The sequence below is a fragment of the Populus nigra genome, chromosome 8, assembly GCF_951802175.1.
Source record: "Populus nigra chromosome 8, ddPopNigr1.1, whole genome shotgun sequence".
Lineage (NCBI taxonomy): Eukaryota > Viridiplantae > Streptophyta > Magnoliopsida > Malpighiales > Salicaceae > Populus > Populus nigra.
In genome coordinates this window covers 8,081,549-8,153,637 of record NC_084859.1, presented here as the reverse complement: position 1 = coordinate 8,153,637, position 72,089 = coordinate 8,081,549, and the positions used below count along the sequence as shown (strand labels likewise).

Sequence of the window (72,089 nt, the reverse complement as noted above, 5' to 3'; positions counted from 1 at the left end):
AGTTCTTAAGCAAGGCGTTATGATTATATGCTTCTGGATTCGATTATTCTAGCAAACATTAAATTCACTTTTACCAAAGTCCAAGCTTCTCTCTCTCTCTCTCAATTAGGTTAGCTTGCTCCAAACAAGATGTCACAATTATTAAAACAAAAAGGATTAATTAATGTATAGATATATTTTTTTTTAAAAAAAAAAGGAAATTGCTAAAACATCCTGACCTAAGGCAGGAAATCACTGGTTCCCTCGGTCTCATCATAAATGGCCCCTTGTGAATTTTTTATTTTAGAAAAAATTTAAAATATTTTTGTTTTAATATTGAAACGGTGATTTATTAAATTGATTTAGATTTTATGGTTTAATTTGTTAAATTTGTAATTTGAACCATTGATTCTATTAAGTTTCAAATACTTTAATTTTAAAAAAATATTTTTTATTTAATAATATGATAACAGAAATATAAAATATAAACAAATAATTTTCCAGTTGAAGATAAGCTAAGGACGTGGCTTGAAAAAAACTCTATGTTGAAGGCCACTATGAGGGTGCTCGACGTAATATTTTGTTTATAAACAAATTATTCACAGAAGATGTACAGTGCAATTCTAAATTAAGAATAAAATAATCAAAATGAATAATTCAATTAAATTTCATATATAGGTGTTCCAAACAGCATAATTGAATTTAATTGTGTGACTTAATATTTTATTCCAAACATATAAACGATAAGAAATTATCAATTGAATTTAATCACATGTAAAATTAAATTAAATTAATATTTTTTATTCCAAACATAAAAATTATAACAAATTATAAATTTATCAGTAAAGTTTTAGCATTATTAATATATATTAAACCATTTAAAAAACCATTATTTCATTCACATGTGTCGCATTTTATATATATTTTTAATTAACGTGGGTGTTTGGATCAACTTACGCGTACATCGACTAATTTTATAAATCCTGAAATTAACGACCATGTAAACTTCTAGTAGCCCTGAAGTTTGTTAAACTCTAATCAATGAACTTTAAGAAGTAAAGCTACAACCAAATCAATTAAAATACACCCCTCAAAGTTGTGCCGCACTATTTACTTGCTCTCCCGTCACCTGTGGATTCTCATTCTTCTTCTTTTTCAATTTTCAAAATATCCCATGTTTAATTTTTATTCGTATTTGTTTCCCTTTTCTTTTTCCATTATTAAAGAAGTAAGGATGAAAACTAGGGATGTGAAATGAGGGTGTGGGAGAAACCTTTTGCTTATCTGCAGCGTTGTGGTGCAAGTTGGTACTCGCACTGATCTGCTTGGCCATGCATGCATTTCATTACGTGACTCTTTTTCAATGGAAACAAGTTCCTTCTTATCCGTTGGCTTAATTGACCTTCCTTCATTGAACAGAATTTGAAAGCAAGTAATAAATTATGCAAGAATAAGCAGAGCATGTTTGCATGTTTCTGCTATAATTAACTAGAGAAGAAAAGATAGTGAAGGTTTTATTATATACGATGGCTCGAGGAACAATTGAAGAGAGTGTTCTTCCAGTGCTACTAAATGAGCCCCACGTCTCTGAAGTGCTGAACCAACCTCTTTGTAGACAACTGTGTGCCCAGTGTGAGAGGAATCGTAAGAGAGTAGTTTTCTTAGTTCTTCCAGTGCCTACTAAATGAGCCTCACGTACGGCTCTGCTGCGTGGGCATTGCTCTCTCAATATATTTCATATCCTTCTCTGAAAGCTAATCAGAACCATGATGAGTATCTTCAAGAGACCTCTCTTTCTTGTGTCAAAATCCACCATACTTTTGTTTCTGATTCTTGCTGCCGGTGTTACTCTTGTGATTGCAACCAAAATTCCGAGCAAGCAGCATGTATTTTTCACAAAGTAATCGTCCCGTTCAGCCATCAGGACCTAATCCTTGCAGTTTCCTGCCTGGATCGGGCCAATGCAAACCTCCCAAGTGATGCATGTTTCATGTATATTGTCCACGTACGGTACGTTTTTGAAGGAGAAGAAGGGATTTTTTTTAAAAAAACTTTTTGATAATTCTCTTCTTTCAAATCTTGCGATTTGTGGTTATATCAAATGGTTATGTTTTTACGACATTAATATTTTTCTTTATAGAGAAACTATCGAATATACAGAAAAAGATATGTTTCTTTCATAGAAATACTCTCCCTTCCTTCTTGTACCTCTTATCAATATAGACTATTTTTGATGAGTTTTGTTTTATAATTATTTCTTTCTCTTAATTTCTGACAATCTTGTAATCTCTCTGGATTTAAACTGACCATGTTTTTTCTCTTTAGTTTACACATAAATTTCAGGATATCATGTTGATGATGAAAGTGGAAATTACGAGCACATGTGGGAAATAGAGAGTACTGTGGCAAGGAGAGTTGATATAATGAATCCTTTTGTATGCAAATTAATGATCATTAATAAATATTTCTTTCCCTAATTGGTGTTGGGTTTGTTAATTTTGGATGCTAACGATGCAAATATCATATTGAGTGTTGAATTAACGAGGATGTTTATTGAAATATTGGATCCTCACATATGCTGCAGAAGGAATTTTTTATTTTTATATTAAAAATGAATGAGCAGAAAGTTTACGACCCATGTACCGTGTTGACTATTGGGGTTTGTGATAGCTCGGGAGTATATGAGATCCATGGTGATAAAAGTGCCACGTGTCCTGATTTTCATATGGGGAAAGTCCAGGTATGTCTATCTATTATTTGGGTTTAGAAATAAGAAACAAACACAGTAAAAACCTTTCGATTTGACATGATCATGGTATAGTATATGAGATTGCATTTTAATTAAAGCAAACCATTATTTGATTTTGGAAGGAAAAAAACTAAAGGCAAAACAACAGGACTGCATAATTGGTTGTCATTGATGAAGAGAAAAGGAAGAACACAACGCTACCAATTACACAAACCTCTGGCTTAATTATTCTTAAATCCATAGAGAAAACGTTTTGGAGAAGAATGTTAGAAAAATACCTTCCACCATGTCATAAGGGTGTCGAGATGTATGTATTTACATATTTTAACCAAGCATAAAAAATACTGAAGAAAAAAACATGGGGAGAGATTGGGCAGTGGCTGACTGTAGCAGCTGATGGAATCAGTATGCCACCAAGTCTAGCCATTTCAATTTTAGACCATAAAACTCTATAGAAGAAGAGAGAAACTGTTAGAAATATTTAGGATGAAATCAAAAATAGAGTTGGCTTAGAGGTGTGAAAACACAGTCTTTAAGGTATTTATTTATCTCATTTATCCCATATAGAGACAACACCTCTAAGATACACTACACCATTAAATAGTTTTACCGACGAACCAATTCTGTCGGTGACAGGAATGAAATCTGTCGGTGAAATAATTACCGACGGAACACATCCGTCGATAACTCTCATTTTCGTCGCTAAGTCTGTCGCAAATAAAAAAAACACCCACCGACAAAACACTGACGATCTTACAGACGGATACGCGCGAGCCAAAAAAAAAAGTTTCCCATGGGAACATTACCGACGGAATAAATCCGTCTGCAATTTCAATGATAATTACCGACGGCATATCCGTCGGTAATTATGGCATGGCTGGTAATTGTTTGACAACCCTATGTGAAATACCGATGGATATTATCCGTCTGTATTTAATCACCGACAGATAGATTCCGTCGGTAATTATGGCATGACTGGTAATTGTTTGGCAACTCTCTGTGAAATACCAACGGATATTATCCGTTGGTATATCCGTCGGTATGTATTTAAAATATATATAAAAAATAATTTATTAATAGTAAAAAACCTTAATAAACAAATAAAAATGGATTAAACATTAAAAATATAAAAGTAATGTTAAATAATATTCATTACAAATTTAATGTGTTTAAAAAACAAAATTAAACTAGAATAGCGGCGGAGCTGGAGGAGGAGGAGGAGGCTGGTTGTTCCCAGGATCATACAGCCAAAAAGAAGCTGCACAAGTATCGTCACCCATCTTTGATCTCATCTCCATGACTATTTGACGGAGCTCATCATAATTCGTCGAGAGTTGTTGATATTGTTGTTTCAACGCAATGAACTCCTCAGACTGGGTATTCGATACTGATAGAGAGCTTCCAACAGTTGAGACACTACAAGCCGAACACAAGTTTTCAGCTGTAGTGTTGGAGAGCCCGTAGACCCGATTTTTATCGGGTCCACCAGACGATCCCGCCTCTATCCACAAATCTGGATCGAAATCTGGACGGGTCGACGGATTGTCCCCATATCTCTCCCTCAATCGGCTATTATAGGTCTCCTGAAAATTCCTTCGGTAAAAAAATCATCAAATGCAATTCAAGATGCAATTCAAGAAAATAATAACTTACAAAATAAAATAAATGAACAAACATACCATGAAGTGCTGAGCACGGTTGTCCACGAACTGATGCACCCCCTTTTGGCGGTCTTGACTCCGCACATGAGTCTCTACAAACAGCTTCATTGGACTCAGTTCACGTCCAAGAGACGCAACCTGTAAGGAAAAAATAGGTTAAAAGTTAAATATATTATAAGGAACAAAAAATTAATTAACGATATATTTCATTAAAATTAATCTTACCATCCGCTTTGCATGTGCGCTGAATGGGACGGATCTGTCAGTGTGCGTGGTCACCGAACCATGAATTTGTTGGTTTCGATTGTTGGCACCGGACTGTGACCGTCGTGAGAACAACTCTGAGGTCACGTGCTCAATATATGTCGTCCAAATTTCTCCCGAGATGAATGGTGGTTTGAATTCCTGCCAAACCGCCACCTCATTCCATCCTTCAAGACCGTTATCCCTCGCATGTCTTTTTGATTTTTTTGGGTGTCATACCAAAAATCACGCAACCTACTTCCATAGTAACAAATTAGAATTTAAAACATAAAATTATAAAACAAAAATAAATATTATTTTTGATGTTACCTAGTTGCCGCGTGATTCTCCCATACCCTCCTTACAACATTGTTGTCCGCCCTATCCCACTCAAATTTTTTCTGTGTATATAAATAATTCATATAAAATAAAAATAGTACATGATATAAAATTATAAAAATCATTTATTAAAAATAAGCTGGAAATTAAAAATTAACACCGACCTGAAATCGTTTAAACCATGCATCGATATTAGGTTTCCACTCAGGATGTCTGGAAAACCTGGCTCTATTGAAACAATGGAATCTTCATTGACGATTTAAATGTCAATGTTATAGTCCTTGCAACCTCAATGTTTGTGAACCTGAAATTAAAAAAAAGAATTAATATTAATTAGTTGTTCATAAATTATGTTATAAGTATATATATATATATATATATATATATATATATATCAAAACTAAAACCTAAACAAACTTACATTGAGAGGTCATCCTTCCATTGTGCCTGGTACTTGCGGGTGAATTGACCCCGCTGTGAAGGCACACCGCTTCTGCGCTGTGAAACCACGCTTGAAGAGGAAGCATCACAAGTTGGCGTAGATTCCTCGTCGTGATCAACACCTAAGGATACGTCCTCCTCGCTGCTAAAAGAACTAGCTGCAACCGTCTTTTGACGACGTGCTGTAGATTTTATTCTACGCATCTACACAAATTTATAAGAATAATTACATAATTAACTTCGATTATTTAAAAAAAATCAACAGAGTCTCCCCTATACTGGGGGGGTCCCACGTTATCGACAAAATCATATTACACTTCCAATTTTATTTCACATCCCGATCCAATCATCTTGGATCTCAACCCAACTCATCATCATCAACACAACATTTTATTCAATAACATCATATAATGATATTCAAGTAAAAGAATCAATTTCAACTATGAACATTCATTGTTAAATTGGTACTTAGAGTTACAAACATTAGATTAAAGTCACACATAAATATAAAAATGTAATAACAAGCAATAACAATGACATGTAAACAATAATATCCTAAATTAAGATAAACTAATTAAATATAATTCTATATATATAAATTAACATTTTTAACATAAATTCAACAATAACAATTATAGCAATACAAACAATAATATCCTAAATTAAGATAAACTAATTAAATGAAATTCTATATATATAAATTAACATTTTTAACATAAATTCAACAATAACAATTATAGCAATACAAACAATAATATCCTAAATTAAGATAAACTAATTAAATGTAATTCTATATATATAAATTAACATTTTTAACATAAATTCAACAATAACAATTATAGCAATACAAACAATAATATCATAAAATTAATAAATAAAATTAAAAAACTAAAAAAACACTACACAAAACAACATAAACACAAAACAAACAATACACAAAACTAAAAAACATTATACCAATTCAAAATAAAATTAAAAAACTAAAAAACACTACACAAAACAACATAAACACAAAACAAACAATACAAAAAACTAAAAAATATTATACCAATTCAAAATAAATTTGGGAATAAAAAATGCTTACCTTAATAGTGTGTTGAATTTAAGATTTTATCTACAAACAATACACAAAACAAAGAACATCAAAAAAAATAAACATAATTTAAATAAAAAAAATACAAGGATAAAGAAAAAAGAATACATACCTTTTAAAACTACCACAAAAACAATAAAATTCCTTCTAAAAGCTAAATATAAACCGAGAGGAGAAGAGAGATGGAGAAGAAGAGAAACGGAAGTAGAGAAGAAAATGAACCAAGTGGGGGGATGGGGGGGTTCTATATAGCAATTTTTCCGACGGTATTACCGATGAAAATTAATTGTTGTCGGTGGCATTAAATTCCATCGGTAATACCGTCGAAAATTAATTGAAATACGCACCAAAAAAAGTTCAAAAATCCCGCCAGACTTTTCGATCCGTCGAAAACTCCGTCGGTATTTGTGCAGACGGACACGTGTCAGACATGCGTGCGTTTCGGAATGTGCGTAATTCCATCGGTGAGTCCGTCGGTATTTGACTTAGGTAACGTCGTCGGTATTTGTGCAGACAAACACGTGTCAGACATGCGTGCGCTTCGGGATGTGCATACATACATCGGTGATTCCATCGGTATTTGATGTCGGTAACGCTGTCGGTATTTGTGCAGACAGACACGTGTTAGACATACGTGTGCTTCGGATGTGCATACATCCATCAGTGATTCCATCAGTATTTGACATCGGTAACTCCGTCGGTATACCCGTCAGTGATTGTGGCACAATCCCATAATTTTTTTGCAACTCTCTGTGAAATAGCGACGGGTTATTTTCCATCGGTAAAGTTGTCGGTGATTGTGGCATAATCTCGTAAATGTTTTTCAACTCTCTATGAAATACCGACGAGTTATTGTCCGTCGGTGAAACCGTAAATTTTTCTTATTTTTTTTATGTAACCCTGTCACAAAATCTTGAATTGTAATCTTACAGCACACACAACACAATAACAAGGGCTGACCATTAAAGAAGAATAAATATTTCATGTTTCAAATTATTACATTATAAAATAAGGCTTTATAACATGTTTAGTTAGTCGGAATTTTCATCTTCGTCCTTTATTGAATTGTTATCATCAGTTTCATCGCACTCTTCAATTTCGTTATCATATTCTTCAACAACATTCTTTTTTTCACTAGTAGAGCTCAGAACAACATTAAACTCCTCTGCGTCAACATCAACAAGACAATCGTTGAAAACATAAAAATTCAAATTTTCTTCTAAGTCAATCGACAGAGCAACTCAGTATAGTTCAACCAACTCACTAGCTTGAAAGACTTCATCTATCACACTTGTGTCTTCGTTCTCATCCTGAACAACCTCGACACGACCTTTGGGTTTTGTTTTTAAAACGGATAACCAATCAACTCTTGATCGATCCTTTCTAAAGAAAAGGGTGTATGTGTAATAAAATTTTTGGCATTGCTTTGCGAAAACAAAGATATTGTTTACGTTGTGGTGTCTAGCTTTTGAGTTGATTTCAACAAGACCATAGTGAGGATCTACTCTGATTCCTCTGTTAGTAGTGTCATACCAATAGCATTTGAATAAAAACACTCTATTTTGCTCGCTATGATATTACAATTCGATGACCTCTTCCAATCTACCGTAGTAGTCAACTTCAAACTCACTAGAAGTCGATCCCTTAATACAAACACCGATGTTGTATGTCTTTCTTCCATGCCTGTATTCTTCAGTATGAAAGACATATCCATTGACAAAATACTTGTTATAGCACTTGACTTTTCTTTCAAGGCCCAGACATAGTAAAGACAGTGAAATAGCAGCACTACCTCCCATTTGATAAACCTAGCTTGTAAATTAACGCAGACTCTTAAGCCATTTGTAGACTAGTAGTTGTGCATTTTTCTCTAGCACGAAGCTTGCTCTTGGTTTTGCGACCCGTGACCCATCACAAAACAACTCTATATTTTTACGGTTACAGAACAGCGCTACATCCAATCTAGCCTTGATGTTGTCCTTTGTCTTCCCCTTCACATCCATGACGGTGTTGAAAATGTTCTTAAACACGTTCTTTTCAATGTGCATGACGTCAAGGTTATGGCGGAGAAGATTGGTTTTCCAATAAGGAAGCTCTCAAAACATACTTCGCTTCACCCAATTATGGGTCAAACCAAAACCAGGAAACTTCTGCTTACCTGATTGGAGACCAAACACAATTTCAGCGTACTCTGACACAACATCAAACAATTCTTCACCGGAAAGACGTGGGGGTGCAACATCATTTTCAACTCTGTCAATAAAGAAATCCTTTCTGTTCTTTCTGTACCTGTGGTTATGTGGCAAGAAACGACGGTGACAGTAAAAAAAAGAAGGTTTACACCCGTTTGTTAGCGTGAATGCCTTGTTGTTCTCTATACAGTATGGACATGCTAGTTTTCCATGCGTGCTCCAACCAGAAACCATTCCATAAGCTAGGAAACCATTGATAATCCACATCAAAGCCGCTCTCATAACAAAATTTTGTTTCCTCGAGATGTCATAAGTCAAAGCTCCAGAGGACCACAACTGCGTCAACTCATCAATCAACAGACGAAGACAAACATCTATATTTCGACCTAGACTGCTCGGACCTAGTATGATCATAGATAAAGACATGAACTCCGGCCTCATACACATCCCCGGTGGCAAGTTATAAACCGTCAGTATGATCGGCCAACAAGAATAAGGAGCAGCAAATCACCCGAATGGGTTGAATCCGTCTGTACACAACCCAAGACGCACATTCCTTGATTCAGCTAAAAAGTGAGGATGCATACTATTAAAGTGTTTCCAAGCTTCACCGTCAGAAGGATGAACCATCACTCCATCAACCGCATGGTGTGATTAGTGCCATGTCATGTGCTCAGCAGTCCTTGGTGACATGAATAACCTCTGCAGTCTAGGTGTGATTGGGAAGTATCTAAGTTTTTTATATGATATAAGAGTCTTCCCTCTACCAGTTCTGGGTTTGTAACGGGAATGCCTGCATGTCATGCACTCGGTCATCTCAGCATTTTCAAGGTAGTATAACATGCAAAAGTTTGGGCATATATCAATTTTATGGTATCCTAAACCGAGGGGTTTCATCATGGACTTGGCAGCATAGAAGTTCTCTTTCAGCCTGTTCCCTTCAGGTAAAATGCTTCTCGCCCATTCAATAATCTTGTCATAACCAGCCTCACTCAACCCGTGATCTGACTTGATGGTGAACACCTGTGCTACGGCTGATAATTTACTGTGGTTCGTGCAGCCATCCCATAATGATTCATCAGAATCTCTCAACAAATCAAAAAACCTTGTTGCATCTGCATTACGTTCTTCTTCTACGATTGGACATTCTCTGACATTACCTTCACTCATTCTCATTGCATCCATAACCATATTCCTGTAAGGATTACTGTTCTCATTTCCAACTTCATGCATGTTGCTAGCACTAGAAGTTGACCCAACCACCTGTTCTTCCATGCTCTCATCAGGAACAAATAGTTCTCCGTGAGCATACCAACACAGGTAATCTTCCATGAACCCTTTAGTTAGAAGATGCATCGTTACAACATCTTGATGCAGAAACTTTAAATTTTTACACTTCCTGCATGGACACCTAATACCGCCATCAGTAAAATTCCTCGAAATAGATGTTGCGAAATTAATAAAACCCTGGACACTGTTACAATAATCCATCCTCCGCAATCCTTGGGGTGAGTCCCGATACATCCATGAACGATCATCCATGATTTCTATTGAATCTCTATAAAACATAACAAAAATATTGGTTTTCCCTGACATTATCCAACAAACTAAAACAACACTTATGTTAAATATTAATTATCAATTATCAACTATCAACATTCATACATATAAATTTATACATATATAAATTTACAGAAATCACAACTTCCAAATAGAATTGATAACAATTAAACAAGACTTGTTAAACAAGCTATTAATTATTTATTTCATCACAATGACACATTTAATTCGGTGTAATTCAAACAAAATTTCAACAATTTACAAACAAATATAATTTGACAAAATCTAAAACAAACTATAACAACTACAAAATTATACATTCATACTACAAGTTTCTTTAAAAAATAATAATAAAACAAGTACAAACGTTAACAAAATACATATACTACAACAATAAAATTCACAATTAAATATTAAAACTAAAAAGGATAGATTTACTTACAAAAAAATGATAAAATCTACAAGAAACGGATATTGTGACCACTTACAAGATATAAAAAATTAACTTGAGTGCTCGTGTTGAGAATAGTTGGGAGTTGGGATGGGAGGGAGGTTGGCTGCATTTTGGGAGGGGAGAGGTGGGATGGGAAAGAAGAAGAAGGAGAAACAGAGGAAGAGAGTGTCGGCAGATGGGTGGGTATATAATGTTTTTTCCGATGGAATCACCGACGGAATGAATCCGTTAGTGATTCCATTGATGATTCTGTTGGTGACAGTGCCACGTCACTGTATGGCTATCTCAGTTTGAATCCCTCTGTAAATCCGTAGGTAAAATCGTCTGACGTCACCACGTCGTTGCATATTTCCAGACAAACTGTATACCCTGTCGGCGAAATGGTCGATATATACCGACGGAAAATATTCCGTCGGTATATACCGACCGTTTAGCCGACGGATTTAGGCCATCGGTATATACCGACAGATTTTGAGACGGAATGTTTCCGTTGGTTTTCTCCGGTTTTCTGGTAGTGATACAACTAAGCCCTCTAAACCTCTAAAAGAATGAGAAAATAAAATCAAAAAAAGAACATATGTTTTTATTGTGTTTTCTTTTCAGTGTAGTAACATGTTTTTATAGACTTGAAACATAACGATTAAACACTATGATTGTTCATTAAACAATATAATTGTTGATGAAACACTATGACTGTTTATAAAACAATATGATTGTTTATCAAATAGTATGACTATTTATGAAACAATATGACTAGTCATGAAATAATAAACAATATGACTATTAATCATGAAACGATATGACTATTCTTATTAAGTTTCAAGTTCCAAATGCTATCTTTTGATATTATAAATATCCATATAATAGCATTAGAAAGCCAAATAAGAGGGAGTGTTTCTTTCCATTGTGGGATAGACATCTTTTCTTTCTTTATTCATTTCCAAACTACACCAACAAAAATCATGGGACACGAAAAATAGATTTTCTTGCACAATTCATGATTTGCCAAAGCTTTACATCATTTCTTATCTCATAATCCAACATATTGTAGAAGTAATGATAGGTCAAAACATTTTCTTACAAAACAAAGAGAAGATTGTCACTGCTAGAAAATTGACAAATACAAATAGAAATACCGATGAATTTTTTCTATCAGTATATTGCAGTGACATTTATCAATCGAATTTTTTTATTGCAAAATCGATCAATAAATACAGACAAGAATATTCCGATGGTATATTCCGAGAGAATTATAGTGGGAAAAAAATAAAAAAAGCCAAATAGTACGATGACGTGTAAGTTTTACAAACGACGTTACCGACAAAATTATCCCAATTGTAAAATTCATCTGTGAATATCCTAACAAAAAACTTTCATCGATATATACCAATGACATTACAGAGCATTCAAGAGGGAAAATCATACGGTAACATGACATTTCTACCATTAGAGTTACCATTGGAATAATTTTGTCAGTCAATTCGTCGGTAATAATTAATTTATGACCTAGTGCTCGACTCTCCTCCCCCATTTCTACTTCTTCCTTGTCCATTTTTTTTACAACAAACAACCACCCCTCCCCCCCTCAATCTCAATACAACTCAACTTCCCATAACTTTTCCAGCCATCACAATACTCGGTTTGTCAGCATTCGTGTTCTGATTCAAATTTTATTGAGGATTCTTCATTTTAAATAAGTAGATCTACCCTCTTTTTTTTATTTGAACACAGTTTTAAAATGCTAATTTTTTTTGCATATTTTTATGGTATATGTATTCTGTTTGAGTGTTTACTTATTTTATAGTTTTTTCTCAAACAAATTTATTGAATGAATTTATGATTTGTACATGTTAGGGTTTGTTTTAGATTTTGTAAAATTATATTTGTTTGTAAATTGATAAAACTTATATCGAATTACCGACTTAGGTATTTTTTGATGAAATAAATAATAGCTTATTTAACGAGTCTGTTTTATATTTTATCAATTTTATTATCGAGTTGTAATTTTCAGTAAATATGTACAAATTTATATTTATATAGATAATTGATAATGGATTAAGAGAAGTATTAAAATAGATTGAATAAGCTTGGATTAAACCAATATTTTTGCAAATTTATTTAGTTAGCATAGTTAATTAATATATGTTGTCATCATTATTTTATATAGGTTTGATAGAAGTAATGGATGATCATTCAAGGATGTATCGAGATTTAACCCAAGGGTTACAGAGGATGGATTATTATAATGGGATACAGAGTTTTATTAATTACGCATTATCTAATTTGAGAAATATTAGTAGAGATAGTATTAGATGTTCATGCAAGAGTTGTAAAAATAAAAAAATTTCTTGATCTAGATGTGTAACAATGTATATACTACAAAAAGGGTTCATGGAGTAATAACTGTGTTGGTATGCACACGAAGAACCATATGTTCCTAACGAGACCATGGTAGAAAGGATGGTTGGGTCAACTTGTAGTGCTAGCAATGTGCATGGAGTTGTAAATGACAATAATAAGAATATGGTTATGGATGTGATGAGAATGAATCAGGGTTATGCCAGTCAATTTCCAATTATAGATGGAAAACTTAATACAAACGACCAAGTTTTTTGATCTTCTGAAAGATTCTAATGAACCATTATGAGATGGTTGCACAAATCACAGTAAATTATCAGCCGTTGCATAAATATTTACCATTAAGTCATATTATAGGTTGAGTGAGGTCGGTCATGATAGAATTGTTGAATAGGCGATAAGCATTTCATCTAAAGGAAACATACTAAAAGAAAACTTCTAAGCTGCTAAGTTCATGATGAAACCCCTTGGTCTAAGATACTAGAAAATTGACATGTGTCCAAACTTCTGCATGTTATACTTCCTTGAAAATGTAGAGTTGATCGAGTGTAGGATGTGTGGGCAATTTCGTTATAAAACCCAGAACTAGCAGAGGAAGGACTCCCGTCCAACATAAAAAAAATTAGATACTTTCCAATCACACTTAGACTATAAAGGTTATTCATTTTCTTACTTATTTCCTTTCTATTTTTAGAGATTAATTCAAAGTTCATATAAATTAACTTGTAAAAAATTGCAAACCTTGATTATTTCGGAGGGTAATTTTACTAAAAAAATTAAATCATATTAGATAGTGAAGAATTAATTAAAGTTCTCATTGGAAAAATAAAAAAATGTTGATGTAAAATAAAAATAGATTATGTACTTTTTTTAGATGAAATTAAAGTTGAATTACCAAAAGCATGTCAAAGGACACATCATAAAATCTTCTCGAGCTCAGATTTGTTTTTTAAGGCACTTTCAAAGTAAAAAAAATACCTAATTTGAACAACAACTTTCTCTTTCTACATAAGAATCCAACGAGTCCCTCTCTCTCCTCCCAACATATGAAACCATTTGACATAAAAAATTGATTGCTTTGGTGGTCAGAATCATCCTAAAAAACTTTCTCTCTCTACACAAGAATCGTACGAGTCCCTCTCCTCTCAGCAAAAAAGAACTGAAAATGAGGAAAATGAAGTTTGGTATCAAAATCAAGTTTTTGAAAAATAAAGCGACCAATTATGCAACATCTTAAAAACATAGGGGACTAAAATAAACATTTCAAATAAATTTTAAAATTACCACCTATTTTACCTGAGTTTGTCACTTCAATCCTCTTTCTTTCAATTCAACCCTTTCTCCTAAACAAAACACAATTGTATGCTAATTTGAGCTTACAAGGGCTTAATTATGCAAAGTAAAAGTTCGAGGATCAAAATGAGATTTTAAAAAAAATTATTTTTTCAATTCATGGTGATTTGTGATATGATAAACAATAATTAATGCACAATGAAAGTAAGAGCTCTTTTAATATACAATTAATCTTCTATAAAATATATAGAAATAGTTGGTACAGAAAGGGTCCTTATCATTTCTATTCTAAAAGGATAGAAAATCATTTTAAAATTGTTCTAAAGGCAAATTTATTTTTATTTTTTTGTCTTCATCTTATAACCAAATATGTTTTTGTATCTTTATATATGTCTCTTTTGTCTTAATACACTAACTAAACATAACATAAGTTATGTGTGGCTTCTTTTTTTTTTACCACAAAATAATTTAATTCATTTAATTCTATAAAAATTAAACCAAGTTCAATTTTAGAGAAATCTTGGTAACTTCATATCATTTTAGGAAAAAATCTACTTATCAAATTGTCACTTTAGAGCGTAGTTGCCAAACCTAGCCCTGGATCTAACCTAGAAAAAAGCTCAGGTTACTAGGTTGTTAGGTGAACTTGCAAGTCATCAAATCAACCCTATTTGTGTCCAAAACAATGTTGTTTAAAATTTTTAATTCATTGGTTTTGACCTTATAGGGTTTGGATCATTTTTTTACTAGATTGGGTTTGACCAAATCAACCGGGTTACGAGTCTACCATTCAGGTCACTTCAAGTTTAGCTAGGTCAATATCAAAAGTAATTCAATTTAAACCTGGATAGGATTAAGTTCAGGGTCATGAGTTTACTAGGTTAATCTACTGTGTTGGACCAGGTTTAATAATTATACTTTGAGGTGACTATGTTGCAATGCATATTATTAAAAAGAAGCTAAAAGGCATTGTGGTTTTATTGTTCACTATATTGGCTACAAATACTAATGTATTGTGAATTGTTATAATACATCCATTACATATAAGTTATTGTTCCTAAGATGAGCAAAAATACAATTTGATCCCTTAAATTGTTGATTTTTTTATACTTGGTCCTTGTAGTTTCAGATATTTATATTTTGGTCTTAAAAATTATTTTTTATTTTTTTGTCCCTCAATGTTGAGAGAGAAGAGAAAGTTATCAAAAAGGGGAAGGCTACAGTTTTTGATTGATTGTATTTCAAAGATAAAAAAAAAAACCAATCTTGGTATCGATGGGTTTATCTTAAAAATAAATATTTAATAACGTGGTTCAAATCTCTAATTATGCTAGAAAAGTAGATAATAACTTAAAAAGATTTTTTAAAAAAAAGCTCTTAGACGAATTGAATAGTGTTTTGGGATTTAAACAGAGTAATTGAAGTTACTATGATATGTCAAAATGAATTGAAAATTGAAGAAAAAATATTAATTTCCATTTATAAATTCTCCATCTAATCACTTTTTATCCCTTTAGTTTTTAGAATCTTATTTTAAGGTTTTAATTTTATTTTTATGTTTTAGCCCTTTGGTTTTGAGAAATGAGAGAGAAAATTGCTAGGAATGAGGAAGGAGAGAGAAAGTGGTCGGTTGGCCACATTCTAACAATAAAAAAAATCAATCTTGGTGTTATTGAGTTCTTCTTGATGAGAGGAGTGTTGTTGTGGTGTTTTTGAACTTCATCTCACTAAAAAAATAGATAGGGTATTAGAAAATTATTTCTTATTCGATTTCATCTTCTATTTTTTGACGAATTGAAGGGCGTCTTGAGGTTTGAAATGGGTTTATTAAGGTTCTTAGTGTAATTCTCAGGTGAAAACAAATGGTTGAAAAATGAGTTTTGAGGTCCAAAACATCAAACCCCAACTTTCCATGCACTTTCAATGACAAGAATCTATATCGGTTGACGATGCGTTGTTTACTTTGTTTTTTTTTTTTTGAAAAAACAAGTGGGCAACATGTCATCTCCCTATTAAAAAAAAAAAGGAAGGTTAAACATGGGGGCTTGGCCTTGCAAGTTTGGTTGGTTGACACAGGTCATTTGTTTTGTTATTTTTTAATTTTTTTTAATTTCATCTTTCAACATTAGATTAATTGCAAATTAAGTTTCATGGTTTGTTTTAGTTTGTTTTCTATAAAGTTACATCGGTCTCATAATTCGGGTCGCGAGTTAATGAGTTTACCTGGGTTAAATGGAGTTTTTTTTTGTCCTATTTTGAATTGAATTTATCATTCAACATTGAGTTGAATTGGAATTGAACTTCATAATATGTTTTGATTTACTTTTTATGGGGTCATCATAGTCTCATAACTTGAATCATGGATTTAACATGTTAACCTAGGTTGGTCCGGATCAATCTAATATATTATCATCTCGATATTGTTTTTAAGAAAAATGTGTATGAAATTTTTTTAAGTCAAATTATATTTTTAGTTGTCGTTCTGGTTATTTTTTGACTCGCCAAATTGATAAAAGTCATATCGAGTCAATCTTTACACAGTTTAAATTTTTTTATACTAGAAAACAAGTTAGCAATGTCAGAATATTTTTTTCATATTCAAAACTGAAATTTGATTCAACCCATAATCCAGCTCAAACCATTGATCTAGTATTTTCTAAATAAGATTTGAGATTTTTATGGTTATAAATGCAAATTTAATTTATAATTATATATGAAACTAATATACATAAATATTCAATGAGAATAAAATATATATTTTATATTTTATTGTTAAATTTTTATTATTTTATTGAATTAATTATTATTTTATTTTTATTGTAGTAACAAAAAAAAATCAAGATTTTGTTTTAGTATTTCTTTGTTAAAAATTGATTCACCAACCATTATAAGTTTTTATATAAAAAAACTAGATTTTTAATAAAACAATATTTTTCATTAAAATATAAAGTACGTGAGTCGCAGAGTATGCAGATGTATATGCTTGACCTCATAGTCTAGCCCGATGTTGATGGAAAATATTATTCGAGGAGAACAATGCTAAGTGCTGACAACCAATCTTGCGTTTTGCGTTGTTTTGTTCTTTGTGCAGTTTTTGTTTAAAGTGGGTGTCTGAGACCGACTAGTCAACTCTTGGATTTCCATATTTATTAGTTCCTCGCAGTGGCAAAGCTAGAGTTTTTTAAATGAGGGGGAAAATTATTAACAAATACCATATTATATAGACATGCATTAGAAATCAATTCAAAACATATATATTAATTCATATCCAAGTAAAATCAATTTTAAAATACTTTTAAAATGAAAAAAACTTACATTATAATTGTTCTCTTCGAGTTTTCATATTTTGAAACCGCTTCATAATAGCTTCATTGTCAATCTTATCGAAGATATCTTTCTCAATGTATACAACCAAACTATCATTCATCCATTTATCTCTCATCCTATTCCACAATCTACTCTTGAGAATATGTATAGCGGAAAAAACTCTCCACTGTAGCAGTTGCAACTGGTAGAAGTAATGACAATTTGATAAGCATACTAATGAAAATATTAAATTCTTCTTTGTTTTTACGATTTTCTCTGCAAGACTAGCAATACCTTCAATACCAGAGAACTCATCATCACCACGTAGCTTCACTAAAAATAACTCTTTTAATAACTTCATTATTTCTGGAAAGGAAATGCAAGAGCTCTAGATAATTTTCTTGGTTGCTTGAACATTCACATTCATCTTGGCCACGAAATGGAAGTCCTTGGTGCAACAAAAAACGAGCACACTCTATTGAAGCATTTAATTGAGTTCGATAATCACTTTGACTCTTTACTATCTGTTCAAATAACAAAGTCATGATACTTTGTTTTTTATTTATCAAATTCTCACATTTTATCTGAGCTGCATTGTAACTACTATTAGACTTTTCAAAGATCAAATCTTTCTCTTTTTTTCCAATTTGAAAACTCATCACCCACAAACGAATCAACACCCCTTTTTAACTTGAAGAGGTAACAATACAAGCAAAAGGCAACATCTTTGGCTATGTTGTACTCTAACCATGTTGAGTATGCACCAAACCAAATTGGATTAAAGTGTCGTAGTGCTGATATATTCTCAAATTGTTTTTAAGGAAAATCACAGTGTGAAGATTGACAATGACCTTTTTGTAGATAAGCTATTTGGATTACATCCCTATCATTTATATGGTATTCATAAATTGGTCTTTTTAGTAAGGAGAGTGTCGGGGTTGATTTCAATATGACTTTTCTTTGAACTTGATTAAGTTATATGACTTGAAGGATTGACTCTTAATCCTCAAGGGATTTACGCTTGAAATACTTGTCTAGTGACATGTTAATTTAATATGAACTTGCTGGATTTTTTTGTCATCATTAGTGTCTACATAATAATTAACACAACTACACAATAATTCACTATTAAACAAAAGTTAGTTGAGTTACACAACAATTATAAATCTTTCATATGAAATTAATAGCAAAATACATGTCAATTCATCAAAATCAAAACCTATTTCAATTCATATCTATATGTATATAATAAGTATATTGATTAAATTATAATTAATCATTTCTAGACATTTAATTAAGAAACAATGTCTAGTGTATATGTAAGAGGAACAATGCTTGAAAAACATGTTTTCTACTTGATATTTTACTTACAAACAAATTATGTGAAAATATTAAATTTTAATAAACTACTCTATCAATGCAAAAGATACCAAGAATAATGGTTTTGCATGAATATTAATTTATTGATTAAATTAGTAGATTTAAACATTTATTTTAAATATATTTGAACATATTCATATCAAAATCCCTAAATTATCATAAACCCTAATATTTTTAATAATTAATTATAAAATAATAAAACTAAAATTAAACAATGAAATAAATAGAAAAAATAAAAAAATTGTCTCAAAGCATAAAGCAAAAGGCAAGAAAGATTTGAACAATGTTAGACAGGGAAAGATAAAAAAATAAAAAAAAAGGAGGGGGGGGAATAGGGCAATGAGCTGTGTGTGTGTGTGTGAGAGAGAGAGAGAGAGAGAGAGAGAGAGAGAACTTTACTTCCATGTAACAATAATTTACTAAACTAATATATAAATATTTTAATATAAAAAAAATTAAAGGGTGCCATTGCCTCTTTTGATTCACTGTGGCTCTGCCACTGGTTCCTCGTACTATTTAGAATATTCTGGATTGTCAGAGTTGAGATTTTTTTTCTCGATAGAAGGAATACAGTTGGTTTATAAAAGCTTGATTCGAATATAATTACCTAAAACTTTGTATAAACTCATCATAAATAACAAAATATAAGTTTTGAGAATAATAAATGATTGGTATTACAGGGGAAAAAAAAACTGATATTCGAAAGATTTATTCGGTGGTATAATATCTACTTTGTTTTTTCTCCTTAGTTGAAATTGATAAAGACGTTACCTTCGGTATGAGCACAATATATTTGACTATTTATACACAACAAGTAGTCATTAATATCTGCATGGTTGAAAAGCGCTGCCAAAATAAGTCAAACATAAACATAAGTTAACAGCTTCAGAATTGTTTGATACTAGAAGACTAGATAAATATTTTTTTATATTTAAAATAAAAAATTGATTCAATTTATATGGAGCACAAATTAATAATCTAGTATTTTCTAAATAAAATTTGAGATTTTTATTGTTATAAATGCAAATTTAATTTATAATTATATATAGAACTAATATATATGAATATTCAATGAGAATAAATATATATTTTATATTTTATTGTTAATTTTTTATTATTTTCTTGAATGAATTATTATTTTATTTTTATTACAGTCACAAAAAAATCAAGATTTTGTTTTAGTATTTCTTTGTTAAAAATTGATTCACCAATGATTATAAGTTTTTATATAAAAAAACTAGATTTTTAATAAAACAATATTTTTCATTAAAATAAAAGTTGATAAATGAATGACAAAAATAAAGTTTTAGCTTAAAAGAAAATACATTCTTTTCTTCTAAATTTAAATAATTTGAATTCTTAAGAATTCTCATTTTAATGGCTATACTATGGATAAAAAAATCATGAATTTATCAAATAGAGGGAAGGAAATTGATAAATAAATGGCTGGTGTCTGGGATTTCCACATTTAGTAGTTCGTCGCACTGGAAGGGTTGTCAGAGTTGAGATTTGTTTTTGTCGGCGGAGAAGCGTTGGTGCCTTGGCCCCAAAAGTTTAGGGTAATTCGGTAATTCCGTGATCTTAGTGTACTGCCAAATCTTTTCGAGGATGCAGCCGCAATTAACTCCAGATGCCTTCCTTTCCCAACTATATATTTTTTTTTTTAATATTGATACGGTGATATTGACAAAACACAGCCGTAAGAGAGTAGTTTTCTTCCACCCTTTGAGCTCTTCCAGTGCCTTCTAAATGAGCCTCACGTACGGCTCTGCTGCGTGGGCGTTGCTCTCTCACTATATATTTCATATCCTTCTCTGGAAGCTAATCAGAACCATGATGATGAGTATCTTCAAGAGACCTCTCTTTCTTGTGTCAAAAATATCCACCATACTTTTGTTTCTGATCCTTGTGCCCGGTGTTACTCCTGTGATTGCAACCTCCAAGCAACCAAAATTCCGAGCAAGCAGCATGTATTCTTCACAAAGTAACCGTCCCGTTCAGCCATCAGGACCTAATCCTTGCAGTTTCCTGCCTGGACCGGGCCAATGCAAACCTCCCAAGTGATGCATGTTTCATGTATATTGTCCACGTACGGTACGTTTTTTAAGGAGAAGAAGACATTTAAAAAAAAAAAAAAACTTTTTGATAATTCTCTTCTTTCAAATCTTGCGATTTGTGGTTCTATCATGTTAAATGGTTATGTTTTTACGACATTAACATTTTTCTTTATAGAATATACAGAAAAAGATATGCTTCTTTCATAGAAATACTACTCTCCCTTCCTTCTTGTACCTCCTATCAATATAGACTATATTTGAGTTTTGTTTTATAATTATTTCTTTCTCTTAATTTTTGACAATCTTGTGATCTCTCTGGATTTAGACTTAGACTGACCATGTTTTTTCTCTTTCGTTTACATATAAATTTCAGGATATATATCATGTTGATGATGGAAGTGGAAATGAATTACGCGCACGTGGGAAAGAGAGAGTGTGGCAAGGAGAAGAGTTGATATAATGAATCCTTCTGTATGCAAATTAATGATCATTAATAAATACTTTTTTTTTTATTATTATCGTGGGTGTCCGGGCCAGCTTGCGCGTACCTCGACTAATTTCACGGGCCCTGAAGTTAACGATCATGTAAGCCTCCAGTGACCATCATATGAGCAGCCATAAGGTTTGAACCTGAGACCTAAGAGGGAGCAAACCCCTTAGTCCCAAGCTCTTACCATTAGGCTACCACTTAGATGGTTTTAATAAATATTCTTTCCCTAATTGGTGTTGGTTTGTTCATCTTGGATGCTAACGGTGCAAATATCATATTGAGTGTTGAATTAACGAGGATGTTTATTGAAATATTGGATCCTCACATATGCTGAAGGACTTTTTTATTTTTAAATTAAAAATGATATGAGTAGTAGTACACGTGGAGAGTTTACGGCACATGCACCGTGTTGACTATTGAGGTCTTTTATAGCTCGGGAGTATATGAGATCAATGGTGATAAAAGTGCCACGCGTCATGATTTTCATAAAGGGAAAGTCCCGACATCTATCTTTTATCTGGGTTTAGAAATAAGAAACAAGCACAGTACAAAACCTTTTGATTTGACATGATCATCCTGACCACTTACGATCATTATGATATAGTACATGCATGAGATTGCATTCTAATTAAGGCTCGTTTATTTATAGAAAAGTAGTTTTTTTTTTAAAGTAAATTTTGAAAAAAGTGAATTGTAGGAAAGTGAATTCCGAAAAAGTATTTTTCGATATTTGGTAGTGTAGTGGAAAATGAACTGGAAAACACTTTCCAGTGTTTGGTTATGTTATAGAAAATGAACTGGAAAATAATTTATTAATGAATTAAATATTTTTTTCAAATTTATCTAATATATGAAAAATATTAAATATAAATATTTAATCACTTACAATAAAAGAATAAAATCTAAAAAGTGTAATGATGAATTTTTTTTATTATATCTTATATTCATATATAGCTTATTTTATAAAATATAATTATATATGTCATATAATATTATAGAGATATAACCTTGTGAAATTTTTCATAAATAAAACCTATTAATTTTTTTTTCAATTTTAAAAGCTTAAAATATGTTTTTTTCATATGAAAAAACCCAAATTATTTTATGGTATTAAGATTTTTTTAACCAAGTAAAAGTTTGATATTTGGGTTTTTCGGTATGAAGATTTTTTTAAAAGATAAATAAATACAAAAATATTTTGATAGATTTGTTGGATAAAGATTGCTTTTTTTTTTTTACGGGTATAGACAATTATCCCTGTAATATCCCTTTAATATATATCAAAGAAGCATTAAGAAATAAATATAAATGTCTTACATCAAACATAGTCATGCATAAATATTAAGTTTTAATGTAATACTCATACATATTAGTTCAAATTAACAAACATAAACATGCTAGACTGAATTAAACAAGTACACATACTTGTGAAATAACAAACATAAACTGGATTATCATAGTGAAATCATCTAGCAACCAGGCCTGTATCAGTGTTGGTTCACAAAATTATGAACCCAAATTTTCCTCAAATTAGTATTTTTTGCCATAAATGCTTTTGCCAACATTTCATTTTGGACCAAGTGATCAAAAGCATCACCAAGAGCGATCTCCTCAAAGCCTTCAACTTTCATCACTTCTGTATATAGCTCATTAACATCAAGTTGATTTTTGCTTAGGCTTTGAATTGCAAACGCTACATCTCCAATCTTTTTAGACAACTTTTCAACACTATCATCTTCATACGTTCGATATCTCTTCTTATGTTGCCTCTTTTGGGTATTAGAGGAAGATGTCTCTTTACCTTTTGAAGTTTCTTCATATTCTCCTTCATTTTCATTTGAAATAGACTGCACTTCAATGTTCTCTTCCAGGTTGATATCAGTATATGATTTGGCATAATTTCCGGTTGCCATGTCTTTTCCAACAACAATCGTCATTGCCTCGTACATATCAAGTTTTTTGTTGAGATACTTGTCATGATTCGGATGTGCCTGTTCATAAAAAATTAGAATATATAATTTTCAGTTCCCTGTATAAAGTTTTGGAAACAAAAGTAAATATAAAAATTACATAGAATACATTATTTATCATACCTTTACTTCTTCATCATATACATCTTTCGAAATCGTAATCATCTTCAAAGAATCATCCCAAAAACCACTTTTATTTTTAAGTTGGGTTATTATTCCCCATTCTTTTTTCATAGTTTTGAGATGACTGTCCACACGTTTCGGCTCGCATTGCACGTTGAACTTTTGACTAATTTCTGTAGCTACCTTTGCAAAAGATTCCGCTTTGAAGGTGGAAGAAGGCTTGTTTCCTTTAAGTGCCTCCTTGAATAATATCTCAAGTAGCATGTGAGACATAGGCTTAGACCATGTGAAGTGCTTACCTTTGCATTTTTCATTCTTCGCTGTATTCATTTCTACAAAAAAATCCACAAATTTATACAAAATAAAATTATACAATATTTAGATTGAACTAATTTTATACAAAAAAAAAATACAACTACTATTTAAAGAAGAACACATGAAATACGTAATAAATTATAATAAAGTCAACAAACAATCCAAATATATAACAAAGACAATACAAACTTAAGAAAGACATAATAAGAACAAACACATATAATTAACACTCAATTACTAGTTTCTTTGAGTGTTATAATCATTCCACATGGTTGATGCAATCATTTCTCTTTTTGTTATCCACTCCCTATTCTCTTCCCTCTCCTCCCGTTGGCTTAAGCTAATTGTTCTTCTAATTGGTTCACTTTCCGTACATATTTCTTCCATAAGAAAGTCACGAGGATCAACTCCCATTATGTGATTATGAATAATACAGCATGCAAGCACAACATTCACTTGTGTTTCATAAGACCAAAAAGGTTTTCCATCAATTGATCTAAAACGACTCTTCAAAATACCAAACTCTCGCTCAATAGCGGTTCGTAATGAAGAGTGTCGAAGATTAAATAACTCCTTTTCATTTTCCGGTGAACGTTCTGTAAACTCATTCAAGTGGTATCGAACTCCACGAAAAGGAGTAATGATTCCTTTTCGAATACCATAACCAGCATCACCAAGATAATATTTCCCTACAAATAAGAAACAAAACCTATTATTATCTGTATCTAATTAGACAATTTACATGTTTACTGCATATTGTAAATATTTAAATTATACCTTCTGGAATTTTTAGTCCATTAGGTCTTGATAGTGCATCACCTAAAACTCGGGAATCGTGTGCACTTCCTTCCCATCCAGCTAAAACATATATAAACTTCAAATCAAAAGTTATAGCTACTAAAACATTTTGTGTTGTTTTCTCTTTTCGACCTCGAAACTTTCCCTGAATTTCAACAGGAACATTTGCAGGAACATGGGTATTGGTTTTCAATCATTTTTTTCTTAAGTTATTATTTACTTGAATTTGAAGAATTTATTTTTCATTTCCGGGAGACATATAACAACTGGTTGAATGAGAGATATGAGGATAATCCTTCGACCCACCCGAATATTGATCCGGATTTGTGTTTGGAGGTAGGCTTTATTCAATGGACTTGATAGAAATTGGGTGTATGGACTCTTTAACACTACGACTAAGAACTTCTGAAAGGCTTGTAGTGTTTCAATCATTTGATGCTCGCAATCAATCTTGAGCACTCAATCTCCGAAGTTCATAACCTTGTTATATCAAGGAGTATAAGAATATACGGATCATCTCATTGAAAAATATGAACAACTCTTTACGGATTATGAAGAACTCCACTGAATGGTAACGGATATAAGATCATAGATGAGTGGTACATGTGCAACCTGTTAGCCCCACGGTCTTAGGAACGACCAGCCTCCTCCTTCTCCTCTAGCGCAACTTCTATTCTAGTTTCATTGTATTTGAACGTATACATTTGTAATAAATATTTGATTTTTATATTAAGATAATTGATTTTTAAATATTTTAATTTTATATTAATTTATTTTTTTAATTATTTTCTATTTCTGTTTGATAGATATTTTTTTAAAAAATATTTTTAAATTATTACTGACGGGGTTACAGACGGACTTATTCCGTTAGTATACTCCAGAGAGATGGAAAAGAATTACAAAAAATATCAATGCTACTGTTAAGTCAGTGACAAAATCAGTCCGTCGGTATATTTTAGAGAGTTGAAGAAGAATTATTGTAAATGTCACTACAACTCACTGATGGAATTACATACGGTTCTCTTGTCGCCGATATGCTAAATAGTACTAAGGAATTACCGACGAACTGAAGCAGGCAATTGTTTTCTGGCACGCATGGTCCTTTTGTAAAGCCATTGGTAAATTTATTCAATTTACCAATAAACTAGAATTTACCGATGATTGTTTTTCTGACGAACATTCTCAGTCCGTGATTTTATCGATAAAATAATCATAAATGGAATGTTAGTGTAAATACCGACAGAATAAATATTTTTCGTCCATGATTTCGTCAATAAAATAATCACAAATGGAATGTTAGTGTAAATACCGACAAAACATTTTGTCGGTAAACTATTAAATCTGATAGTATTTGTATAAGGTTGTCATTCTCTACATCACTACATTATGAACTTGAAATTTTGTAATGGATTATATCAAGTCAATAGAAGCAATAATATGGAGACAAACTCCCTTTCCTCCTTCCAAGATAACTTCGGAAATGTGAATAACAATTTCCCACAAGATCAAGATCATCTAGATTGAAGTTTTAGTTTTTTCCCAATGCGAAGTACAAAACCTAAAAAAAAAACAGAGAGAAATGTAATTATCACTTAAATTCTTGCTAAACATTCAAATTCAAGGATTTTAACAAGGTTATATTGCAAAGACTACAAAATGCAACAAAATTATGACAAAGTTCAGAATGGGGTGATTTATAATCAGTGATAACCAAGGCATTGCACTTTATCTAGCAGTGCATCCATGGAGAGCCCTTCTTTTCATTTTGTATGCTTTTTTTAGCTAGATGGACTAGCACCCTTCAGCCTTTTGTGATATACCCAGGTGGGCTTCGCTCATCACCATCTAAATCTTGGCCCTCCATTCATGTTTAGACTGTGTATGTTTTCTAAAAAGTAGTTTTTAGGAAATTACTTTTTAAATTTTCCTGTTTTTATTTGTCATTAACAAAGTTGGTCAATGAAAAACACTTTCTGGTCAACGAAAAACACTTTCCAGTCAAAGAAAAATTTAGCTTAGTTTCCAGGAAAGTATTTTCCTTTTATTTTGGATGAAAAACACTTTCCGGAAGTTGTGAAAAATTTAAAAATATCATTATTTTCTTATTATATCAAATTTGATCCTCAAACTTTTGATTGCTATATATATTTTGTTTTGAATATTTATTTTTCAATTTCATTCATTAGAATTTAATTTTTATATTAATTTTGGTCCTTATTTTTATAATTGTTATTTGCTTTTCCCTTATCATTTTTTAATTGAAATTTTTTATCTATCAAATTTGATCCTCATTCTTTTGATTGTTACTTATTTTATTTGAAATAATTTATGAAATGTTAATTATTATTATTTTAATTTCTTCATCTTTTAATTTTTTTATTTTTTAGATTTGATCTCTGTTATTTTGATTATTATTTATTTTATTTGATATAATTTATAAAATTATATTTTTTCCAATTTCAATCTCATTCAAATTTTTAATTTGTAAGATTTGTTCCTCATTATTTTAATAAACTTGAAAAAAATAAAACATTAATAACATATTTTCCAGCTTATTTTCCATAACATAACCAAACACTAGAAAATATTTTCCAACTTATTTTTCATTACACTATCAAACATCGGAAAATAATTTACTTTTCCAGAATTCACTTTAAAAAAAAACTACTTTCCAGCAAACAAATGGGGCCTTAGATTTCCCAAGGTTTCATTTTCTGCATAACTGATGTAGAAGATTCTCACTAGATTACAATAGGTAATTGAATGTTGTAGTATTATTTATTAATCAATAAAAAATAACATATATATATACACACACATACGTGATATTTTATATTGTATTAAAAATATCTAAATGTTTTATAAATATATTTATATAATATAAATATATATCTCGATTTAGATTCGGATGGGTTTTAAGTCGGGTTTTGATAATATGTATATCCTATCTATTATTAATCAAGTCCAAAAATACTTATCCATTCAGGTCAGGTTAGGTTGGTATCCATCAAATTCTGATTAAATTTCCCTCCCCAATTTTTACTCCCTTCTTTTTTATTCTCTCATCAATTTAACTTAAACTTTCACTTGAGAGACAATTAAATTAAGAAGTGGGTTTGAGAATGCAATAGCTTCTATTTTTAAATATTTTTTAAAAATATATTTATTTTAAAAAAATCAAATCGATATTTTTTAATATTTTAATATACTGATATAAAAAATAAAAAAATCATATTAATATATTTTAAAGAAAAAATATTTTTAAAAACCTAATATTTTTAAAAACACCTACTAAAAATACTCGGCGCCTTAAGCTTGAAGCCGAAGAAGAAACTTACATAAGTTGAGTCTCAATTAGACCATAGTGATAAGGGCTTATTTTAGACTTACATAGTAGAAGAAGTTTCTATCTTTTAAAAAAATTAATTTGTTTTTTTTATTTTAAATTAATTTTTTAACGTTTTTATATGTTGATGTAAAAAATAAATTTTAAAAAATAAAAATAAAATATTATTATGATGTATTTTCAAACAAAAAGTCATTACCAGAATACCAAGCAAGTTGTAATTAAAAGCTTAGAAATGTTTTGCATGTTAAATTATTCGAAAATTGGTAAATTCCTTATTTAAGTGCAATTAATTTCTCTTTTGTGATACTATTGTCTCGGGAAAGAAAATAAAAATAAAATAGAAGGAAACAAATACCATTTATCCTTGAAACTCAGAAAATGGAGAAAACTAATCTTCATCCTAGTCTTTAGTATCGTTTCCTCCAAATGAAATGTACGGAGGTGTCATCAATTAAATCATCTAAAATTATTATTTACTTTGGATCAAGCATAACTTAGCTCTTCAACTTTAATATTTTATTTTATTTTAGTAATTCGAGTCCCTCAAACTCAACAAATATTTTATTTGTCAAGACTCAACCTTCCTTCAACATAAAGAAAAGCAATCTACATAGTCATCAATGCAGCTTTCGGACATGTTTTTGAGTAATATTAAGGAATCAAATGATTTTTTTTCCTTTGTGCCTTTTAAAGAATAGAAAGAATGCTATGTGAGCTATCTAATAACCTAATGCCATCTTTTTAATTATCTTCCCTTAAGAGCTGCAATCCGAGCTGCCAATTCATCATAATCTGGGAGGTTGGGATGCACACGACCAGTCATTATATCTGGCTCTGCTGAAACAGCTCGACCAAGCCTTGTTGTTCCTGGTTCTCGCAGGCTTGATGTTCTGCCAGTTGGAAGAGTTAATTCGGATATTACACTACCAAGCCTTGTTGTTCCTGGTTCTCGCAGGCTTGATGTTCTGCCAGTTGGAAGAGTTAATTCGGATATTACACTTCTGAGCCTTGAGGTTTTAGCAGCATCATCACTTGCTTGGCTTGAAGGAGGAGGTTTTATACAAGGAATCGATTTGCTCGGTTCATTAAGTGAGTCTTTCTTACCGTAATGCATCAAAAGTCCATCTATTACCTTTTCTTCTTCATCCCTTTCATCATCATCTGTTTTTAGGATTCTAGAACCTCGTCTAGGCTCTTCTTGCTTCATTGCACTTGATTTAGTCCTGGCAGACTCATCGCTTTCAATACTGCCAACCCTTTCACGACCTGGCGGTGGCTTCAACGGTCTTTCAATACTGCCAAAATTTTCGTGTCCTGGTTGTGGCTTCAATGGTCTACTTCTGACTGATCTCGGTTTGGGCTTGGTTTCCTTGATCGAGTCATCTGGATGATTAGCTTCCTCTGCAGCAATTTTATCATTTGGTTGTAGGGTTTCTTCGATCTTGCTTTCTTTCTCAATTGTTGTTCTGCGGTAAGGGGGAGGAATAAATCTATAGGGAATGGGCTTCTTGCTATCTACTTCATCTTCTGAAACACTTCCTACTGAACTTGAACTAGCTAGTAGGCTATCTTGGTCAGTGCTGTCTCTCCTGCTGACTGAAAACACTTCATCTTCACTGCTGCTTTGGAGTTTGTATTTTTCATCATTGACATTCTTTCTTCCTCGATAAGTAAAAATCCTTTCATCATCTCTTTCCTGGAAGGTATGCTCCCTCTTGTCATGTACTTTGTTGGCCAAGTCATGGCTGTCTCTTTTTGTGCAAGCATCATCCTTGTTCTTTACCCATTTGTATCCGTCATCATCATTCAAGCTGTTCCTTTTTGTAAAAGCCTCATCCTTGCTCTTCTTCGGCTCATATTCATCATTATATTCATGCCTATGCTGGTCCTGCAAAAAAGAAAGGCCATGCGTGTTCTGATTATGAATCGGAGACCAGATCTTCAAATGATTTCAAGCAGTAAAGCACGTAATGTCCAAAAAGCATGCTTGGAAGGAAACTTGGTCGGAGACACAAGTGACAAGGCTACCTTAATTAGCAGAAAATATATTTTGACACTACATTTCCAAAATCTAGTCCATTTCCCTTTTCAGTATTGGCATATAATAACTGGGATAATCCAGGAAGCTTACTTGTTGAGGCGGAGGTGGTTTAAAGAGTTTCTGTTCCAAAGACTTTGAATTCCATTCTATGGAGAACTCTAGTGCTATGTCGTGCATTAATTGAAGCTTCATCTCTTCTGTGATAGACTTCGGCTTCAACATGTCGACAAACTGCACATCAGTAATCAGCCACATCAGTACAAAAACCAACATGATCCCCATAAATAGGCCCAGGCCTATATGATTTATTAGTAAATAATGAAGATGAACTATCTGTTATGACCTCTTTATTAACTAATGCTTCAAGAGGAGGTCCATATCTATTAATGAATTCAGAACGAAGATCTCGTAGCTCTGGAAATTCAGAAAATCTTGCTGCAGCATATATTAGAGATTGCACAGCTTCTTTGCATTCCTCGGGGCATTCCCTGAATCAAAAAAGGAAAGTAGAAAGCACGTGTGAATGACATACTAAAAACAGTCGATTTGAAAATGCGAACTGAGAGCATGAAAGGTACTGAAAGCCAAAGATTTAGAAACAAGTCAGCTTGAGGTCTCACAATACTATCATAATAGCATACGAGAAACTAATTCTCCTAATTAATCCAATGGTTATCTTGAGGGCACAAAACTAAAGTTCCTTTTTGTTTTAATTTTCTGTTGCTACAACTAGTATTTTCACTGATATTGCCTTTTCCAGAGGCCAGTTCCCAAAAATTTTAGCTCCTGCCACCCCCAGTAACCTGTGTCTACTGGTAACAAAATTCATAGAAACTGGTAAAATATTTCATAGATACTGGCAAAAAATTAGAATTCTTCCAGGTTTTGATAGATATCAGGTAGGAAGCATTAGCTCTGCCGCAAACAGGTTTGATCAGTTTCACCGAGCTTTACTTTTATAGGAAAAAGGAAACAGGTTAATTGAAAGTGCTTATGTTTGTCTTCGATATTCAATCAAGATCACGTAACATATATTTAAAGCATAATTTACATGGTACATAGCACATATCATGTCGTAGCAGAAATTCGAGAGGTACTGGAAGCACTAGTATTAGTTGATTACAGCTACTACATTCTATGTTGTTCTTCAATTATTATTATTTTTCGGTTAGATGACTGCATTAGTAATTTACATTCTCTCTAATTAATTGGCTGCATGTAATATAGAATATGAGAGAGGTGATGCAAGAAAAGAAAGAATTGATAAACAATAAAAAATAGGTAGTCAAAAGGATGTTGAATAGCAAAGCATACTTCTGTTTGTTCATAAGGGAAAGATTGCCCGAGATGCAATCACAGAGCTGCTCAATGAAATTGTAATAGATTATCATGTTTTGCTCAGCCAGAAGCCCTTCTGCCTGCACAATGAAAACAAACTGTTTACCATTTCAAGTCTCAACCAACGACTAAGAAGGTGCTTGTGGAATGGAAGGTATGAACAAGACAAGAGCTGCATGTCATGTGAATCAAGGCAGCAATGACAGATTAGCTTAATAAACTAGAAAACGTCATGACAAATGTGCCGTATAAGTCCTGCAAGGATGCCATGTTTTCTCTACAGAAGCAAACAACAGAAAATAAACAGCTACGTATCTGCCAGATGACTGATATAAAGAAAACAGATAAACCCATCAAGAAAGGGACTGGAAATGTGCAAATTAATGACACTAAAAACTCAGGCTACCGCATCATAGAAAACCCACGAAAAATCAATTTGACTCCAGCCGATTAATGTAAAAGAAATTGGGGAAAAAAGAAAAACTAACCCTGCAAAAAGCTTTGTAAGCATGATCAGTTCTAATGAGATCAGCCATATCATTCTTTAAATACTTTATCACACTGTTCTTCTTCTTCTTTAATGCCTCAAGGCGTGTCTTTGTTATCTTTACAGATGTCTTGCTGCAGTAATCAAGAAAAACAAAAGAACCATCCAATATCAGTCAATAAAACAGAGCTCAATCAATAAAACAGAAAAGAATAAAAGATAAAAAAAAAAATAATCAGGTCTTTAATATACCATTTTGTATAGAACTTGGACCTTGTAAGGCAGTCAAACATTTTGATCTCTACAAGCCTTCAACAAATCACAAAAAAAAAGGAACTCGTAGAGAGAAAGAGGTTCTGTCTTTATATTTTCTTTTCGTTAATGGTTTCTACTTTCTGGGTTGCTCTTTGAAGCAATGATGAGGTGATAAGATTAACAGAGATGCAGAAATGGGCATCAAGTAACATCAAGAATCTGCATTGATGAACCCAAGAAGCAAAGAAATGCGAAACTTTCAAGGGGGAAAAAAGCAAGAATTTAGAGAAGCAAAGCCGAGGAGATTGGTATTTATCTTAATTCTATGAAAGGGAAGAAACAAAGAAATGAGCTGCTCTAAATCAACAAGATACAGGCTCTCAAAGGCAGGAATTTTTAGCTTGGTTTTAGAGAGAGAAATCCATGAATGGACATATATATATATAGGGAGAGAAAAAGGAGTGGTTCTGGCAAACAAGAATCCCTGACTTAGCAACGAGGAAGCTCGAAGGCTTTTTCTAGGGAGGATGCGGAAAAGGAGAGTGGCCTTTTTTGAGAGAGAGAAGATTTAGCCACGCAGGATTCTCTGTCTTCCCCAGCATAAGATTTTGCGCGCCGTTTCGTTCTGAACCATGTTCTTTAACTGAGTAAAATTACCTATAAGACCCCTGAAACTCATCTATTTACGTGCAATTTATCCGTCAACTAAACCGCGGGAAACCAACGGCTGACTTGGTAAGAAATTGTGGCTCTCAAGATCATTTTCTACTGAGAATGGACCTTTTCCTTCTTCTTTTTTAATTTAAAAAAATACAATTTTACTGTCAATAATCCATTTCCCGAGTCATTTTAATTTGCAAGGACAGCTGCTTCCTGCCATAAACTTAACTGAGTTAAATTTGCTGTTCTTAGAGGGTGATTTTGGCACATACTTTGGCAGCAAGAAGGAGGACATACCCCTTCACTCTCTCTGGTCTCTCTATCATTGTTTAACGGGCATGCATGAAAAATATGTCAAGAATCTGTCTCCCAAAGCAATAGGGCCTGAAGATATGCTTCACAATTTTATTTTTAATAATACAAGGCGCGCAGCAAAAAACAGGGAAAAAATAAATTAAAGAGCTTTAATTGGGATCCTTCTAAAATATTGAATATTCTTGTAATAGTTTTATTAAGCTTTGGTAGATGTCTTTATGTTATCTATGGTTGTTGACGTAAAGTATGCCACATTTTATAGTTAAAGAATCTATATTTAATAATAATGAGATGTGTAATTTAACTTGTTAGGTTTTGGATTTACCCTTTAAAGATCACTAGTTCTAGTTCCACAAATCTCAGGGTCATTGGAGACTTACATGGTCGTTAACTTCAGAATACGTGGGATTAGTTGAGGTACACACAAGTTGACCCGAACATCCATATTAATTAAAAAAAATCAATATTGAAAGAATACATGCTTATATATCAAGATAAAAAGAAATCTTATTAATTACTTCCTGAACTCAACTTAAAGAAAGAGACAGACACAAAGAAAAGAGAGATGATAAAACTCATGATCTATTAAAAGTAATAAAAATATCTTCATTTAGGATTTTTTTTCTCTTTTAATTATATCTAATTTTTCATAGATATTTAAACTAATTAATAAAATACTATTACTTTTCGAGTAGTATAAAATTTCAGGGCTAACTTGGTGCTTGGGCTCCAAGGATTAGATAATTTAGTCAAAACTGATTTTTTTGACCTTTTAGCTTGCTGGCAAACGCCTGTTTCCACATATATAAACATAGAAGTAGCTAAAGAACGACATATGTACATGCCTTGTGAGTGTTACAGCTGGCATTATTATAGGCTGAAAATAAGGATATCGCAAAGGAGAACCATGTGGCAAGCAGGGACTATAATTAACAACGGCGTTGCTTGCTTAATGATAAAGCTATATGCCGTGATTCGGCGGCGACAACAAAAATGATGTGACCGACAGCTGTGAACAACAGGCAGATGGCACAGCCCTTTGCCAGGTAGTTATGTCTTCGTGTTTTATTTATTTATTCCTCCCCCGGCTAATTTAAAGACCAAGTAGAATGTATCTTGAATAGTTTATGTGACTGTGATTTAAAAAAAAAATTATAAAAAGTTTTTTTAATTAAAATAAAAATAATAATTTAATGTATTTGATTAAAAATACTTTTTAAAATAAGATTATAAAATAATTATAAAATATATATATTAATATTAATAATTTTAAATTTAAATATTATAAATTTAACTACTACTATTATATCATAAAATAAATAATAATTTATATAAAATATTTTTTATTGTTCTATTAAACTATTTACAATTCCATTACGTACAAAATTCATCCGACAAGAATTACAATTTCCATGATTTTTTGAGCGTGCAATAAAATTAGATAAAATATTATCATGAATAAAATTGAGATTACAATGCCAATAAATTTAATTTACTCTAAACTAGTTTTAAAAAAAAACAATTACTGTTCACGTAAACATGAACAGTGCGAGTGAATTATATTAGTTTTTTTTTTTAAAGAAGCATTTGTTCACTTATGAACAATGCATAAAAAGAAAAGCAGTCGAGAGCTGCTTTGAATTTAAATATGTTTTAAATGCAAAACTCAGTGGGCTTCACCAGGAATAAATTGAGTTTTGAATGTTACCAAACAATTGTTTGGTTATTGTTGCTTCAAACGCAGAAGCAACCACGTAAACAAACAGACTCTATATGATTACTTATTATAATTAGTTTATCATAATAAATTTAGTTTATAATTCAAGATAAACTTATAATTAATCAAAATTAGCATACATACTAAGTAAGTATAAGAACTTGTATAGGATATTGAAAAACAATCCTAATTTGCATTCAAAACATATATAGAATATATGTACGTAAATAAAATTAGTTTAGGGTACTTGTTGAAACTCTTATAATATTGGCAGAGCTGAAATTTTATTGTTTAAAGTCGTATTTGTTTGCAGGAAAATAGTTTTTTTTTTTAAAGTGATTTTCTTGAAAAATAAATTTCAGGAAAATAAATTATTTTTCGATATTTGATAATATCATTGAAAGTAAGTTGGAAAACATTTTTTAGTGTTTGGTTATATTATGGAAAATTAATTGGAAAATAGCTTATTAATATTTTTTTCAAGTTTATTAAAATAATAAGGAACAAATCTTACCAATTAAAAAGTTGAATGAGAATGAAATTGAAAAAAAATATAATTTCATAAATTATCTCAAATAAAATAAATAATAATCAAAATAATAGAGATCAAATCTAACAGATAAAAAAATTAAAAGATGATGAAATTAAAATAATAATAATTACAATTTTATAAATTATTTTAAATAAAATAATTAATTTAAAAAGAATAAGGATCAAATTTGATAGATAAAAATTTTCAATTTAAAAAATGATAAGAGAAAAGCAAATAACAATAATAAAAATAAGAACCAAAGTTAATATAAAAATCAAATTAAATCAAATTTTAAGGGATGAATTTGAAAAAAAAAAGATTCAAATAAAATATATAGCAATCAAAAGTTTGAGGATCAAATTTGACATAATCAGCAAATAATATGATATTTTTAAATTTTTCACAGCTTCTGAAAAGTGTTTTTCGTTCAAAATAAAAGGAAAATATTTTTCTAAAAATCAAGCCAAATTTTTCTTTGATAGGAAAGTGTTTTCCATTGACCGGAAAGTGTTTTCCGTTGGCCAACTTTCATAATGGTAAACAAACACAGGAAAGTTTAGAAAGTGGTTTCCCGAAAACTATTTTTCAGGAAACAAACGTACCCTAAAAATTAATCATTTATTTTCAAGACTTTATTATTTTTTATTTAGTGATAAAGGAATACATGCAATAAACCTCCCAATATTCTAATATTGCTGTCCTATTTAAATATACTTTTAAATAAGATCAATAAATCAAGAAAATAAAGCTCAAATATATTTAGTGACTTGTGAGGTTCATGCACAACTTGTTTGCTAAGCATGTCTTCCTTTCTTTTCAGTTTCTTTCTTCAAAAGCCAAAAAGTAAGTGATTGTGGAAGTTGTATACGACTGTACATACATGCATGACAAGAATACATATATAATTATGTCCAAATTAGATCATTTATGACACTTGGTGTCATGCTTTTATTCCCTGTTCCTTCTAGAAGACGATGAGGAAAAACGAAAATAAAATTGAAGTAAAAGGTCAACGTTCGCGGCCGGCGCTGGAGTACTGCCTTCCCCACCACCGGTATTGGTGCTTCTATCTGTTTTTTAAAATATTTTTTATTTTAAAATATATTAAAATAATATTTTTTTATTTTTAATACAAACTAAACTTCATGAAATTAATTTTTTTGTTTATTTTAATTTAATTTTTTTTATGTTTTCAAAAAAAATATTGAAAAAGATGAAGGAATTAATCGGAGGCATAGTGGAACATGGGATTTCAAGGCCTGGTATGCACATGGTTCGTTTATTTTAGTCAACTGACCATGAAGTCAATGAGACGAATCATAAAGTAATTATCTATTGATAAAGAGAATATTATTGATGAATTAATATTTCTAATTAATATATGACCATGAATTTAAATTCAGTTATGTACTTCTTAGGATTGACCTAAAGTCGCGTGATATACGTGTCAAGGGTTTACACGTGGCAATTCTCCTTAATTTAATTATTATCTGGTATTTATTTAATAATACTAGGAGCTTAATTGACGTGACAGGAATTTTAAGAGCAGCTGGCAATGAGTTTGTTATGATTAGAAGGAAGAGAACCTTACACAAGTAGTTGAAACTTGAAAGGTTCTGTTACACTCTACTGGTTGCTTGAAAATACAGTTTTTATCAGAAAATTTATAAAATTTAAATAAAATTTAAATTTATTAATAATATTTAATTTATTACTAGCGATTATTCTCTCTTCCTCCTTTATTTTTTATTTTTTTCTGCAACAAACACCACAATTGAGCCCGGCCTAATGAGAATATATCTTTCGAATTCAAGCCGAAAAGTTGGAATATATAGTCAGCAATATAACTATAACTATATATAATGATTGTTTTTTTAAATATTTTTTATTTAAAAATATATAAAAAAATATTTTTAAAAATATATTAAAAAATTAATGGATGATGTGTTTTTTTTATAAGAAAATTGATAATAATTACTGTTTATAAGGAAATCCAAGTCATTAGTTTCAGAATTAATGATATATATATATATATATATATATATATATATATATATATATATATATATATATATATATATATTGTGCAAACTAAGCTTTTGTGCTCACCAAATTTAGTTCACTTATTTTCTTAAACATGTCTTTACTTGATTGGATCGGGAATAGCATGAAAGATATTCAATGGTCTATCTGGTTATGGAGAAATAAATCCATTTTGACTCTCAAATATTTGTTCCACCCCAGGATCTAGTTAACCATCTCATTTTTAAAGGGAAGGAAATTACAGAATCTGAGAAAGTTGAGAGACTGATTCACTGGCAGCCTCCTTATTTGTCTGGATCATTAAGATCAATGCTGATAATGGGCCAATGCATGCGTAGTTTCGTTAATTCGAGCAACTGAGGGGATTGTTCTTCATTTCCAGTACTCAACTTGGAGGATTTCGTTATAATTAGCGTCAGCTCAATCACTAGAGGAGGGGAGTTATATCCATGTTTGGTTAGATTCAGCTTGGCAAAGAGTTTTCAAGCAGGTAGAGTTGGAATCCGATTCTTCACCACCTGCAATCTCTCTTGTCAAAGGAACTACACATGCTGACAATGTTCATGCTGATCGAAGAGCCAGTAGCTGTGCAGTTTGGTTCGCAAATCACGCCTTCTCCCTATAGGTAGCATCCACCATTTTCATTCTGTGCCTTCTTGGATGTTACTCCATAAGATGCGTAGACTTGAATGAAGGCGTCATCGTTTCTAAAAAAAGAAATCTCACATTATAAGAACAACAGAGCACTAGTCAATAAGGTGATGGTTCAACGTGACTCTCAACAATCATTATAAAGACCGATAAACCTGACAAAAAACCTCCGAAAAAGAAAAAAGATCCTTCGTTCTACATAAGCACAAAGCAACTCCCTCTGTAGCCCATGATCTCGTATCATTTTAGATGCTGAACGCGTTCCTTCTATAATGTCTAGCCCACTTCACCGCCTCGGGAAAACAATGAGGGCTCCTGGTTTTTTCCTGTGATATGGCCCAAGAGAGCAGGGCACGCAAACAACGCACGTATATATACACAATTATAAATTGTTGGGATGAAGCTTTGTTGGATTGGTGGTGAAAATGATATTGAAAATTTTTATGGCTTGGATTAATTGTGATTGTTTGGTTCAATTGTTGATTGGTGGTGAAAATTAGATTTGGATTTAGGTTAAAGATAGTTATTTGGTATTTTTTAAGTTTGATGATATAATTATGAAATTGATTATGTTATTGTTGTTAATATGAGAGTATGAATTGAATTTAATGAGTTTTTTTTTGTGAATTGAAAAGTAGTTAGTTTTATTTTTAAATTAATTTTAGCAATTTGAGAGGGGTTTTTGATATATATATTAGCTGTCAAATTAGTGAGGTTATTGTTATTAATATGAGGTTGTGATATTGATTTGAGAAATTAATAGTTTTAGGTTACATGAAAGTAAATTTTATTGTTTTGATAGTATAATTATAAAATATATTAAGATGTTAAAATATTTTAGAAATTCTTAATTGAATTTCATGGGTTCTTGTTTAATTTTAATAATTTAAATATTTAGGTTACGTAGGAATAATAATTTTTGGAATACTTTTTTATTTTTTTTATTTTGAAGTGCAATTTGCAACTTGCAATTGTCGATATAAATTTCAAAATAAATAAATCAAATATTAGTTATAAATAGAATCAATTGGTTTGCGGCATGAGTTATTGATGTGTATTTGCAAATTTTAAAATTTTAGGTAGTCTCTCTTATATAAGAAAAAATGCTACCAATTTTATTTTTTATTTAAATAGGATATAGTGATAATGTTATTAATTTTTATAAAAAAAAAATGTATAGATGATGAAGTGAAGGTCATTAAAGAATAGTATGGATATGAGCATTACTAGTTCTTATAGCAGCATTTTTGATGAGCATGAGTTGCTAAGTGCCGACTATAACGAGGCACCTCAAGCACAAACTCTATCTCTTGATGCAGGCTCGTCGAGTGCGAATGCGACTCGTAATAGGAGTGTTCCTTCTAAACATGATGTATACTTTAGAAAGTATATTTCTTATTGGAAGTTCAATCATAGCATGTAAATTTGTTTTCCTTTCCTACATGATAAAAAAAATAAACAACAACGAATAAAGATTGAATAATAAATTTTAATGAATAAATAGAAATTCAGGTTTATAAATATTGAGGTTGCTTGCATAATAACATTGACAATGAAATCATTGATGGAAGTGCTTTTGTTTCAATACAGTCAGATTTTCAAAAATCCTGAATGGAAGCCAATGATTTTTGTTTGGTTCAGAAAGTTCAAAGTTAGTATATATATATAAACAATTGTTTTAATATTTAATTCAATTAGTTTTATAATTTTAATAAACTAATTATTTAATGAAATTGACATGTAAAGAAAAATTATATTGGGAGGAGGCTGACAACGGCCAGGAGAGTGTGAGAGAATCACAACGCCACTAGGTAAGATTGAATTCAAATTGTGATATTAAAATTTTATTTTTCATAATCTTAACAGATAATTTTCTGATATGAACTAAGTTGCATGATTTCCAGTACAGGGCCCATAAAAAATCAAAGAAATATGCAAAAGATAAAGGCTAGGAAGACGTGGTCGTGTAGAGGGATTTAAGACCTTCACATGTCTCGGAGGGTATCTGAGATGTTTATATCCAACACGTGATTTCTGAGTGTTTTTTGTGGCTGTCACAATCCTGTTCAAAGAATCAAACTAAGAAGATTCATTGTTCTATAACCACGCACATTGGTAGATCTATTCTGTTCGTTTTGCATGCAAAGTAGATGGTAAGATTCTGTTTTATATGATAATTTTTTTTTAAAAAAAAAAGTTGTATTGCATGAAAATATTTAACTAACAATAGATTCCTTTTACATGCTACAGTGCTTGGGCGTGATCCAAGACCAATGGATCTCTTTGTTGAAACCTATATATGAATGGAGGACTATTGGAAAATGGGTGCATCGACTTATAAATAGTTGAGTCCGGGAGTTCATGGTAAGTTGGATTTCAATTTTTTTAAGTTATTTTTTTTCTATATTTGCTAACTTGTTTTTTTAGGAAACATATAACAATGAGGACAATTCTTTAACCCATCCGGAACTTGATCTAGATTTATAGTTGAAGGCTGGATCTACCGGTGGATCCAATAGAAATCAGGTTTATGATATCTCCAACACTATAGCCTAGGATATGTGGGTGGGTCATAGTGTCTTGACTGTTAGGACCTAGCAATCAGGATCGAGCCAACAGTCTTTCATTGTCTAAGTGATTTTACACGAATAGGTTCAAACTAAAACGACCCAACTTATAGCTGAGAGAGCCCAACTGAGGGATAAATTGAATGTCATTGAGCAACTGTTAGTAACCTTCACTAGTACATGTGCTCCCCTTCATTGTCCTTCTGGTTATGATGAAGATTCGCCTCTATCTCCTCCTCTAGCTTCTGTTCCATAGATAGTTGAAGTGTATTTAATAATATTTTTAATTTAATAATACAAATTTTATTTTTAATTTTAATTTAATTCTGTTTAATTGTATTGTTATTTTTTTCAATAATTACATATAATACTGAAGAAATTACCGATGGACTTTGAAAAACCAATAGACTTACCAAGAGAATAAGTCCATCAGAGAGTTCTAGAAAGTTGGAAAAAAATTATAAAACTTGTCATTATTAGATGTAATTCTCCAAAGGATTAATTCCAGATGTAATATGCATATAATCACCGATGGATTTACCAATGGTTTATTATATTGGTAATATGTCATAATCACCGATAGATTCACCAACAAAATTAATATCGGTAAATGTTTTTGTTTGGCTTGCTAATTCTTTCTATAAATTTATCAGTGATTACATTATTAACAGATTAATTGACATAATGAAAATTACAGATGATATGTTTTTTGATGACATGATTACATCCGTTATCTGGTCGGTAATTTTATTTTAGATTGAATCAGTTTTTAAACACCAACTAAATATTTCATCGGTGATCTATGATTTTCTGGTAGTGCAATTAGGTTAAGTGAAATATTTTTTGAGAGTTTTCTTATTAGAAGATTAATTTTATCCATCATAATTTAGATGTTATCCACATCGAGAAGAATGAGTTTGATACCATTTTTAATATGATGATGGACGTGAAAAGAAAAAACAAAGAACAATATGAAAACTAGATTGGATTTACCTTTGTATTGTGATCGTGACACTATGGAGTTAATTTATGATTGATTTCATATTGCAAAACCCAAAGTTATCTTCACCTCAGACAATAATGGGCAGCTTTTTGTCTATGAATAGCTAAAGAGTTTACAATTTTCTGATGGTTATGCATCAAACATAACTAGATTGGTGAATTTAGAGAAAAACAAATTATATGGGATGAAAAGTCTTGACCGTCATATGTATATGTAAACACTTATTCCTATTACTTTTCGTGATTTATTTCTAAAAAAAACATGGGATGCACTAACAAAGATTAATCACTTTTTACAGGATATTTGTTTGAACAAATTGAATACCCAACATTTAAAGTAGCTTGTAATAAATATCAATGAGACCATTTGCAAATTTGAAATGATCTTCCTTCTTTTTCTTTGACTTAAAGGAGTATCTATCTATACATTTAACACATGAGAAAAATATTAGAAGGTCTTTTGTAGTATGGATGGATGTATCCATTCAAAATGTAAGGGATGACATCCTAAGTAATTATTCATTAGTTTTTTCAACATTCAATTATTCATCTTCAATTACTTTCATGCAAATACTTATTCAACATTAAGAGAAATGTTAAAAACAAAACTCATGTTGATGCTTTGATATACTAGGCTTATATTATTAAAGATATTTCAATATTTATCTCGTATTATTTTAAGTCTAAAAAATCAATCACATTCCCAGAAATTATAATGGTGATGAACTGCTTTTGAGTGAGAATTTGTCAATATTTTACCACCCTTGATGACCATTATAAAAAAAATAGTGATAAAAAGATATTTGATAAATGTTGAATTTAGACAGGCGAGATCTTTTTAATTACATAGAATTTCCATTAATTATACTAAATTATAAGATTGATAATTATACTAAATTTAATAACTTTTTAGGCAACATTATCAATTGTTGTTATCCTAGAATCTAAATACTAGTAAAGCTCAATTATTCTAATTACATGAGGAACAATTAATTATATGGTTTAAAACACATGTTGGTGTTTAATAATTGATAACTTCAAGTTTTTGAATTAGTCATGTTATTTATTTGTTTGTTTATTGTTGTTAAATGTAAACAAATGTTCAACGTGGGTGCAAAAGAGTTGATTGAATTGCGACATTATAGATCGTAAGATAACATTATTTTTATTTAAATGTTATTGATATAATACTAAAGAGAAATTAGAGTTAATTCTCATCATATTTATGTAGAAATTAACAAAAAAAAGGGTGGAGTTTTCCCTTTTAAAGTTCAAATAGTCCAATTTAAAATGTTATCATGAAGAGCTATAAACTCATTTGACAAGGAGAATACTTTAAAATAGGTCACCCAATTTCTTGGTAGGGAGACAACATGGAAAACGATTGCTGCCAAGCGGTCACCTAACCTTAGCGTTCTGACCACCACCCAAGTGGGTTATAAATCAAGGTATAGATTTTCCCCTTTTTTCTGCTCAACGCGGACTTTAGTCTACATAATCCAAGCATCCTATTACATACATCCTGTCTCTCGTCGTTTACACAGGATATCTTAAATGAGAGACACTTCCTGCTTTCTGCTTTCTGCAGAAAAAAGTTGAGCCTCCGACCACGATATTACATACATCCTGTCTTTTGTTCTTATAACTCTATCCATCTGCATCGGTACAGTGATCAAATTTTCATACAGAAAGATGTCTGTATTGATTACAATCAAGTTGGATTTTCTAGCACCAAAAAACAAAAAAAGAAATCAAGTTGAATTAGCTCGAATAATTATCCATTAAGCACTCGAATGGAGTTAAGAAGCTTCATTTGACGCAGAAGTTTTTATATCTTCTACACTGAAACAAAAACACTGCACTCTTGTGAAAATTAAAGCAGAAATAAAGCACACCGAAGCTCTCTTTAACATCTTTTACGCATCAAAATGAGCCGATAAAAAACTACAACTCGTTCCATGCGTACGTAGTAATAAGCATCGCCATCCAATCCTCCAAACGACTCTCTGCCCGAAAAGAAATGGATGATGCTGCAATAGCGTAGATAGTGAAATTAAGAATTAGCCTGGTACTATTTAGGTGAAGAAACCCTTATAATATAGGATTCTTGTTGTTTAATCAAGTATTTAGTAGTAACCCCAAATGGATTCTTGTTGGATTTCCTCCCATTCACTATATCCGACACCAATATCGTTCTCCATAGCCATCGGCTCTCCCGTCAAAAGAGACTCAGCCAAGTACTCCGTCCACATTTTTGGTGAGTCCAGTGGTGCTTCGTTAATAGCTTGAATTTGGCTCGGTGACAACCCCACTCTAACAGGACCAAAACCACCATCACTAGTAATAGAGCCACAGCTTACAATATCCGAGCATTTTACTGGTCCACTAAACAGCAAAGCTGCCTCCCGTGCTGCCGCTTGCACGTCCTCCGCTCTAGAACTGGCTGGCCGGGGGAGGCTATCTTCCATTTCAGGAAAATTCAGCTGTGCCCCACGTCCCCTAAGGTGCAATGCTGCCACATCATACGCGACCGCAGCCATTTCAGGCTTCTCATAACTTCCGAGCCAAATTCTTGTTTTCTGACCAGGCTCCCGGATTTCGGACACCCATGTCCCCCATTTCCTTTGCCGAATACCTCGATATCTCGGAGTACTAATCTCAGCATGGGCGTCCCTGCTTCTTCCTTCCATTGTGCCCCACAAATTAGTGTTTTGACGACTGATTGATGCTGTAAATGGCGCCAATGTACTGGTACGAAGATGATTTTGGTACTGGATAGTGTGATGGCATAATACGTGCTTATATAGATGTGATATATCATGGGAGCAATTCAAATGTGGGGACTTTGTTAGGAGGAAAGGGAGCTTCCTAGTAATTACATTTAAGTGCGGAAGATGCTGGCAATGATTTGCAAATTTGCATGTGCTCTTTTTTAATTCCTAGGATTTTAATTGAATGTATTATATACATATATATATCTTTATACCTTGCCCCATTTTATAATATACTCAAATTAAACTACTTAAATAATCATCATAAAAATAATAATTAACCTACATGGTATATTGTCTAATTAATAACCATAACAAATTAAAGATATATATATTGGCATTATTTGTTCCTATTTCTTATTTTCTCTTAATTAACATTAAAAAATATCAAATTGTAGAAATACAAATACCGCATTTGTGAATCTATCTAAAAGGGAAATTTAATTTTTTTGACTCTTTATATTATTTTTATCTGTTGTGTGTGGTTAGTGTTGAAAAATAAAAGCAATTGAGACAAAGAGACATAAAATTGTTTATTAAAAAAAACATAGCTTTATGATAATTTTAGAGTGAAATATATATAAAAATATATTTTTTTAATTTTTACTGTTATTAATTATCTCTTTTATTCCTAGACAACAACGAATTATACTACCTAACAAATTCCTATGCAAAAGTCTAATTGGTTTTGAGGACACGAAGAGTAACAAACCTAAGTATTCTTAAATGCTTGAAACATGGACTCAATTACTAAATACCTGGCTCTAAGTTATCTTTTAAAGTTAACGATCCATTTTTAAAGCTCGTTTAATTTATAAATGAGGAAAGGGAATGTTTGTAAACATGGTAGAAATTATATTTTAATTAAAATATTTTTAAAAAAAATATATATTAAAATAATTAATTATTTTTAAATTTTATTTTTGACATCAACTCAATAAAATAATCCAAAAACACTAAGAAAATTAATTTGAAGCAATGTTTTTACAAATTTTGATAAAAAAAAAAAAGGTTACACCGTTATATAATCCAAAACGGAGTTGAAAAATTAATTTTTTTGTTTTTGGTAAAATTAATTTTTTTTAATGTTTTGAATTGTTTTGATGCGTTGATCTCAAAAATAATTTTTTAAAAATAAAAAAAATATTATTTTAATACATTTCAACACGAAAAATACTTTTAAAAACAATCACGATCACATTTAATTCATCATCCCAACAAGACAATTGAAATATTATACTCATAAGCTGAGCAAATAGGCCATTATTATATGATGGTGAGAACCAGATATGTATTAATATGCTTTTTCTTATCTTTTTATTACATTAAATTATTTTATTCCCCAAATTGACAGCACATTTAATTTCTTGAATTGAAATTATTAAATAACTTAAGTAATGAAACTTGAAAAAGTCTGAACTAGACTTCAATATCTATCAAGAACCTAAATAATTTGAGCTTTCATAAACAAAAATCAAGCAAATGACTTGAACTCGACCTGATCGATAATACGGCTACATGTACAATCAGCAATGACGTAATTCCATTTAATTTAATTCCATTTAATTAATAATGTGCTGCTGCTATTCATGACGCGGTTTGTTGCTGGTGAGTTGGACTGGTCAACCCTGTTGTCTGGATTTGATGTTCCCCATCAGGTATAGTAAAACTAAGACATCATTAATCTCCGAGGAATGTCATTTTATTTTAATTAATTTATTTATTTATTTTGATGTTCGAATTCAGCGAATTACTCCTCCAGTGAGTAAGCTCAAAAGAGTCTTTCTCTTATTCGCTAAAATAACTTGGTTTCTCCCGATCATCGTAGCATAAGTACTAGCATTTTTTTTAATTTTTTTTAGATTAATATTGATATTTGTATCAGCTTATGTATACATCAACTAATTCTACGGTTCTCAAAGTGAACGACCATATAAACCTCTAGTAATTATAAAATTTATAGAATTCAAATTAATAATCTCAGAAAAATAAATTTAAAACTTGATTAGTTGAACTATATTCTCGGTATCATAGTTAATGATAGCATCTTTTAATAACCTTAAAAGGTGATGTAATTACTAATATTATATCATCAAAAACTCTAAATGGCTATACCGTGTAATTACTACTTTGTTCTTTTAATAGAAATTTTTGACATAGCCATTAAAAATAGAATAGTATTTTTAGAGGATCTAAAGATCATTTACACTTTTTTTTTTGCACAGTTGAATTACATAAATACTCTTAGAAGAAGAAAAATGAAGGGCTAAGAGGGCTTTTGTGTAATTTTTTTTCCTCACAAATAGTACTTGTTGGTATGACATTACAACCTCTTATGTTTATGAGTGCACATATTGTCAATGTAACACTTACAATTGTCTCCAATAACTATCACACACGTACCTTTCTCTAGAAGGAAAGTACGAAGCCTACCCTGTTCAATGCGATATTTGCTCTTTTCTGGTTAATTACGTGAAAAAATATGTATAAATACTCTATATTTAATTTAGAGTATCATATAAAATAACACATAATAATAATAATAATAATAATAATAATAATAATAATAATATACACTTTCCCACACTTTTTTATTTTCATTCTGTTTTGATAAGAGATTTATTTTGCAGAAAATATCAAATGCTTTGATAAACCAGTAAATTATGAAAATCAAAAGAAATAATTAGGAAACATCCCATATGAATCCGAAGGAAGTGAAAATTTTAACATAATATTTAATTAAAACAATTGTCAACTGCATGAAGATTCGCAGCATAATTGGTATAATTACTGTGGACACTTTGTTTGTTCTTCTTTGCTACGAATTTTCGAGAGAAAGAAAATAAATATTTTTGTGTTCAACATAAAGACGTGTTCAAGTTTGAAAATGTAAATGGGTTTTGATAATGATGTTCAAGTCAATCAAGTGTCCAAACAGCTGGATCAAAGCTGTACTCAGTTCTCCGATGTGACCACTTTTGCGAATTAATTATTGGAATACAATGGCGGCACCGTCTCTAATGCCCATGCGGCATAGGACCATGCCGTACACAAGTACGGCTTCCAACCTTCACAGGCGGCAGATCATTGACGGCACACGTACAATGGAATTTGCTTTTTTTTCATTTCAAAAGAAAATCTTTTTAATTTAGAATTATAGATTTGCACCTTTGGGATTACAATTGATCAAAATTTTAAAAAATATTTTATTTAAAATTATTTATTTTTAATATTTTTAAATTATTTTGATGTACTTATTAAAAAATAAATTTTAAAAATTAAAATTAATTATTTTAATATTTTTTTAAATAATATTTTTTAAAAACAATTGTTATTACACTTTTAAACACCCTAAAGCTTTTCATGGTACCTTTTGCTATTACATACTTATTAATGGATGTTTTTTTTCTTTCCTGGTTTTTTAATGTCTTGAGATTAATATTGGGAGAACAATAAGATATTATTTGTATTTTAGTAGATACTTGATATCGATCTTCATCATGGGTCTGATTTTTAAAAAAAAATAAAAAAATTGTGTATAAGCTTTTTCAATATATCTTTGTATTTAAAAAAATTTTAAGTAAAAATTAAAAATTTTATGAATACATGTAAACAATTAAATAAATTGAGAACTATATGTATTAATAAATGAAAAAAAAACAAAAAATGATAACTAAAAATGAAAAAGTTGAGAGATAGATATAAATCAAGATATTTAATCTTGAAAATTGAGATATTTATCCAGTTTTGTTTGCTAAATTTTTTTATTAATATAATTTTTTTATTCAAGCAAATGATAATAAAAATAGAAATACAAATTAAATTGATTGAATAAAATAAAAGGAAAAAAAACACTATGCAAAACTGCATATATTATATTTTTTTATTTAAAAAAATTAAGTCCATCTATAAAAAAGAGAAAAAAATAATTATAGATAAATCAGAAAAACTCTTCAAAATCTAAATTAATAACAAAAAAAAATATCATTTAAAAGAGATTATCTAAACAAAATGAAAGAGAGAATGATATTAATCTAAATATAAAAAATAGTTTAGAGAAAAAACCATATAAAAAAACATTGATTTAAAAAAAATAAAAAAATATAATTTAGACAAAAAAAAAAGGGCAAAGGACAAGCGTTGCTTGGCCTCACTCATTTCATTAGGGCGCATGTGCAAAACTTACCTGGCAGGCCCGCATGAGAGGGCTCTTATATTATTTTTTGTTGCAGCTAAAGTAGATGACATGTCGCCTACCTTAATTTTTTTTAAAAAAAAAATTAGACAGCGCGTCGCCTATTAAAACAAATGACACATCGTCTGATTTGCTCATATTCTAGTCGCTGGAAAATCAGGGCTTAAGTCTTTTGACCTAAAAAACTTATTTTTAACCAATTTTTGACTCAAAACCCCTTAGGAATCGTGATAAACATGTCAATTACCTAAAAAAATCATTCCAAAAATGAAAATCAACCTGAAAATAAAAATTAAATCGAGTTTTTTTTTTTTTTCACGAACTTTAAAGGTGAAGAAAAAAACTTAATATAAACTTCTCTCATGAAATGGAACCATTTGACACAAACATCGATCTTTTTGGTGGCTTAAATCAGTGTTAATGAAATTTTTCTCTCTACAACCGAAATCCAATGACCTCTCTCTCCTTTCTCAATCAACCGCGGAATCCAATGACCTCACTCTCATTTCTCAATCAAAGACTAAAAAAATAAAAAAAATAAAATTGTTTCAAAATTGAATTGAAAAAATATTGAGGCACCGAATCGTATAATTTATGTTATTTTTAAAGTTAGAGGACCAAAGTATATATTTCCCAAAATCTATGGCATACCACTCATATTTGATGTCTTTTTTCATTTCAGTTCTTATTCTTTCAATTCCACCATTGACTAAGAAATAAGAAGCAATTAACCTTAAATTATGATCAAATCATCTAAAATAAAACTTTGAAGACAAAAGTGAATTGTCAAAACATAAACAATGTCATCCACAATGTTTTGTGAGAGGATGAATAGTGTTGACTGCATAGTATTCACCCCATGCATTCTAGTTTTTAAGTTAATGAAATAGTATTAAGTTGATAAAAAATTTATTATATCATTAATTAAAAACTAAAAAAATAGGAGGTTTGTTAAAGTACTTCACTGTTTATATAAACAATGAAGCACCTAGTTATCTTTTCTTTTTTCTTTTTTTTTTCATTTTCTATCTTTTTTCTCCATTCAATTGAATTTTTGTATAGCCTAAATAAAAAACAAAAGGTTGTCACGTGAAACATGGAGAAAAATATGACCAATCTCAAATTTGTTATAAATTTTGGTTCATTATGATCTCAAAATATATTTTGTTTATTTTCTAGTCTTTATATTTGAAAGAGAAGAGAGAAACTTGTTACAAAACTATAAAAGAAAGAGAAAGTTGATGATTGTCACAATTCCGATAACTAAAATAATCAAGTTTGGTGTCAAAAGGTTTCATTGAAAGAGAAGAGTTCAACGGTGATGGTTTTTTGTCTTCATCTTATTTGAGAAAGTAGATCGATTTTAAGAAAGAATTTCTTTTTGGTTTGATTTTTGTAGTTTTTAAACCAATTTATGAGTGTTTTGAGTTAAAAGATGATTTATTAGGATTTCCAGCCACCCTCTAATAGCCAAAATCCGAGCTAGCATAATACATGTTGTTCGCGTTAATTTTTTTATATATATAAAAGTTAGGGGATGACATGTAATCCTTCTCTTGTCATAGAAAAAAAATATAAGACTAGATGTGTGGGCATAGATTTATAAGCCCAAGTATGCCTAAGCTTGGGGAGTTAGTTGTGTGTTAAGGCCTATCCTCCCTTCCTTTTCCTTTATTTTTTCTTTTTTTATTACAAAGATTTTAATTAATAACTTCCGTCTTTTGTATGTATTTCTTCAATTTACATCAATTCTTTTTATCTCAACTTAAATTAACATCATCTCTCTTGTTTTTAAAATTGTTTTATTCAATTTTTTAAACAATAGTTATTTTTTAAAATTATATATATTTTTATAATATTTCAAAAAATTATTGTAAATTTATATTTTTATTTATTTGATATAAATAAAATATTTTAAAAAGATTGTTTGTTTTTTATGAGAAAAAATAACTTCTAAGATAAAAAAAAAAACACATAAATCTAAAAGAAAAGTGGGTGCATACTCATATAAATATTATTAACAACTTTTTCACAATTGATTGATTCAATTTTTTTAAAATGTTTTTCAATAAACATAAATAACATCTTCTCATTTCTTAATTAAAAAAAATGATATAATAAAACACATTCTAAGACTGATACATTCTTACCGTATATGTGAAGAATTAGCTTGGAACTCTATCCATGACATAATGCGGGTTTTAAAACTAGTACTTAACTATAATTATTTACGAGGCAAAATTATAAATTGTAAGGATATGTATGAAAAACCTATAAGACTATAGGGACTAAATTAAATCTTCGAGAGCCAAGCTCCTCTCTGGCCCATGGGCCTAGGTAGCTCCGCCCCTGCTGAGTGCTGACCAATGCTCCTTCGCCATGCGATCGTGGCAGTCCAACAAGGCACTGCTACAGAATTCGGATCTTAAGACATTTCAAGGAAATTTGAATAGTGATTAATATTTTTTTATATATATTATTTTGGAGTGGTAATATTAAAAATAATTTTTTTAAAATAAAAAAAATATTATTTTAATATATGTCTAAATAAAAAATACTTTAAAAATAACAATTATTACACTTTTAAACACCCCTAAATTTATCCTTTTTTTTTAGTTTTTTTTTTAGTTTAACGTTGGTGTCCGGGCCAGCTTGCGCGCATCTCGACTAATCCCACGGGCCTTGAAGTTAACGACCATGTAAGCCTCTAGTGGCCATCATATGAGCAACCACAGGGCTCGAACCTGAAATCATATAGGGAGCAAACATCTTGATCCCAAGCTCTTACTACTGGACCACCATGTAGATGATTACCCCTAAATTTATCTTGATGACCTTAGTTAGTGGGGGTGGCCACTGTCGGTTTAAGGTCATTAGCAAAATGTATTTCGTCCTTTCACTGGAAAATTAAGGATGCAGAAACAAATTAGAGGTTATATCAAAGATCGTCACTCCTGTCTTTAACCAACAAAATAAATTAAGGTTTATTGATTTTTAAAATTAAAACTTTGTTGTAATTTATCTATCGTAACATGTAACATTAATATAATTAAAATAAATTATAAATTAATGAAAAAATTAATCTCATATACTAACTTACATGCATCTTTTAGATTATTACATGGTATTAAGTAGTGTTTAGATGTGGTTTCTGGACAAAAAGTAAGAAACGATTAAATAATACAGAGAAATGAGACATATAAAATTATGTTTACTAAAAGTGTATAATTTTATAAATTATTTTAAATAAAATAAATTGTAATAATTAATTTTTTTTAACAATAAACAAATTTAAAAAATAACTTTTTGCCTTACTCGGGGTCTTCTTTCCGATGAGCTAGCACTTACTTCTGCTCTGGCACCACCACCACCAGAGCTCCCTCAACTGTGCCACCGTCCATATCAATCTGCACCATCATAGCCCAACCCCTTTCTTTCTGTGAATATATGTATAATTCATCATCGCAAGGACTTTAAAAAAAGAGAAGGACAATCAAGAAAAACTCCAAATGCATTTAATTTTGCAAGCTGACAAATGATAATTCTCAACTCCGTTCGAGCTGAGAAGAAGAAATGACTTTGACATGGACACAATCTGCCACTGCATCACACATACACAAACAATCGAGAGAATAGTTTCCGTTATAAGGTCTGATCTAAGCTTAAGCCTAAGGTAAAATGGGTTAGAATTTAAAAACAGGAAGGGGTATTTCTACCATGTAATCTTGAAAAAATAGGAAAAAAAAAGTTACCGCTACTGCGTGGACCTCTGTTGAATCCAAATAAGAAAGGAGCAGTTCTTTCACGTAGTTGGTTGGTAATTTTCAAGAATATGTATGTTTTATGCTGTATAATAAAATCTTATCAGGTATTATTCATTGATTTCAACAATGGGAGTGAATAAACTAAGGTTAAAAGCACGGCATATGTGTAAAAATACTGTTACTGTATCTCAGTCCCCAGAAAGCTAGCACGTAATCATGCAGAGCATCATAGTAATGCTCCCTGAATAACACAACAAGGGAACGCAGTACCCAGTGAAAATACAGAAACCCTAATTACATGAACAATATTTTCGCCCCCATCATCCAGAGTTACAGAATCTTTAGCCAAGCATTAAAGTTTTTCTGATTTCTGACATGTATGTAAATAGCGAAAATTCAACTCACCGGATCCAGCAAGGATCATTTTGCAGTAAGAGATCCGATAGCTCTGAAACAGAGTTGGAATAAGAAAGAAATCATCAGTCGGTACTTACTTTAATAAAACAAAATCAATATGGGGTTGAGCTTAATGTGCTAGGTAACTACCAGAGACATCTTAAGAAATCTATGAGAAAAAGGAACAAACGGTTCTCTCCATCAAGCAATTCAGGTCGAACCAACCGCTCTAAATTCAAGTTTCTAGGAAGAAGATTGCTGTAATACAATAAAGTTGTGACTGAGGCAGTCGGCTGAGACATTAGTGCACTGATTAGCCTCACTAGCGACCAGAACATCCATGGCTGGAATGCCTGCCAGAAAATATAGTAACAGCATAATAAGAACCCTTGAAGTGCATAGAGTTTCATGTAGTGATCATATTACGAGTTTTATACCGAATTAACTTTTCCTTTTATAAAAAAAGTACATGCAAGAACAAATTATAGAGAGAAAACATACCATATTGATTAGTTAAGAGAGAGGAAATTCGCTTGAACGAAGGGAAATCATGTTGGTGATAGAACTGAAGCTGAATCACTGAGAAAGCGAGGAAAATCAGTTGGCAGTATAGCAGATTGAAATGTCTCCTTCTCTTCAGCTGCCAATCTTCAGCTGCTGTTCAGACCTACCCTTCTCTCAGTCTCAAGGCCAAGGGGTCGAGATATTATTGGGCTTATAGCGAGTTAGTTGTTGCTGAACATTGGGCCAAGTGAGACTCACGCAGCCCATCATCATTAACTAAAGTTGTTTAGCAAATATAGATTTGAAAATATATTTTCTTGGGCTAATTAGTTGAAATTGGAAAGAATATTATATCAACTTGGTTCACTAATTAAAATTATACCACTAACCAATTGAAAGAGACTTTCTTTTATATATATATATATATATATATATATATATATAAACTATTGAAACTAAGTTTTTTCTTAACAAGAGTTTATGTAGTGTAGCCAACATAACTGCAAGATTGCACAAGCACATATATCTTTTTGCACTTACCTAGCCAGCTAACAATATGATGAACAGCGTTTTGCACAACCTTGAGATTTCGTCCATGTGTTTATTCTGGGGGAAAAAAACCATGCCCATTAAAAAAGGTTTCGAAGAGTAAATTGCTTGTTCTGTGACTGGAGATGCGTTCAAGTTTGATGAGAATGAGAACATGAATATCAATGGCTGTCGTGAAAAGTGCTGAAGAAACAGCTCATGTATTTGCCTATTCGTCGACCAATGAGTATTGAGGCATTGCTTGCCAGATTTGGAGCAGAATGAAATTTGGAGGATCCCAATACCAAAGGGGGGGAACTTTATACATCCTTGAAATCCAAAGGTAAGATGCCTTGTCTCTAGAAATTATCTTTTTAGACAGATGCCTCAGAGAACTGCTAGACGTATATGCTTTAATTTTATAAAAAAAAAGGCCAAGGAAAATGTACAGCATTTATATTATTAGAACAGAGGAATACTTGATACATAATTTACATTTCAGAGGAAGAACATAATAAACAGATTAGATATGAATTATGATTGCTCCATAAATTCCCTTTGCTTGCTATTAGTTTTCAGCTTAGAGATGATCTCTAATGCCCAGGAGGTAAAAAGAACTCAGGTTAGAGTCCTACCTTTGCAACCATGCGAAGCAAATCGGCTCACCGGAGACCTATCATCATTGTAATTTAAGACTCTTGGGTATAAGCTACATGAGAATTTAAAGAAACATTTTACATGAACACAAGGCATCAAGCCTGCCTTGTCCAGTGGTTGATCATATAATTTTTAGGGGGAGCTCTGGCTATATCCTTGTTATGCTTCTTATTCTTTCTAATATGGAGAAAATGCAGCGATGTAGTCTCCTGGATGTTGAAGTCGGAATCCCTGTTGCTAATGTGGAAAAAATATAAGGAAAAAGGCATTAATTCACTTTCTTCAATCAATAAAAAGAACTGACACGGAACAAGAGATACTATTGTCTGAGTTGGGAATGGCAGCAAAACGTAACCCCAATATACATGGGAAAAGTAGCCATGAACTAAAGTTTTTCAATTTTGAAAGCATAGCACTAGCAACAAACAACTTTGCGCCTCTGAATAAGCTCGGAGAAGGTGGATTTGGCCCCGTTTACATGGTATACGTTATGCTTATAAAACCCTTCATTCATTTTGTATCTATTTAAGAAATTATCACCCAGGGACAAACACAGAGTCTCGATTTCTTCCTCTTAGGATAAGTTGACATCTACCTTTTATTAGTCAATTATGGTTCTGTTCAATCTCTTTCACTTTCAAGCTTTTTTGGTTGCTTCCAAACAGATACTAAGAACCGTGTCGAGGTGCACTCATGCGGGTCTCTTATGCGCACAAGAGAGCCCAACAGATAGACCCACCATACTAGATGTTATATCTATGATATACAATGAAGCTAATCAACTACCTCCTCCAAAACGACCAGCATTTTCCAATAGGAGCATGCAGGGGGCAGTGATTGAAGAGCACAAACAAAAAAATCAAGAAAATTGTTCATTAAACCAAGTATTAATCACTGAGATGGAAGCAAGGTAAAGGGGCCAGTATAGATTTCATGAAAGAGTCCTTTATATGAACTATATATAATATTGCTGTATTTTCATAGATTATCCCGGAAAATTTTATACCATCATGAGAAATAATCAAAGGATCACACGCAGCACTCCGTGGACTAGAAATGGTTATTGGGAATTTAGGGTTATGCATTGATTTCAATTAGAGAGTTCTCTGTGTTCAGAAAGATGCGCAGGCCTATGTCTTCTAAGCAAGGTATTTATTTATATCCATAACCATAGATAAGGCTCCAATCAAATCATGTCTTCTAAGCAAGGTATTTATTTTCTGACGGTGAAGGATATCGATATTGTTAGATTATGATTTTTATCCAACCTTCAGAAATAGGAGGAAGAAAAGGTATGAGATACTGGATATTACTTATCCAAAAAAGAGAGATGTTTTATCTTGTATATTACCTTTCTCATATTCTGCATTGATGAAAGATGACTAATTTGATATCATTTGATGAGCAGGCACTTGAGGAACTCAGAGCCAAAGCACAGCAGAAAGGGAGCCTTGGAGGTTCTGGGCTGAAGAAAAGTGGGAAGAAATGAGGGCTTCAAACCAAAATCAACGTGTAGTTCTCTGTGCTGTATTACGAATATATCATGATGATATCTCTTTTTTAATTAGGGTGGTGATCACTGGCATCCCATGCTTAACGTGTTGGTCTTCATGCATGCTAAATGCTACTGAAACTTCTTCAACCAGTGTATTCTGCATTGTCTACTGTCCATGAGGAAGATGGTATCGCCATTCCGCATGATTTTATCCTTTTTGCAGAGTTTTTACGGACACTGATGAGAAAACCTGGCATTCTTGCGATTGTGATGTGATGTGATGTGTTTTGGGCAATCTGGCGTCCCCATTTTCCCAATCGCAGTGGGTATAAAGAATTCTTAACGAAAGCCAATCGGAGCTATGTGTCGTGGTTCATACGACTGTGAAGCTGAAATTTGGCAAGCAAGCATTAGAAATTAGTGGTATCATTTTTATTTTGGTTTGGTTTTTATTAAAAAACATAATTAAATTAAAATTGAAATCAAACAATCGGTTTTTTTAAAATTTTAATTAATTTTTTTTTACAATTTAATTTTTTTAATTAATTTTTTAATTATCTTGATTTTTTAGTTTTTTAATCACTCCTATTACAGATGGTCTGGTACAGGGAGACATTACAGGTTAATAATGTCCATTGCAAAATTAATAAATTGAAAAGGTTTGGGATGATACGTAAGGAATTAAATTACGGTTTATTTATCAAAAAGCTTGTGATGATTGAGCTTTCTATCAAAAAAGAAAAGGTTTGGGAAGACCCCACCAGCACCAAAGGGATTCTTCCCTTTTTTTATCTCTTTACAAAAAGAAAAGCTGAATTATTAGTATCAAGTATAAACTAAAATAGTCCCATTGTTCAGTATAAAGCCACTGTCCATATCTTGCCCAACTTTTTTTATATAATTCTCAAACTTTTTTTTTCTTGCAATTACATCCTTTTACAGTCTAGTTATACAAAATTAAGCTCCAAATTAAAACATGGAGAAAATACGTGACTCGCCCCAAATTTATGATATTTTTTATTTTAATTTAAAATTTTATTTTGTTTATTTTTTAATCCTTGAGCTAGAAAAAGTAGATAAAAAGTTGTTAGAAAATAATGAACGAGAGAGAAAATGGTTGGTTATCACAATACTAACAACAAAAATGATCAAACTTGGTGTCAGCATGTTTCATTCGATGAGAAAAATTCGATAGTGGTGGATTTTTTTTAAGCCCCCTGATATACCTACTCAGGCCTCACGCACCTGGTTTGACTTTTTTTAAAAAATAAATAAATAAACCTTTAGCATTGTTTTTTATGATTTTTTTAATTTTATTTTTTAATATTTGGTTGATTTTGAATTGGTCTTTATTTTATTATCATATCATAAAAAAAAATATTATTTAACTTATTGAAATCTATAACTCAGGTCACGGTAACTAGAATTGACCAAAATGGATTCAATAAGTCACCTTCTCAATGTTAAGAAAAGTAAGAAAAGAAGATACGAGCTTCAATTTTTTTTTAAAAAAAAAAAGTCAAACCCTTTTTAACAGTCGTTCAGATTGTCTTTAAACTCGCGTGTCCGATCTTTGTTTTTTATATTATTTTGTTGTCCTTTGATTTTTTTATCTTGAAACCCGCCAAGTCTACTGGGTCATATCAAAACAACTCCCACATGATTTAATTGGAAACCCAGACTTGGCAAGGACTCAAGTTGAAAATTTCAAGTCTAACTCATTGGACCGAGTTTAATAATACTATCAAAAAATTCCTCGCAACTTACATATTCTTTTTTATGTTAAAAAATTTAATCCAATCTATAATATAGCACGGGAAGTAAAGTAGTTACTTATTATATGTCCTCTAGGTATCAATATTAATTTATTTATTAATATTTCATGAATGGTCATCATCTTTTTAGTTGTTTTGTTTGTGGATGTCTACGATAAGTACCACAATCCATTTTGCATTTATATAAGTAGGATAAAAGAACATAGCTAAAATTATTAATTAAAAGAAATTAAAACCTATTGGAAAAACATTGTAGCTCCACACTCAAAACACTGTTTACTGGAACAGTGTAATGATGTTTTCACCCCTTCACTAAAAAAACTTAATACTAGCTTAAAAGAGCATTGATATCTTTTCACATAACTCATTTTTCATTACAAAATTGATCAAGGACAAATAAATTTTTCTCCATCTTAATTGCATAGTGAAATGACCAAAATATCATTGGTGTCAAGGGGTATTTTTGTATTTTTACAATGGATTTTTCATTATTAAAATGTTAGTTGAAGGGCAATTTGATATTTAACCAAATATAAAAAAAAAAAGATAATAAACAATCAAAATGCACAGTGATAGGACAAAAATATCTTTTAAAGCAAAAATTTTAAACCTTGAGTCAAGGGACTTTTTGGTCTTCTCATGATAGTTTTTTAGTAATTACAAAGTCAATTTAGACGCAATTTAATATTTGGCTATAAAAAAAAAGACAGGCGCGTACAAAGCACCTAGAGGTGCGTGGGAAGCGCCCGCACAGTTTGAACGACATGTACAACACCTCTTAGCATAAAAAAAAATGTCTTTCCACCATCTTTGGAAGCACCATCGTGTACTCTTCCAGATGGAGCAGCACATATATATTGGCTTTGGTGGTCCGGTTTGTTGTTCGTTACCTTTTTATTTTCTCTTCTCCTTAAAACATTATAATTTGTCTCTCTTTGTTGTTGGTATTCAATCCATATTATTTTGATTTTTATTTTTTCTTCTAGGTCATTTTATAGAAGTTTTATTTGTTTTCAATTCCATCCTTTAATTTCAATTTACCAAATGAAGAGCCCTGTTGACCAAAAAAAATTCAATTTGAAGAAGAAAGGTCCAAAAACAAATATTTATAGACTCAATTAAATTTTATTGGAGGTTTAATTGAATTTATGAAGGGTTTGATTGAAAGAAAAATTGATTTTGTAAGTCAATTTGGGCTTTAATTGAAAGAAATTAAAGTTCTAGGGTTAAATTAGAATTTTTTAAAGTTGATTTGATCAAATTAGGGGCTTAATTACATAATTATTGAAGTTTGATAACCAATTTGCAACTTAATTGAATAAATCCGAAACCAAGAACCAAAAGGAAAAATGGCACTGAAATCTAGGGCTTGAATTGAAGTTCTTCAGCGATGAAATTGAACAAAATTAAAAGTTTGAAGCCAATCAGGGGTGTAGTTAGAGATAAATCACAAATTGAAGGACTAAAGTGTAATTGGCAGAAAAGTAATTGTTCATCTTCTTCTTCATAGAGAATGCTTGAGGGGCCTCCTTTCAAAGGCATTTGACGCCTCGTTTCTTCCCCAAATTAGATGAAACTTGCACGAAAATGATCCCCTGACATCTACCTACACGCTAGTATAAACCATTTGGACTTATCGAGGTTGTAGAGGCGGTGGCACCACCCCAAAATGGCCAACCTGACCAGCCATTTTTCCTGCACAAACTGACAGTTCATCATTGCTACTTTGAGCCAATGGTTGGGATGCTTTCGGGTCGAACCAAGGGTTGAGATTTTGCACCAGAAGAGACAAAGTGTCCCTATTTCACCTTCTATAAATATATTTGATCTTCATGCTCCATAGGTGGAGAAATTGGGTCCAAAATCAGCTAAAAAAACCAGCCATTTCCGGTTCCAACCAACATTTTCCTCCCTTCCTTCTCTCCCTACCGTGTCTTCAGCCCCTGCAGCCCCCACAGACACCTTTCTCCTTACCCAACAGATGGCGACACAGCCTCCCTATGAACCCAAATCCTCACTAGTGGCAGAACGACCACCGCGACCGTCAGTCCTCACCCTTTACAGATTTTCTTCTTCTTCTTTCTTCCTGCCACAGCCACCGTCAATCGCTACCACTTGCACCGACCAAACCTCCTCGTCGCAACCAAGCTACCACCGCAGGTCAGCCTTCTTTCCCTTCCCTTTCTTCTTCTTCTTCTTCGGCGGGTGCTCCACTGTTCACGTTGCATGTGAACAGTGGAGAGTAATCCATTATTAAAAAAAATTAAAATTCTAAAAAATCTTTCTAAACTTTTTTGTGATTTTCTCGTGTATTTTTCTATCTGTTTTGCATAAGATTTGTTTGTATTTTTATATTGTAAAGATACAAATCCAGTATTAAAAAACACAGTTTTTGTCAAAAACTTAGAAAAAAAAATTTTGTTTTCATGCATACGGTCAAGTCTCTCAAAGATAAGAAAAAAATCATCACATCGTATTTTCATACAACAACAAAAAATAAATGTTTTAGCATGCATTTTGGCTTTAATAACTAATTTATTAAAGCCATGAAAACTATGCCAATATTTCAAAAATACCTAAAAAATATTTTGTTTCTTTTCTTTGTATCTGGATTATTTTATACGTAAAACATATTCCCGATATTAAAAAGGAAGTTCCTTTTTTTTATTGATGTTAGAACGGTTAGGTTTTTACCCGATAAGATAAGGACCTCCTTACCGAGAAGGATTTTTCTTAAACCTTAGATAGACCAACAATTAGAAATATAATAACACCTTAGTTTTTTATCAGACAATCAAACAATACAGCTTACCTTAAGTAAGGCGTATTTGGGGTGCTAATACCTTTCCTTTACACAATCAATCCTCGTACCCGATCTCTAAGACCAGTTAGGGTTTCTAGTGACCAAAATACTAGGTGGTGACTCCCATTCTATTTTCCACTGATAAAAGACAAGAATTTCTTGTCTCCCTATATTTGCCAGATAGATACATTTTGATGAAGAGGAATATTTCCCGCGATGCCACACACATGCGACACTTGTGACTAGGGAGAATTCTGAAATTGATAGGATCAAAGTTAATGTTCTTTGACAAGAAAATAGTGAGCCTGTAAATATTTTTGTCGATGTTCCAGAAATAATTTTATTAGTTTAGAACATAATAGAGTTGATAAAGGCAAGGGACTTAAGTTATTCTTTCATGATATTCAAGGGACATCTATGACGTGGAAGTTAATGTAATTGATGTTACATTATTCTTCTTTATGGATTGCATAAAGGTAACCAAAAAGCTTTGATTGAGCATCCACAAGATTAAAGAAAAAATGATTTAAGCTCGAGGATGAGTCTTTTTAAACCTTAAAAACATGACACGAAAGTGTCCTGTAATGATTCTATTGATGTTGGGCTAAGCAAATTTGGGTTGACAATGCAAATAAAAGAAGTTCTTGATGATGTTTATTGTCATCCCATAAGCTATCTTTGAACTTAAATTTACATCTCTTCATTGCATGGAAAAATAAGTTTATCATACATGGCTTTAAAGTTCAGAATATAGTCTTTTTATATTATCCAACCATATATACATTGGAGTTTTGTACAAGAAACTATGGTTGTTTTAGTTTTAAAGCTTACTTTGTGTTTGATTGTATTTCTAATGAGTCAAAAACATGTGTTAATTATTATTTATCTAGTTTTCTGTCAAAGTTATTTATTTTGGTCTCAATTTTGTCATTTTAATATTTTTCTGGACATAGAGAGTTGTTTTAAATATATAATGGCCATTGAAACCATGTATTAATATCTTTTACAAAACATTGAACGAAAAGTTTTTCACTTGGCTTTTAGCATATTATTTAGTTATGTATCTCCTTGTAAGTGGTAAGCTTTTATCCTTTAACTTTGTATCTTTAAAGTGGTGAGTGAATTTATGTCTTTAAAGTTGTGGGCTATTTTCATCTATATCATTTGTGTGAATGAATTGTTTCTATTTAATATTCCTATCATCCTGGTATCACCTTTATTGCTCATGCTTTTTAAATGATCATTGTTGTTACTCAATTTTGGACCCCACGTGCTGGAGACGGTGTATATCCGTTTTGAACCAAGTGTAGGAGTGTAGCTCATGTTTGCTGGAAAATTGACAAAAGCAGAGGAGAAAGAAATATTTTTTTTTCAAAACCTGTTTGAGCTGTTTTCTACTCTTTTTATCCTCCCCTTTTGCTGCCAAAATTGTCAGGTTTCTGAGACTGACTAGAGGTCTTCATAATGCTAAATTCGTTCCTTCGTTATTTTGTTTTTAAGGTTGGATAAATCCCTTAGAATTTGCACTAAAAAAAAATCAATTCTGCTGCTGTCGTAATTTTTTGTTTGAACTTAGGCTTTGATTCTGATTTAGTTTCGTACGATATCTGACCATCCTAGCTATATTTTGTCACTCATGACATGTTGAAGAATTGACCTATACCTTTATTGGGTCCTAGGGGTTACTGTTCTTAAGGCAGACTCTCAGTTAGATTCGGATGCTCGGCATTGTCAGATCAAGAAAACCTTTTTTACCAACCAGATCCCTACCAGATTCTATTATCTAAAATGATTTTTTTCTCACTTTGAATCTTTCATCAAAGTTGTAGTCCGGGACACGTAGATGAATTTGGGCTTTTAAATTGCTTGATTTCGATATCAGAAGCTCAAGATATTCCTGTTTGAAATCTAGTGTGAAAGCCGGGATTCCTGCCGCGAGAAGGATTTTTGCCCGAGTTTGCAGGGACACAATTGCAAGATGCTTAAAGATTAAAGACCAATTGCAAGCCAATTTGAATCCTTTTTTGACCAAGGACCAAATGGAAAAGGTGCTAAAATAAGAAGGATGATTGAAGATAAAAAATAGTAAGGAATTCTGCCGAAGGAAGACATTGAAGAAAACATGTTTACTTGCACAGCTAGCCATTTTCTTTCTTTCCTTTTTATCTGAAATTTCTTATTTGGTTTCCATGTTTCTCTCACTTGAATGGAGAGCTACAGACCATGTTTTTATTGCCTCATTTCAAAGGGAGCAGCTGGCCTATAGAAGGAAAGAAAAGAGCAACACCATTCTTTAAAACTGGAAAGAAATCAGACGTGAGCACAAAATCAAAATCAGAATATTGCATTTTTCTTTTTGTGTTTTTTTTTACTGCAAATCAGTAGGGATTTGCATCCTAAAATTAATGCATTAAATCTTTCCCAAATAGAGATATGTTAGACTATATATAAGCCCCTCTAATGACCTAGAAAGGCAGGAAAAAAACAGAGAGAAAAGAGTAGGAAAACGAGCAAAAAGAAAGACAAGAGAAAAAATACGATAGAGAGACAGACATTAAGTGAGAAAAACACAGAGAATAGAGAAAGTTTCTTTCATTCGCCAGTGTTACTATGAGGTTGGGAAGAATGACAGTAGAAGAGAAAGAAGAGAAAAAAAAAAGGAAAAGAGAAGAGAAACCATAAACCAGCTGGGACTACTTGTTGATCTTGGCTTCATTTTTTTTTTTTTGCATATAAGATCTACAACAAGGAGAGGGACTAACGAAGATTGCAGACGTTAAAACTCAGGAGACGAACAAAGAATAGGGGGAAAGAGCTAGAACAGACGACCACACTGATCGTCTAGCCAGCAAGCCTTTAACAGCGTTGCAACTCCTTCGTCCGCCTCCAAGTATGTTCTCTTCACCTTTTTGCATGCATTTTCCTTTGTGTTTGTATTGTTCAAGTGAAACATAATTCACTTGAATAGTAGCCGGGTCTTCTTTAAATGCATTTCCTTCTTAAATAATGTCTTGGCGTGTGAATGCATCATCCCTTTAGAAGCATGGCTTATCATTTATAGCACTAGAGTGTTTGTTTTAAAACAAATGTGCAATGGTTTATCATTTATGGTTAAGTACTGGAGTGTTTGTTGTAAAAAAAAAAAATTTCTTGTATGTTGCATACGGCTAATACCCTAACATGTTTTGAACGCTTTTTTTATACAAAAAATATTGGAAGTTTTCGAAAATGTGTTTTCGCATGGATTTCTTATACATAAAAAAATTTTATTTTCTTGCATTTCTGGATTTTACAACATGTTTGTAAAACTCCAAAGGGTATTGGCCAATATTTCAAAAAATATAAAAATCTTATTTTTAGAGGGAATTCATCTATTATTCACCACTAATGTTTGGATAAAGAAATCCTTAAAGGACGAATATCTAAAATATTATTGGGAATAATTTTTTATTATTCACTGTTAATATTTGGATAAAGAAACCCTAAGTGGTAAATATCCAAAATAATTTTCTAGGAATAATAAATCCTCACACATCCTTGAAAGAAGCCTTGATTATAATCAAGGACATTTTAAATTTTTTTTACTCCACGGTTTACGAGTCGTGAGAGTACGAAACACTAAGGTAAAAATAGGCTTTTAAAGCGCCCTAGGTTTCTAAATTTGTGTCCCTCCTCCTTGCGATTTACGAGTCGCAAACTCTTGAAATACCAAGGGAAAATAAGCTTTTAAAGCACATAGAATCTTCTTGGATTTCTATCTTAATAAATTTAGTTAGAATCAAACCTAGAAAAACTGATGGAATTAGAAAACACCAACACCATAGCAATTACAAGACAAACCAAACACCAAGCAACTTACCTTAGGTAAGGCGTACTAGGGGTGTTAATACCTTCCATTTATGCAACCAGTTCCTTGCCTTAGAATCTTTGAAAGATCAGTTAGGTTTCCTAGTGATCATAATATTAGGTGGCGACTTCTTTTTACACAAACAACAAAGACCCTGAAATCAATCGAGGATCGCCGCACTCCGCCGCGAGGATGCGACAATCATTCTAGTCTTGTCCATCATTTTGGCATGAAACCATGTATACCATTTTTGCAAAGAAAAAAAAAAGAAAGAAAGTGAAACAAAACCCTATATAAGGGGGAAAAAAAGCTTGTATTTTGCTTTCATAAAAGAAAAGTTGGTGGTAAACTTGTAATATTTCATTTATAAAAGTATTTTGAAAATTGAATTAGTTATAATGACAAAATTATAATATTTAAATTTTTTCATTAAATTAATTTTTGAATTTTAAATTATAACAGGGTGAACTCAAAGAAGATTTCAATGTGATTTTTCAAATTAAATATTACCGTTATAAAATAACATATGAGATTTTAAATAATTTTATCTCTCACAATGTCCTTTGAATTAAAAAAAAAAAAGATGCATTTGTATTTTTTAATGGCATGTGAATGATTATATCATCGTTGAATCAACAACAATAAAAAATTTTATTTGCCTGAGTCATTCTATCATTAATATCCACTAGTTCCATTAGTTTTGTATTGTAATATTAAATATTTTTTAAAATATTTTTTATTTAAAAATATATTGATATTTTTTAAAAAAATTATTTTAATATTAATATATTAAAATAATCTAAAAATAATTTTTTTAAAAACAGTACTTTAAAACGCTTATCGTCCTCAGTCCTTCAATGGGGGCAAATCAAAGTCTATCAAGCAAAAAGATGGTTCATTTACGCTAGGCTGAAAACACTGAAACTGACATTGTTACGTCATGTGTTTGTTCCAGGTGTCATGACACAACTGGTGGTATGGAAAGTGGCCTTTACGTTGGCCTTTTCATCCTTATACCCACTCTCCTAACCCAACCCAGCAAAGTAGCAAACGGTGGCATCTGTTCCGCTCCCTTTTCATTTTCTTGTAATAATAGCATGAAAGGAACACACAGAGTAACCAAATTTTTGGAATCTCCTCCATTCTTGGGTCGCTCTCTTGCCCCTTCATTAATTATTTCCCCTCTATAAGTCTCCTCCTTTCTTTGCAAATATTAGACAAAAGAGTTAACCTGATGAATGCAGGGTAATGATATCATAAAGAACAATCTGCAAATTCTACTGCTTTGAGAGGATTTTCTTCTTGAAAAATAAGTTTCTTGTTCGGTATTTTGCTTTTCAAGATCTAGGTAAAGAGAAAGAAACAGAAAGTGAATCTGTGAGAGGTTCTTTCAGAAAGAGAATAACCTCTTCGTCTTTATTAGGAATTCTTTAACTCACTTCACGTTCATTTTCATTTGAAAGGTTTTTATATCCACTTAAAATTTACGAAAAGAGAAAACAAATACAAAGTATCCATCCATTCTTACAACTCATGTGTGTGTTTTTTTGTACGAGAAAGAAAACAATAACTGGGTTTGTGTTAATAACTAAAGATACTGAGTTGTTTGGGGAATGAATGAGAGTGAGATCATAATGGACTTTTGGCCAGAGTTTATTGCTAGCAGTTGGGGTAGGGAATTTGTGGCTGGTGGATTTGGTGGAATTGCTGGTATAATTTCTGGTTATCCTCTTGATACTCTACGTATCCGGCTACAACAATCCAACTCTGGCTCTGCCTTCAGTATTCTTCGCCGAGTTATGAGCAGTGAAGGGCCTGCTGCGCTCTATAGAGGCATGGGTGCACCCCTGGCATCTGTCACCTTCCAGGTAATGGCAAAACTTTGGTTTCTTCTATAGAATACAAGTCTATCTTTCCACTTTTGTTTTATGTTTCTTAATTTTAGTTTGAATACAATTTTGTCATAATCTTCTGAGTTTTTTTTATTGCTGTGATATCTTGTAATGTTCAAGTTCTTGCGGTTGAATTTTAAGTGATCTGGTGAAAAACCTTGGTGAGATGGAGTGCGCAAGGACTAGAATATGGCAATGATGAAATTCTTGGATGCTTTTTGTCAATCATTCTGTAACTTCCAAGTGGTGGAAAGCGACTAGTTTTATTTAATACTTGAAGAAATGTCATTCTCAAGAATCCGCCTGCTTATGTGATATTGTTGGTGATAGCTTATTGTGTCTCCTCCATCTCCATTCTCATATAAACCATGGATCATATTTCCTGATTTTCATTTCCATCAAAAGAAAGGAAGCTTTATGACTTTCCATTTCTGATACAGAAGAAAAATTACTATATGGAGTATGGACTCAGTCCTGACCAACCATACAAATAGATGATCATTGGTTTTGCATTGCTTATGCTGTTTCAGGGACACTGACAATGTGTGTGGATTGCAGAATGCCATGGTTTTCCAGACCTATGCTATCCTCTCGAGAGCATTAGACTCATCCGCTTCAGCTAATGATCCTCCTTCCTACAAAGGTGTTGCTCTAGGAGGAGTTGGTACTGGGGCTATACAGAGCATTATTCTTTCTCCTGTAGAACTGATAAAAATTCGCCTCCAATTGCAGAACAGAAGCCATGCGAATCTCCAGGAGGCTGCTAGTCCCAAAGGTCCACTAGGTGTTGCCAAGAGCATACTGAAAACAGAAGGTCTAAAAGGAATGTACCGGGGTTTTGTGATCACAGTCCTGAGAGACGCACCTGCTTATGGTGTCTACTTTTGGACATATGAATACATGAGAGAGCAGTTTCACCCTGGCTGCAGAAAGAATGGTCAAGAAAGCGTACGAACCATGCTGACGGCAGGAGGCCTCGCAGGAGTTGCTAGCTGGCTCTGCTGCTATCCATTAGATGTTGTGAAAACCAGATTACAAGCTCAATCACCATCCTCCCAACTTAAGTATAAAGGCATTCTTGATTGCTTTAGCCGGAGTGTTAAAGAAGATGGTTACTGTGTTCTCTGGCGAGGTTTGGGGACTGCTGTTGCAAGAGCTTTTGTAGTTAATGGAGCTGTATTTGCTTCTTACGAGACTGCGTTGCGGTGTCTATTCAACAATGGAAACATTCAGACAGAGAACACCATCTAGGAAAAATTGTTGATCTTTTTCCAGTCAACAGTCATTGGCATGAATCTGAATGTAATAATTCAATAGCAATTAAAAAAAAATGCATATGATGCATCAGGACAAATGTGTTTTCATCTTCTTGCTTTCTCTCTGTGTAGAAGCAACTGAAACAACCGGCAATCAGACTCCATCATTGATCATCCTCTGTCACAGTATCATCCAACTCGCAGCTTCTTTCCACCAAATGTAGATTTGTCTTTTTGTCTTATTTTAAATTTTGAGTTGATCAAGAAAATAAATTATATTTTCTGAAAACATGGAGACAAGGAAAAAAAACAAACAGTCTATGGAAGTGGAAGGCTTCGTGTGATTTTTCCTTTCATTTATCACATTTAGATATCTCTACAATTAATGCCATGTTATATATTATATTAATAGTTTTTTATTATAATTTTATCCCTTTATTATTTGATTAATAGTTGCAATGTTAATTTTTTTAAAAAAAATAGTCTCAATAGTTTCATTAACCATTGCCGAAAGACAGCTCTTTGGATTTTTCTTCATCTTCTTTTTCTTCCTCCTGCTACTATTTATGCATCTGTTTTTTCATCTTCCAACCACCATTTCTTCATAATAATAACCAACAAAAGTCAATAGTATACACTAGATACCTGGCTTGCGTTTCGTTGTGAGTGTAATAAAAAGAATTAATGGAAAAAAAAAAAAAAAAATCATTGCCGGTGTTTTCTAGGGAAAAAAAAAAACACATATGGATGATATATGTGTATCTTTTTAGATTTGTAGTGACCCTATAATCTCAAGAATGATCAGTCTCGCCCTTCTTTTTCAGTGTCATCTTTGTTCTAATTTTATTGTATTTAGATATATAAATTTATAATAAATATTTTGCTTTTATATTAAAAAAATTATTTTTACTTACTTGAATTTTATACAATTTTATTTTTTTTAATTACTTTCTTTTTTTGTTCAATAGATTTTTTAAAAATATATATATTTTAATTATTACGAACAGTGTTACAAATAAACTTCATCCGTCGGTATATTCTAAAGAGTTTGAAAAAAAATATTGTATTTGCCACTTCAACTGTTACATTACCAACGTAATTATTCCATCAATATTTTACAAAGGGTTAGAACAAAATTACTCTAAATACCATTGCTAATCACTGAAAAAATAATTATATTGGTATTTTTCAGCAGTTAATTTTTTTTGACACATATTTTTCATTTATAAAATTATTGGTGTTTTTTTATCATAGATATTCTGACATGCTAGAAATTACTAACAATTAGTCTTTTTTATAGATGTTTTCCATCCGTAAATCAATCAATAAAATATACTCTAATAAAATGATAAAGTAAATACCGATAGAATATGTCATTGATTATACTCTTAAATGTTATAATAAAAAAAAGAATATATGCTTAGAGTCGAGGGACTAACCAATATTAAGGTTACTTGAGTAGCATTTTGACATTCAGAATTGTGTAGGCAAGCCTTTGAGGTCTTCATCTACATATACATCAATGGCCTTTTGATCTTCATAAGTAGACATCATCTTCATCATGGATACATCATCAAAAGATTCAATGTCCCTATCATTTCAAATCATAAATCCCTTCAAGTCCTGTCATAGTAAACAATTAATTAAATATTACAAATTTAGTCTTTTACTTTTACGTAAATGAGTTTAATACAATATTATGGTAATTGTCATTATGAATATGAATAAATATAGTACAGAAGAGTTGTCTTTTCCATCCTTGATTAATTTCATTTGTTTGCTAGAAAAGTATTTTTTAAAAAAAATAAATTATTTTTAATAGTTAATAATGTAATAAAAAATAAATTGAAAAATATTTTTCAGTGTTTAGTTGTATAATGAAAAATGAGCTGGAAAATAACTTATTAATATTTTATTTTTCTCAAGTTTATTAAAATAATGATGAACAAATTTTACAAATTAAAAAGTTGAATGAGAATGAAATTGAAAAAAAAACATTTCATAAATTATCTCAAATAAAGTAAATAATAATAAAAATAATAGAGATCAAATCTAAAAAAAATAAAAGATGAAGAAATTAAAATAATAATAATTAACATTTCATAAATTATTTCAAATAAAATAAGTAACGAGGATCAGATAGATAAAAAATTTTTAATAAAAATATAATAAGGGAAAAGCAAATAACAATTATAAAAATGAGAACCAAAGTTAATATAAAAATTAAATTTTAAGAGATGAAATTAAAAAATAAATATTTAAAACAAAATATATATAGCAATCAAAAGTTTGAGAACCAAATTTAATATAATTAGCAAATAAAATGATATTTCTAAATTTTTCATAACTTCCGGAAAGTGTTTTTCGTCCAAATATTCTAAAAAAATACTTTTCTAGAAACCAAGCCAAATTTTTCGTTGACTGGAAAGTGTTTTTCATTAACCAACTTTTCTAATGACAAACAAACACAAAAAAATTTAAAAAAATAATTTTTCAAAAACCATTTTTCAAAAACCATTTTTCAAAAAACATACATGTCCTTTAGTTTGGAATTCAGATATAATCCTATTAAAACTCTTATATAATACTCGTGTATAAGAATTAGGATATAAGAATAAGGGAATTTATTAAAATTATTTATATATTTTTTGCTTATTTCTCATGTCTATTATTTCTTTTATTGTGGTATCTTTTTTCAATCATTTTGTTTTTTGTTTTTTTTTCCTGAGATTATGGATTATGATATGATTATAATATTCTGTATTTATTAATTCTCATAAGTCTCTATATTTTTCGGTCTCCCCATGTCTCTCTCTTTAAGTGTGTTTGATATTGCGGTAGTTGTTATGATTGTAATTTGAAAAAAATTATTTTATAAAAAATACTTTTAGTTGAGGTTGATTTGAAAAAAATAGGTGTTTGGTTAAAACTATGGTTAAAATTGAGGTTATAAAATAATTTTAAAAAATATATATTAATATTGATGGTTTTAAATTTAAATATTGTAGAATTAATTACTCCTATTACATCATAAAATAAAAAGTACTTTATAAAAAATACTTTTTATTATTCCATTAAACTATTTATAATTCCATTACGTACAAAATTCATCCGATAAGAATTACAGTTTTCATAATTTTTTTAGCATAGATAAAATATTATCAAGTATAAAATTGATATTATATTGCGAGTAAATTTAATTAATTCATTTTATACTAGTGTTTTTTTAAAAAAACAAATGTTAAAAAAATTAACATACTAGAAAAAAAACAAAAGAAATTTCACGTGAACAGTGGAGGCATGATACACTGTTCTGCTACACTATTTAAACAGTATAGCATGGTTAAATTGAGAGCCACGCAAAAAAAACAGCATTTTTCTGCTTTTAAATTGTTTGCGTTTCGCACACAATTTATTATGAGACCCATACATAGTGAATAATTTTTTTTTTTTAACCAAACATGTACTCAGGATGCTTTTAAAAAAACACAACCTCTACCTCGCAGTCAAACGGGCTCTTCCTCATGCTTCGTATAGGATATGTATCCGCAGATTTCCAGCCTCTACATAGATCTTTGTAGACTTGGTAAAAAGGTTAAGCAAAACATGTCGTGCATCAGTGCCCTTTTTTCTGATGATTTGCATTAAACCTTTTAATAAGTCTTTCAATAACCCAAATGAAGTAGGTAAGAGCTGATTGTTGTGTCTTAGAAGGGTGTTTATAAACTGGGTTTGTGACAAAATTGAGTCTTGTGAGGTTGTTTGGATCGGCAAGCTTGGAAAGTGGAGATTCTGAGATTGGTTTGTGAGAAATTCAACTTATCGTAGATCATTTATGTGATTTGGAAGAGTATTTAGGATATGGGTTAGTGTAAATATTGAATCTTGTGAGGTTGATGTGGATTTTCCAGGAAAAAAATTGTTGATTGGATTGAAACTGGGAAAGTGAAGATCCTCTGAGATTGGGTTTGTAGCAACTGATTGAGATTACATATATAAGGGTTAGCGCAGAATGATTAGAAATTTTATAGTGCTTATGTTACAATTACTGGATACTTGTAGTACAGAAGACATGAACACATAAAGAAAAAATAAATAGAAGGGAGAAAATTAAAAAAATAATATTTTTTAATTAAAAAATAATTCTTATAAATTTTAGTATAAATTTCTTTTTAAAATGTTTATCTTTCTTTGTAAATATTTTAGTTATAATTTGAACACGATAAAAATTTTCATGTTTTAAAGATAAATAAAATTAAAAAATATAAATTGGGTCAAGGTAATTAACCCAATTTAGCATACTGCTGTGTTTGTAACCATTAGCGGTCCATTGCTTTTATTATTAGAGCTAACTATTAAATTACTCCCTATAAATTATCCCTATATTATTATATTTTAGCTAAAAATTGAATAGTATATTCTTTAATTTAGTGGTTTTTTGTTGTAAA

General features: G+C 31.3%; 3 protein-coding genes and 1 long non-coding RNA gene across 11 annotated transcripts; 1 reads left to right on the top strand and 3 right to left on the bottom strand.

Annotated features, from left to right (window-relative positions):
• Positions 1-28,742: 28,742 nt before the first annotated feature.
• Positions 28,743-32,847, bottom strand: LOC133701194 (uncharacterized). The gene is made up of 6 exons (XM_062125027.1): positions 32,269-32,847; positions 32,018-32,150; positions 31,506-31,609; positions 30,535-30,679; positions 30,282-30,422; positions 28,743-30,038 (listed from the first exon to the last, which is right to left on the bottom strand). Exons 1-6 carry the CDS (start codon positions 32,307-32,309, stop codon positions 28,896-28,898), a joined length of 1,707 nt encoding a protein of 568 aa, XP_061981011.1. The 5' UTR covers positions 32,310-32,847; the 3' UTR covers positions 28,743-28,895.
• A 10,775-nt stretch (positions 32,848-43,622) lies between these two features.
• LOC133700533 (ethylene-responsive transcription factor ERF022-like) lies at positions 43,623-44,559 on the bottom strand. The gene has a single exon (XM_062124095.1). The coding sequence runs from the start codon at positions 44,446-44,448 to the stop codon at positions 43,885-43,887; it is 564 nt and encodes a 187-aa protein (XP_061980079.1). The 5' UTR covers positions 44,449-44,559; the 3' UTR covers positions 43,623-43,884.
• A 6,179-nt stretch (positions 44,560-50,738) lies between these two features.
• LOC133701071 (uncharacterized) lies at positions 50,739-53,544 on the bottom strand. 8 transcript variants are annotated; one of them, XR_009843510.1, is made up of 5 exons: positions 53,386-53,544; positions 53,035-53,237; positions 52,894-52,936; positions 52,040-52,161; positions 50,739-51,130 (listed from the first exon to the last, which is right to left on the bottom strand). It is a non-coding gene; the product is annotated as an uncharacterized LOC133701071 (long non-coding RNA). The 8 variants fall into 8 exon arrangements; XR_009843514.1 differs by having other exon boundaries at positions 52,040-52,131; XR_009843511.1 differs by lacking the exon at positions 50,739-51,130 and adding an exon at positions 51,241-51,468.
• A 12,006-nt stretch (positions 53,545-65,550) lies between these two features.
• Positions 65,551-67,930, top strand: LOC133701391 (mitochondrial arginine transporter BAC2-like). The gene is made up of 2 exons (XM_062125294.1): positions 65,551-66,361; positions 66,944-67,930. Exons 1-2 carry the CDS (start codon positions 66,107-66,109, stop codon positions 67,634-67,636), a joined length of 948 nt encoding a protein of 315 aa, XP_061981278.1. The 5' UTR covers positions 65,551-66,106; the 3' UTR covers positions 67,637-67,930.
• Positions 67,931-72,089: the final 4,159 nt, after the last annotated feature.

Bases quoted from the DNA above. Each gene is read 5' to 3' on its own strand.
- LOC133700533 (XM_062124095.1), bottom strand. From the start codon at position 44,448: ATGGAAGGAAGAAGCAGGGACGCCCATGCTGAGATTAGTACTCCGAGA.
- LOC133701194 (XM_062125027.1), bottom strand. From the start codon at position 32,309: ATGTTTGACTGCCTTACAAGGTCCAAGTTCTATACAAAATG. The intron at 32,151-32,268 runs GTATATTAAAGA...TGATTACTGCAG, and splicing joins TCCAAGTTCTATACAAAATG to CAAGACATCTGTAAAGATAA. The intron at 30,680-31,505 runs GTATGCTTTGCT...TTTTTGATTCAG, and splicing joins TCCCTTATGAACAAACAGAA to GGAATGCCCCGAGGAATGCA.
- LOC133701391 (XM_062125294.1), top strand. From the start codon at position 66,107: ATGAATGAGAGTGAGATCATAATGGACTTTTGGCCAGAGTTTATTGCT. The intron at 66,362-66,943 runs GTAATGGCAAAA...TGTGGATTGCAG, and splicing joins TGGCATCTGTCACCTTCCAG to AATGCCATGGTTTTCCAGAC.